The sequence below is a fragment of the Gossypium arboreum genome, chromosome 11, assembly GCF_025698485.1.
Source record: "Gossypium arboreum isolate Shixiya-1 chromosome 11, ASM2569848v2, whole genome shotgun sequence".
Classification (NCBI taxonomy): domain Eukaryota; kingdom Viridiplantae; phylum Streptophyta; class Magnoliopsida; order Malvales; family Malvaceae; genus Gossypium; species Gossypium arboreum.
This window is the reverse complement of record NC_069080.1, coordinates 75,278,626-75,350,714: the sequence shown is the minus strand read 5'-3', so window position 1 is coordinate 75,350,714 and position 72,089 is coordinate 75,278,626. Positions and strand designations below refer to the sequence as shown.

The following is a 72,089-nucleotide window of genomic DNA, read 5'->3' as shown; positions in this document are numbered from 1 at the left end:
AACAAACGATTTCAAGTGTTCTTTTTGAAGCACATATTTACAATGGGATTGAAAGTAAGAGACTAAGGTTATCAAGATTAAGAGTGTACTTTGGGGGGTTGACAGGGGCTCGGCCCTTCTAAAATGAATTTTTTTCATTTAGGCCTTTAAATTAGTAAATGTAAAATTACATTTTGGCCCTTAAAAATGATAAAAATTTAATTTAATCCTTTGAAAATTATAGAAAAAATAGGCTATTCAAATAGTGAAATTGTATTTTTACTATCGTAAAAATTATAATTTAATTTTATCCACCTTAAAAAAATTATTCGATATTTGTTTTTCTTTTGGTATTTGAGATTTTTTTTCTTAATTGATAAAAAACACTTGCAACTTATTTGGTTGGCTGTAATGCTAAACCATTACAGCCTTATTCAGTGGGCCCAACCCTATTCCATTGTTTGGTTGGCTGAATGGGCTATTACAGCCCTATTCCTTACAGCCTTATTCAAGACAAAACTACCGTTTATAATTTAGCAGCCTCCTCATTGAATACATATTCAGCCTGAAATTTTATCGACTTTGCCCTTCTCTTCTTTTTCACATCTGACCATTTTTCTTCTTCTTCTTCTTCTTCTTCTTCTTCTTTTTCACTTTTGATAACCTTCTCAATCTTTTTCACCTCTTAACCATCCTCACCAACCCTATCCAAGCCCGAACCTAGATCTAATTTCAAACTAAAGCCACCAAATTCTTACCTATCGGCGAATTCCATCGATTCTCCCTCCTCAAGCTCCGGTTGAATTTTATAATTTCCATCGATTTTCCATTTCCACAAATTCATCCTCAAGCTTCGGTTGTGAAGAGTGGATAAAAATTTCATCAGGATCCTTATCATCTTCAACCGCACATGCAGATTTATGTGGATTTTGTTTTTAAAACAGGAACGAAGCATTTCTATTAAAGAGTAATACAGCTGTTGTTGAAGATTTCTTTGTGCACCTGGTATGTTTCTCAATTAGTCATTTTCTATCGATTGGGTTAAGAAAATGCACAAAAATTAATACTTGTGTGATTTAAGTTGACTTATGGTTTAGTGCTATGTTTGAATAAGACCAGAATAGTTATTTATAATAGTATTGGACCACCTCTAATCCATATTTTCCTGAAATTAAAAAAAACCAATAATAAGAGACACTTTGTCCTCTCTTCTTTCGCGAAGGATGTCCTGGTTTCTGCTTTGTGTTATTTGTATATGTATAGTATTAAATAAATGTCAAAATAGTATGTGTTTAAGATTTTAGCTCCTCCTTTCATAGAAAAGCAAGTTGTTAATGCTTCATAGACATAGAGATATATTATAGATAAGCACAGGGGTCATTGTACTTGATCTTCCAAGTGAGTCTGTAAGGTATGTCAGAGTAAATTTAATAATTTCCCATATTGTTGCTTCATTAATTTGGCATATTGAACCTTTTGAACATATAGGTAGCTTCATAATATATTCAAGCAGTTTCTTTATTACTTTATACTAAATTCAATTGAATCATTATTTGGTATGAAGTGATGAAAAATCATGATTGATAAATCTGATAGTCTGAAATAGGCTCCTTGTTGCCCCCTCCTGCATGAAAAAATGGCCCTCTGAACAGTTGTGGGATTTGTAAATTATGAGGACTTGAATTCTTGAAGACCTTTAACACTATCTTGTGCTAGATTATTATGATGGCAGTGTTAAGTTACTCTATGTAACTTATGATTTGTAGCTAAAATATTTTCTTTAATCAGTACAAAATGATGACAAACACGCAATAAGAGGGCTTGATTCATGAAGGAAGCCAGTTTATTTTTTTGTTCAAACAGTTGAAGCAAAATTCAAATATTAGTTACTCCTAATAACTATTAGAGCTTTGATGAAGTTAGCTCTTCCCTGTTGTAATGCCCCGTACTCGAGACCGTTGCCGGAGTCGAACACGAGGTGTTAACGGACTTAATTCATTTACTTACACAGTTCATTTTAAAATTTCCAGACAAGCTGGCTAACTGCATCACAGTTACTTTAAAAATCATATCTCGAGTTCCAAAACTCGAAAACTGATTCTGTAAATTTTTCCTGAAACTAGACTCATATGTCCATCTACAAATTTTTTTCTAGAATTTTTGGTCGAGCCAATTAGTACAGTTTATTAGTTAAAGTCTCCCCTATTTCAGGGTTCGACTACTCTGACCTTCATGCATTACGACTTAGATATCTCCCTGTACAGAGCTTCAATACTTATGCCGTTTGTTTCTAATGAAACTAGACTCAAAAAGGAATCTATACATATAAAGCATGACGTCTAATTGTCTCTGTTTGATTTATGGTAAATTTTCAAAATCAGAATAGGGGATCCAGAAAACGCTCTGGCCCTATTTCGCGAAAACTTAAACATCTCATAAAATACAGCTCATATGGTCGTTTCGTTTCTTTCATATGAAAATAGACTCATCAAGATTAGATTACATAATTTATTCACTATTTAATTCCATTCCTACTATTTTTAGTGATTTTTCCAACTTACGTCACTGCTGCTGTCAGCATCTATTTTAAGGTAAATTTTACCTATTTCATAATTTTTCCATGAATCAAATAGCAAATTGACATACATTATTATCGAGGGTAATCCTGATTAGCCATGACGTACGTAGCACTAATAGGACCATGATTGGCCATTCCAATGGCTAGTCATTACCAAACATTTCCATACCACTTAATAACCATATCACAAGACCATAATGTTATACTTCAAAATATACGAGCCATTTTCGCATGGCTATACGAATACACATTACCAAAGGGTACTTAATTAACAACAAGGGTCAGCCCTATACATGCCATTTTCAAAATTGAACTAAAAGAGTACCAAAAAGTGGCTTAGATAGTGTGGATGACTTGACTTTGACACTCCGAGTCCGATGGTGACGAACAAAATCTATAAAACAAAGAATCAAAATGTGAGTAAGCATTTTGATGCTTAGTAAGTTCAAGTAATGAAATTATTTACGACTAAAATATAGCGTTCATATGACTAAATGAATAGTTGCATATCGCATATTCCCAAAATCATACTTACTTCACACCTCAACCGGTATATTCATACGGTGATCAAACCTAACTAAAGGCGGAAGTTGTTAATCAATAGGCGCATACAATCTAAAAGGAATTAACTTTTCCGATGCATATCTGAAACATACCTTATCGTTTGGATTTTATGAGCGTATTAATTGAAATTATTACAGCAAGATCGCTCATTTCCAAACCCAAGTACCTTCGGATTTAGCGGATATAGCAACTTCGCACAAATGCCTTGGTCTTAGCCGGATATAGTCACTAGCACAAAAGCCTTCGGATTTAGCCGGATATAGCAACTCGCACAAACGCCTTCGGGACATAGCCGGATATAGTCAATAGCACAAGCGCCTTGGGACTTAGCCGGATATAGTCACTAGCACCATGCCTTCGGGACTTAGCCGGATATCATCCAAATAATCATGCACATATATCGATAAATCATGACACATCCATATTTCATTTTCATTACTAAAGCTCAAACACAAGACACTTATCAAACCTTACCAATTTCGGCTCAATAGCCACATACAAAGAGCATGATTTGGTGGCTTTCTAACATGATCTCTATACACATTCGGCTACCCGTCATAAGTATAAACTAATCACCTCAATATATAATTCAAGTGGAATCATTATATCTCCGTTTATTCGTTATGCTTATATGTCATGACTTAATCAAATCATAAACTAAGTTTCATTACTCGAAGACTTACCTCGGATATTTGGTACAGTTGCGGAGTGGCTACTCGGTTACTTTCTCTTTTCCCTTATCTGAAATTGCTCCCCTATGCTCTTGAGCTTAAGTTCAACAAATTTTAACTAGTCATTAATCGACTATTCAAGTATTACTTTCAGAATATAATACATATGGATTCGACTTTCACACATATAGATTATAGTAAGCTTTATAAAAATCAATAAATAATTCATTAGCAAATTTTCATTAATGTTTACAATATTCTTACAATTTCCCTATAAGCTGACTTCCTGAGCAACAGTCACTTAAGTTTTTATAACTAGAGCTACAAAACTCCAAATCAATTATCGTAAATTTTTCTTGACAGAAGACTCATTTATCTATTATCCATAAAATTTTCAAAATTTTTAGTTTAGCCCAACAATACCAGATTTTTCTTAAAGTTCACCTTGTTTCACTGTTTGACTAAACTGACTACTCTTCACTACGAATCAAATTTCTCATTGTACAGAATTCAAAATATGTTCTCGTTTATTTCATTTGAAACTAGACTCATTAAGGAGTCTAAGCATATAAATTTTATCTTAGGGCCATTTTGTACAATTTATACTGGTTTTATAAAAACAGAACAGGAATCTAGTAGTCATTTTGACTCAGCCCCACAATACTTCAAATATCTCAAGATCGGTAACTCTTTTGTTTTTATAGTTTCTTTTGTAAGAAACTAGACTCTTCAAGCTTTAATGACATAATTTATTCAGCTTCTAACTCAACTCTTACAAATTATGGCGATTTTCCAAAATCACTCTACTGCTGCTGTCCCCAAGCAGATTATTACCAAATCACTCTCCATTCCATCAATTCAAAACGCATACATTACCCAACATCATTTTAAATTTGCTATTTCCTACTCTTCAAATTATCAATTACAAGGTGATTTACATCTATATATTGAACCAAACTTGCTAGCACACAAAATTCCTTGACCGAATGTTATAAACCCGAGCCACACATATTGTTCATTTAGACCCTTCAATGGCCACATTCGGCACCTCCCTATGAACAAACCAATTTCAACCTACAAGAAAAGAAAAGAAATATATGTACTAAGAGCTTCAAACTACTTGGCCGAATATCAAACCTCCAAACAACCAAAACTTAATCCATGGAATGAATAGAACTTGTACTAATCACCTTATTTATACATAAATTTTCAAGGATTTCAAAGTACTTACCTCTTCCTAAACATCAACCAAGCTGAACATAAAACAAGAGAATTCTTTTCTTCTCCCACCCTTAAGTCACGGCAAAGGAGGAACAAGAATGAAACAACTTTGGTTTCTCCTCCCACTCACCTCATGTTTTATTATTCTAAATTCATTATTTTATTTTGTAAACTAAAAGTGTTAATAGAAAAATACATATTATCATCAATAACCCATACCATGACCGGCCACTACTTATTATAAATGGAAATTTGACATGCAAACCCATCATTTTTATAACATGCATTAATAGATCCTTATAGATTAACCTATCACATTTCAGAAGTGTCACACATAAGTCCTATTAACTAAATTCACATGCAATCGACTAAATCGAAGCTTAAAACTTTCACACATTCATATTCACATATTTTAGACAATAAATATCATATTCAAATACTTCGGTGACTCGGTTTAGCGGTCCCGAAACCACTTTCCGACTAGGGTCAATTTAGGGCTGTCACACCTGTCAAATGCCCTCCTATTACTTTCATCATTAACGCTAAAAAATAGATGGACCAAATGTGTCACTTTTTTACTATCTGTACAAGCATGTATACCTCTCAAGTCCTTGCTCCTGCCACTCAACCCTACCTGTATAGCCCATGTAATAATCTACATAGCATAAGCTAAGCTGCATTTGTACTAGAACAGCTGCAAGTTTAAGCCCCATTGTTGTCTACTATCTAAATCAAATTGTTGAAATGCCTTGTACCATATTTAAGCACAATCAAGATTAAGTGATCTTCTCCTAAGCATAGAAACTAGTTCATGAAATGATTTTAAATCAAATAGAGATATACCCTATTTTGCAGTTTTCATATATAGTTCTTATAGATTGTAAATGATATTATTTTAATAGTTAAATTTTAATCTTATTTGTTTTTTTTAGTATTGCTATAACTATAAAAATTATATATAAAAATCAAACATGATTTTAATTAAAATGTTAAAACTTAAAATCAATGGTTCGTTTATTTATTTAATATAATAAGACCAAAACTTTTTTATGATGCTCTCTATTCTTGTCACCAAATTAGTTGCTGATGCTTCTTGTTTTATTGATGAGGTTTACATCTTTTCCTCAAGAGAACTTGTTATGTTTAGTGATTAACCTGGCATTTTACATAGGTTTCACCTTTAAAGCTCGACATAATTGTCGTGGGAAGCTTTTCATTGAGGAAAAGCCATAAATGTGACATAGCACATTCTATTTCTGTTAGTAAAATTCTTGCTTTTATCTATTGTTGCATTTGTTGGATAGTCTTGACAAAATTCTTGCTATTTCATTTACAATATGCTATTGGGAAAAGGCAAATTATAATGAAGTTATGTTTTTGGCATGATACATACCTTTTGTCGGCTATTCTACCTGTGATTAACTTGTAATCTTTCACTTGTTGCAGATCATTTTATCACAAGAGAAGAACATTTAGAGACTTTAGGAACTTGTGCGGAGCCTTCAACAGCAACTTTTGCCTATTATTTTTTTAACTCTCTATTAAATTTTGCCTAGTTTTATCTTTACTTGAATTTTTTATTCAAATTTATTTAAAGATATTTTTAATTAAAACATATTTTTAATATTTTATTTTAATAGTTAAAATAATAAATTAATTAATATAATTTTAAAAATTAAAGTTAACTTTATTTAATTTTCAAGTCTTTTAATTTAATAAATAAAATTCTAATTTAATGTATTATATTTTATAAATTAAGTTATGGTTAACTTTTAAAATAAAATATTTGAAAGAATATTTTTTATTAAAATTTGTTTTCAAATCATCAAAATCAATATTGGGTGGTAAATTTTAGTTAAAAAAATTAAAGTTGGTGGAAATATTCAATAAAATTCAAATTTTAGTGGCAAAATTCAATCACATTAAGTTAATTGACAAATTTACGTAAAATGACAAATGTAAATTAAAATAAAGTATTATGCTATTGTGGGTGTTCTCTAAAGAGGTAAACAAGATGAATAGTCACAAAATGTGCTCTATTCTCATGAATAGGGATCAAACTCCCGACCATAAGATAAAGTAGTGAATTTATTTTGTATTTTTCATTTTGTATTTTTTGTGTTTGTAATATTTAGATTTTATAATGACATGATAGAATGTCATTACAATGTTGTAACTTTTGATGTTGTAAAATTTTAAAACATATGGATTATGACATATAAACTAATGAAATCATGTAGTTTTTGTTAATATATGAATATTATGCTTGGATGTGAAATATAATTCTCAAGTTATTTATTATTTTTTTAGCAATGAGTTATTTATTACTTCTAATATTTAATTATTTTTATTGTAGAATAATTAAATTGTTTATTTCAATAATGATATTTTAGCACATTAAATATGTATTGCAGTTTAAAAATAATAAAGTAGATTATATATATTTTATAGTATTATATATTTTAATTTTTAATTCATATAATAATAATATTAAGAATGTTATTAAATTATATTTTTTATTAAATTATATTTAATAATAATTATGTTAAAATATGGTTAAACTATTTATTATTTTATTAAATTATTTTAATAATAATCTTATTAAAATTTAATAACAATAACAATAATCATCTATCTTAAAAATTCTCTTGAAAGTATTATGGTCATTTTAGTTTTTTCCATATGCTATTACAACATCATTCCATTTAACCAAACACAAAAATACTATTACAGTTCTATTCTATTCCATTCAACTAAACAGTTAAATTATTTATTATAACTCTATTACATTATAGCTCTATTCAATTACAATCCTATTCTATTACAGTGAAACAAACGTCCGGTTAGAACCTGTTTGGTTCAATGTAATGGCATAGCTATTACAACTCAATTATATGGTCCCACCACAAACCATTGTGTGATTCAATGGAATGTGTATTACAGGCCTTGCTGTTTAGGGCATGTTTGGTTGGATGTAATGGCTATGCCATTACATGCCTATTACCACCCTATTCTGCAGCCCCACATAAACCAATGTTTGGTTCGATGGAATACCCTATTACGGGGATATTCCATTCCGGGCTTAAACAGAGATTTTTAGGGATTTCTATTCCCTTCCCCCATCACCGTTTAGCTAATCGTTACTTCAGGAATTCTATTTTGCCCTTACCAAAACTTCACCTCAAAAACAAAACACTCTCAATCGACAGCCATTTCACGTACCCTTCGACTCCGGCATTCCTCCCCCTCATCCAAGGTCAGGTAAATATTTTTGCTTCTGCTTCTTTCATATCATCTTCATTTTTGCCTTTTCATTTTTGTTTTATGGTTAAACGAGTTTCTTCCTTACTGATTCATTGAAAGAAACAATGGCAGAACCTTGTAGAGTATCTCAACGATCTCACTCAAATCGGTAAAAAAATCAGCGTTTCGAAGCCCAGGCAAGTCCCTTCATTCTTTTCCATTTCTGGATTATCTGTTGTGTGAACATGATGATTCTGATCTGTTGGCTTCTTTCTTTTCTTTTTTTTTCTGTATCATAATCTCTATATGGCTTGGCATACATAAATCGATTTTGATTCTGCCATGAGATTAAGTTATTTCAATTATAGATGCATATTTCTGCCGATTTTTGTGCCTTTTTCCCTCTCTTCTATACTGCATGTGAAGTCTACATTTTGATTCTGCCATGAGTCGATTACCAAGTTTTGATAAGAAAGCATATTATTGGTAGAAGATATGCAATTATGCATTACGATTAACCTGCTAAGAAGTTGAGAACCTAAAAAAAAGATTTTTTTGTTAGTGTTTATAATGATTAATATTATTGGAAGATTCTTAAGCCTCCATAATCCATATAATCTTGATTCTTATTACAAACTCTGACTGTCTTGATTCTTATTACAAAGTTACTTTGAGATTTTGAGAGTGAAGTCCTTTACCGTTCCGCATGTGTCCTTTCTCTGGTCTCTTGTTTGTTTGCTGAGTTCACTGGTAGTGGTATAATTGGTCTTGGTGCTGCTTATGTTGTATTTGAGCCTCTTTTTTTATCAGTAAAGATCTCTTTTTCCTTTTAAAAAAAGAGATGAAAGAAGCTTGGATGTCCTAGAATTATATCTTAACATAATAAGGCCATTAATAGAGACATTATCATTTTTCATTTGTGCTTTTCTTAGCTTTACTAGTCCTGTGAATTTTTAAGCTTTTCTAGTCTTGTAGATTGATGTATTTCCTTATTAAAATAAGTTAGATACTTCTTAGATTAGATTTAACAAAGACAAGTTTTGATTCTTCTATTACCCATTTAAGTGTGTAGTTGACTTTGTCTTCAGCGTCACTTTTACATTGGTGATTCATTTTTGTTTTGCTGCATATGCAAAGCATCTCTAGTAAATTGGTTTCTGCATCTGTGTTGGCTTGATTTTAGTTCTAGGAACCCGCTGAGAGTTGTGACACATGTAGAGTTTATCTGGTAGTTTATCTAGTAAATTAGTTTCTGCATCTCTAGTCCATTGATGTGTGTCTGCTCCATGTTTCTGGATGGTAATCACATGTCTTTTCAATTCCTTTTGAGTTGTGACATTTTGTTTCTTAGTTTTCTCAATAAATCTATACTTCAGTTTTAAAAAATAAATATTAATCTAATTGGGATACTTGTTAATATTGATATTAATTGAAGAATTGGTGAGTTTCAACCGGTTTGCGTATTGCAAAGGTTTTTGAGGTTTTGAGTTTCATGATCATATGGTGGAGATTGGCATGATTCATGTATGCATATATGTTTTTTTTTTCATACTGCTAGGTGCTTGCTTTCATCAGTAAGGATTGGGTAGATTTTCTTTAAAATAGTTTTGAATTGAGCTTATCGATGAACCTAGTTGGGATTGTTTGTGTGCTGATGTGTGTATCATTTGGAAATGGCTTTTGATTGAAATATTCAGGTAAAGGCATGGCATGGTTGGAATTAGGGATGTAAGTGAGCCGAAGAGGTTTTCTTATATTACAAAGTAGTTACGAATGGTTATTGTGTTGCATTAGAAGAAGTTAACTATGTGTTGTTGTTTTCTTCCTTATAAAGAACATTTTGCCTTTTTGATCTTACAGTGAGAGTTTTCATTAGAAGTTTCGTATTTGAATCATATTACGATTGGTTTATTTTAAAAAAATCCAACTAATGCTCGAGTGATGTACTCATCTTTTGCTTTGGTATTGTTAATTATGTAGCAAAAGAAGGTCTCTCTTTTGAGAAAGTTGACTGTGTTTGAAGGGGGCTTCAATTGGTCCTTCGATTGACTTGGCCATTCATATTGACCCAAGGTATCTCTCTACAATATGCTTTTGTTTGGAATAACGTTGCTGTGTACTTTTTATTTGATTGTTGTTTCCTGTCTGCATGGCTGTTAATGTTTATTTGGCACTTCCATATAAATTTTGCTTCATGCATCTGTAAGTGAAATGTGTATGTATATATTCTTTTGATATATTTGCATGCATCTGTAAGTGAAATGTTTATTTGGCACCTTCCATATAAATTTCGCTGCATGCATCTGTAAGTGAAATGTGTATGTATATATTCTTTTGATATATTTGCATGCATCTGTAAGTGAAATGTGCATATATATATATATTATTTTGATATATTCTTTCTTTGTATCTGTTTGTGTGTGTATATGTTTTTTCTTTTGATATATTCTTTCTTTCTATCTGTATGTGTGTATTTGTGTATTTATTATTTTGATATAATTCTATCTTCCACATAAATTTACGTGCATGCATTTGTGAAATGCATGTATATGTATTCTTTGATATATTCTTTCTATATGTGTGTATAAGTTTTTGAAGAAAAAAAATTTAAATAATTATAATTAACCTTATATGCACGTAATACATGTTATTTAAAACAAATGTTATTGATTCAAAACATTATTTTTCCCTATAATGGAAATAATGTTATCTTAATTATAAAAATCAAATTGGACTGAAATTTATTGTCTAATTCTATCTTAGATTTTAAGTTAATTACATTATATGTAAAATATTCCTCATTCATAATATGATTTCCCTCTAATACATAAATTATAATTGTGAAAATGTAAGGAAGTTTTAAAATTAACGTATATATAATATGATAAATAATATTTTTAATAATTTTACTTAAAAAGTCAAATTAGCCGTTAAATTAATAAAATTTATAGAATTCGTAATTTTAATAATAATAATTTTGATATATTTGCATGCATCTGTAAGTGAAATGTGTATGTATATATTCTTTTGATATATTTGCATGCATCTGTAAGTGAAATGTGCATATATATATATTATTTTGATATATTCTTTCTTTCTATCTGTAAGTGAAATGTTATTACTGTCTTGATTCTTATTTGGCTTGCTTGATTGCTTCCTCTACTCACAGTTGAGCTTCTTGTACTCACTAAACTACTGTAAGTTCTTTAATCAATTAAATTCTTTGATTTTTTTTTTTTTTACTTTTATTGAAATTAGTTTTGAAGAAATGTGACCTTTTTACTATGATTTGAAGATATGTAACACTTTAATATCTTGCAGTAATGGCTCGTCTGCCTTTAATAGTACAAAGTGTAAGGCGTAAAAGAATTGGTCTTGCAGTGACAATATGGTTGCAAATGTGTACAGTTGCAAGTTGGTTCTTACTTACATTGGGTGCCATCCATAGCTTACATACTTATAGACCAAGGATTAGATCCTATATTTTAGATTTTTATGCAAAATGAGATTATGTGAAAAGACTTGTATATGCTAGTGACGAGACCTGTATTGAACAAGTTAGGATGAATAGAACTACCTTTTTTAAACTATGTGAGATGTTACAAATTTTAGGGGGATTGAAGTCGTCAAGGAACATGCTTATTGATGAGCAAGTGGCAATGTTTTTACATATCATTTCTCATCATCTTAAAAATCGAGTTATCAAGCATCACTTTAATAGGTCTGGGGAAACCGTTAGCAGATCATTTCACAATGTTTTAAATGTTGTCATACGCTTACAAGATGTGCTATTTAAAAGCGAGCCAATTACGACTAATTCTCTGAGACCCAAGGTGGAAATGGTTCAAGGTATTGGAGTGAGTTCTATATATAGCTCGTACATAATTTAGTTGAGTTAGATTTAAATATAGTATGCTAACTCGAGGTTTTATACATGTGATGTAGAATTGTTTAGGTGCTTTAGATGGAACCCACATCAAGATTAGGGTTCCAACAGGTTGATAAACCTAGATATCGAGCGAAAAGGTGACATAGCAACAAATATGTTAGGTGTTTGTACACGATATGCATTTGTTTATGCTCTTCCGGTTGGGAAGGTTCTATTGCAGATGGAAGGGTTCTTGAGATGCCATTAGTAGGAGACATGGATTAAAAGTTCCTCATGGTAAAGTGCAAAATTAAAGGACTTTGAATAAATCTTTAAGATCATACTTTTTGGGAAATTAATCATGACAAATAGTTTTTTTATAGGTTGTTATTATCTAGTTGATCTTGGATACACAAATTGTGAGGATTTCTTGCACCTTTTAGAGGACAAAGATATCATTTGAATGAGTGGCGTCGGGGTTACCACCAAGTTCTCGGAAGAATTTTTCAATATGAAACATGCTTCAGTAGCGTAATGTTATTGAAAGATGCTTTGGGTTATTAAAACTTAGATGGGGAATACTTAGAGTCCATCATTTTATCTGTGAAGGTGCACAATAGAATCATTATTGCTGTTGTTTGCTCCATAATTTTATTCGAACCTATATGAGTCTTGATCCTATTGAAGCGAGTTGGGAGAAGGATTACCTAGTAATGTGATAGATGACGATGATTGAATATCGTTAATATTCATCCATCAGATGCATGGGCTACTTGGAGGATGGAACTAGCCAACCAAATGTTCGATGAATGGCAAGCATCTACAAATTAGTTAGGTTTAGGGTAAAAGTAGTAAACATTAATTTGTTTATGTTATTTCATGAATCTAGTTTATGAAACTTTGGTGATGTTTGAATTATTTTTTGTATTGTACTAGACTTGTTGAATTATAAATTATTTTGTATTGATTCATCATGTGTTATAATTTTATAAAGTGTTCACTTTTGATTCATAATATTGAACTTATGTTTAATTTTTTTCCTTAAGATAATTATGTCAGGTTTTTCACAAGCAAGTGTTTCTTCCCAAAATTCTCGAGGAACCAAAAGGAAATGGCTTCGGAAGAAGATCTTTGCGTTGGTTGCCTGTATGGTCGACTTGCACAATGTTGGAACCTTTAATGCTGATACGAGATTTAAAGCCGGTTATTTAAATAAGTTGGAAAAAATGTTAGAAAAAGTTTTACCCGATGCCAAGTTGAAGGCTAAACCTAATTTTGAATCGAGGATTAGGACATTGAAAAGGGATTGGTCAATCGTTTATGACATGCTCAGCGGAAAAAACAATAGCGGTTTTGGTTGGGATGAGCATAGGCGACTTTGTTGTTTGAAGATGCGATGTGGAACTCATATATAAATGTAAGAATTATTTCAAGTCTTTATTATCTTAACTTGACCAAACTTATATCTACTATGAATTCTTCTTTTTTTCAGAGCCATAAAGAAGCCGCTCAATTCAAACATCGTAGTTTCCCTTATTATGACCAACTTACAGCCATCTACGCAAAAGATCGAGCCACTGTGAAAGATGCTCAAACAGCCGCTGATATTCTTGAAGAAATACATGCTGAGGATGTAGCTACTACAAATACTTATGAAGAAAGAAATGATTTCCATGGATGCGAAGCTGATGTTTCTTTGGATGACATGGATCTTTCAGGCACACAACAACAACCGGCTATAAACCAAGGTGATTCCACATTTTCAAAGAAGAAGAAAAAGACTTCTGATGCAAGTGATCATATTTCATCTACTTCATTTAATGATCTTGCCACTTTATTAGCGGAAAAGATCGAGACCGTTGGTGTTGAAATCGGAGGAGTATTGCCTCGAGGTGCTAATTCAACAAAGGTCGAAATGACACTTCAAGAAAGTGCTCTAAAATTATATCCAACGTTATGTGAAGTAGAAGGTTTAAGCGAGGATGAGCGCTATCGCGCATTGAGCAAAATTCCGGATAATCCAACGCAAATGCTCATTTTCTTTAGTTTACCTTCTTACGTGCGATTGGGATAGGTCGGAAGATTTCTTCTTGACCATTAAAAATCATAGTTCATTGATGATATTTTGGTAACTTTTGTGTTTGTAATAGTTGGATGGTATAATGACATGATAGAATGTCATTACAATGTCAGTAACTTTTGAGGTTGTAAAATTTTATAACATATGGATTATGACATATAAACTAATGAAATCATTTCACTTTTGTTAATATATGAATATTATGTTTGGATGTGAAATATGATTCTCAAGTTATTTATTACTTCTTATATTTTACTTTTTATTGTAGAATAATCAAATTATTTGTTTCACTTATGATATTTTAGCACATTATGTAGTGCAGTTTAAAAATAATAAAGTAGATTATATATTATTTTTATACTATTATATATTATGATTTTTAATTCATTTAATAATAATTATATAAAGAATTTTATTAAATTATATTTAGTAATAATCATGTTAAAATATGATTAAATTATATTTAGTAATAAGCTTGAACTTCAAGCATTTTTCCTTCATATTTTACCCGGTATAATACGTTCTTCTTTGGTGCTCTGTTTGAAATTCTTACTTTACCCGGTTAAAGTGTGTTGAAACTCCAACATTTTTATTAAATTATTTTAATAATAATCTTATTAAAATTTAATAATAATAACAATAATCATATGATATGCTAAACTCATTTTTTATATTGGCAATTGTGACCTAAGACAACGGTGAAAGGCTAGATTAAAACAAATATATTAGGCATTGAAATGTTCTTAATAATAATTTTATATTAAAATTATTATTAAATATTATTAATAATTATATTAATAATGTTATTAAAATATATATTATTTTATTAAATTATATTTAATAATAATTATATTAAAATATAATTAAATTATTTATTTTATTTTTATTAAAATATATGTATCAATAATCTTATTAAAATTTAATAACAATAATCATCTACTAACAAAAATTTCATTAAGGGTACTTTAGTCATTTTAGCCTTTTTTCTTATGCTATTACAACATCATTCCATTCAACCAAACATAAGAATTCTATTACACTCTATTCCATTCCATTCAACCAAAGCAGTTGAATTATCGATTCTGACTCTATTCTATTACAGCTCTATTCCATTACAGCTCTATTCAATTACAGCCCTATTCCATTACAGTGAACCAAACGTACCGTTAGTTTTCCATTCCCGCACATCACTGCATGGAGGATTTTGTCCCACCCTCTGAATTGCCATTCAGAGCATGGTAGGAATGCTGAGAGAATACCTTTTTTTTTTTTCATTTTTACCCTCATTTTTCATCGTCATCCTTTCTGCAGTTTCAACTATAGCCTCTACGTTCATTACCTTCTCCATTTATAAAGCCCTAAACACCATTGCCCCTCACCAATTTTTTCAATCTTTTCCTCGTAGGAATAGAGATCATAGAAATTTCCCAATTAAGGGCAAAATCTTTAGCAAGGAAAAAAATCCAGACTCAATTGAAGAACACATTAGCTTCTGGTTTTGATTTCAAAGCGATTCAAGACAAGGTTTCTCTTTATTTAAGACCTTGGCATCGCTCATTTCAATTCTGGGTTCGAGCAGTTGATATTTATACGGGCTTTAAGTTCCCTTCTTTATCTTCTTCTTCTTGTTGTTAATTTGATAGTTTTACATTGTTGGGTAATTGTTGAAATGATAGGTGGTTCAACTTCGAGTGAGTTTTGTGAAGGATCCACAAAAGCAATTAGCAATGTGGGATAAACAACATGAGTTTATTTTTTTAGTTTTTTTTTCTATTTTTTTTAGTTTCTTTACTGTTTGATTCTTATTGATTGATTTAGCTATTCTTAGTTCTTTAAACTACGGTCTTCGCTTTTGTGTTCTTTTAGTTCAATTAAAATAGGTTTGTTTGTTTTTACTTTTTCTGTACTATTTGATTCTTATTGATTGCCCCTTTTGTTGATTTTGATGTTCTTAGCTCTTTGTAAATTAAAATCTTTGTTTTTGTGTTCTTTCAGTTCAAATTTAAATGGGTTTGTCTGTTTTTACTTTTTCTTTTATACTGTTTGATTCTTATTGACTGCTCCTTTTGTTGATTTTTCTGTTCTTAGCTATTGGCAAACTACACAACATTTGCTTTTTGTGTTCTTCCAGCTCAATTAAAGGCTAAATTTTACCTGTATGTTCAAATTTATTTATGTTACTTTTGAAATCCTGTTTTACTTATTGATATTTTCCTTTCCACTTTGGTACTAAATACTTTTATTGGTAAATATACCATTTGATGTTGTTCAACTTGTTTCAGAGGAGGAGTTTGGTCGAAGCATGGGTGAAATTTTTGAGAATTTTGACATAAATCCTCTCGGTTCAGCATCGATTGCACAGGTATTACTTTTTCATTTCTTTACCTGGTTTGAAGTTTTATATGAGCATGCTAGAAAGGGTATAGGTTTATATGAGCATGTTGGGAAGGGTATAAGTTTGTATGAGCATATGCTGGGAAAGGTATAGGTTTATGTATTTAAACATATAAAATCTTTGAAGTTTGAACATTTTCATTAAACAAGCTTCATGCTTTCCAAAATACAGTAAGCTATGGCACATTTGCTGTTTTAATGCTACCATAAATTTTAACATTTTTGCAGGATTCTCGGGTTCCGGAAATAGGATAATGCTTACAAAAACCGAATTGATATACATTAACATATGTTCGTATCTGAATTAGGTTGATCAAGCAAGATTGAGAGGTGATAAGAACGATGTTGTTGTTAAGGTAAGTCCCCTTGAAGATGATTTTAAAGCCTCATATGTCTATGCGATTTTGACCATTCAAGTTTATGGCAGGTGCAACATCCGGGAATCCAGGATCTTATGATGACTGACATTCGTAACTTGCAAGCATTTGTACTGTACATGCAAAAGGCTGATATCAAATTTGATCTTTTTTCCATTACTAAGGAAATGGAAAAACAGGTATCTGTATTCACACTGTTGTTCCTTGCAAAACACATCTGTCCTTCTTTTATGTAATTTTCAGATTATGTAAATTGAGAGAATCGTACCACTCGGATTTGGATTTCTTTGTTCCTCTACATGTTGTTAATTATTTATCCTTTAGGTTGTCAAAATCGGATATGAGTTTGACTTTCTAAGAGAAGCCAATACTATCTAGAGAATTTGTTGTTTCTTATACGAGAATAACAAAAAGACTCTGACTCTGGTCCTGGTTCCGAGAGTGCTTCGGGGTTTGGTTACAAGGAAATTTCATTTTGTTGTAATTCTTTGTATTTTTTATACATTTTGTCCTAGTATTATCCAAGGATATCTGAAATAGATGTTTGAAAATGCATTACATTTTGTAGTTTAGGACTTGGTGTTGTCTTTATTGGTTCGATAAACAAGCATAAATGTTGTACCGATATAGATTCGCTCATTTTATCTTTTTATATTTGTTTGCTTGTCAGTGAGTTAGTAATGAGGTTTGTGATATAGATGTTTTCATTGGAAAACAATATCAACGGAGGAATAGGAATTAGAATTCTACATTTATTTAATTTCTTTGGGATTTTTAGTTTTACTAGGTTTTTATTTCCTTATAAACTTTAAATTAGGAATTCTATTAGGACTTTAAATTAGGAATTAGATTAGGATTTTCCTTTGTAATTAATGACCTATAAAAAGGGCCAATATGAAATAAAAGGGAGTTTTTTATCACAAACGTTAGTTTGGGAAAGGGGTTCGATCAAAGACGAATCGCCTTTGAGTAACCATAGGTCGAAGCAAGGATACTTTCTCGTCTAGACCTGTGACTAGATCTTACGCCAAGGCGCATAACAACTTGGTATCGAGCCATTTGTCATGGGTGACGAAAAAACTTTGACAACCAAGTGGAGGCATTTATGGAACAAATGGCTACAAGGCAACAAGCATTAGAGGAGCAGATGGTGATTTTATCTCTTCGGTCCAAAAGAAAACGAAAGAGAATTTAGAAAAAATAATGAAGAACAAAGCAAAGAGAGAGGCAAGAAAAGAAATTCAGATTTACAACACGGTGGGGGCATGGTGCCAAGATACTCCAAGATGGAATTTTCCAGTTATGATGGTGTTGGTGATCCTTTAGGATGGTTAAAAAGCTGCGAAAATTTTTTTGGCAATCAGCAGACTAACGAAGAAGACAAAGTCGGCTTAGCTTTATTCCATCTCTTAGGAGAAGCACAATTGTGGTTTGATCAAATCGAGGAAGAGGAGGTAAATCTGGATTAGGAGCGCTTTAGAGAGTGGTCATGTTAGGTTTGGGCCACCTATGAGTAATAACCCCTTGGGGGAACTTGCAAACTTGAGACAAACTGGGACGGTAGAAGAATATCAACTTCAATTTCAATCACTACTGGCTAGGACTACTGATCTTAAACCTCGATAACAAGTAAACCTTTTTACTGCCGGATTAGTAGAGGAACTTAGAATTGATATCAAGATGCAACAACCAGGAAACCTTGGAGTTGCAATGAATATGGCTTGAGCTTTGGAACGGAAACAAAAAGTCTCTTCCAAGATGTTATCTCAAACCAATCTAAACTGGTCAGCTTCCCAAAACACTGGCAGCAATTCCATTATTCCAACAACTAAGAGCTTTGCAAAGGGAGGAGGACAAACAATGAAACCAATGGGGAATAAAAGCAAAATAGGTTCTTCCGCACCATTTATCAAAAGATTGACACGAGCAGAGATGGCGGAGAGAAGGGCTAAGGGATTGTGTTATAATTGTGACGAGTCTTACTCCATGAGGCACAAATGTAAAAGGCTATTTTGGATAGAAGTACCAGATATTGAAGATGAGCAAGATGATGAGGTAGATGATCTTGAAATTTCCTTACATGCCATTAGAGGAACTTGCAATTCATCTACTATGCAACTACCAGCAAAGGTGTCAAGAAAAATAGTGTTAGTTCTCGTTGATTCAGGCAGTATACATAACTTTCTATGTGAAGGTCTAGTGCCAAGATTGGGACTGAAAATAAAAAAGAAAAAGGGGTTGCAAGTATATGTGGCAAACGGAGAACGGGTTCCTAGCATTGGCATTTGTAAAACAATACAGTTCGTTGTGGCCAATGACAACTTTCAAGCTGATTTTTATACAATACCATTAGAAGGGTTTGATATGATTTTGGGGGTTAAATGGTTGTGTACCCTTGGTTCAATTTTATGGGATTTTAGCTCCTTAATTATGCAATTTGCAGTAAACAAGAAGAAGATACTCTGGCAAGGGCAGCACCCAGAGGAAGTTCCACGACTCAGCTTGATACAGGGACAGGATTTAACTAATATAGTATTAGATAAGCTACTGGTAGAATTTGCGCATTTATTCCAAGAACCGTCTGGGTTACCTCCTAACCGCAAATGTAACCATCGTATAACTCTCAAACCAGGAACAGGACCAATTGTAGTCAGGCCTTATCGATATCCACATTTTCAAAAGGATGAGATTGAGAAGCAGTGTGACCAAATGTTACAACAAGGAATCATTCGACCCAGTAGATCACCATTCTCTTCTCCAGTACTATTAGTAAAGAAGCATGACGGGTCATGGCGTTTTTGCATCGATTATCGAGAGCTTAATGCTTGCACTGTTAAAGACAAATATCTGATTCCTGTCGTGGATGAATTGTTGGACGAACTTCATGGGGCAAAATATTTTACAAAATTGGATTTACGATCGAGATATTTTCAAATTAGAATGGCAACTACTGATGTGGAAAAGACAGCCTTCCGAACCCACCATGGACACTTTGAGTTTCTTGTCATGCCATTTGGGCTTACCAATGCCCCTTCCACATTTCAAAGTTTGATGAATGACATTTTTCGCCCTTACTTGCGTAAGTTTGTTTTAGTCTTCTTTGATGACATATTAATTTATAGCAAAACATGGATGAACATATGCATCATGTAAGATTAGTTTTGAACTCTTGCGAGATAATATGTTGTTCTTAAAGAAATCAAGTGTTTCTTTGGAGAGTCTCAGGTAACTTACCTCGGTCATGTCATCCATGGTGAAGGGGTCGAGGTTGATCACACTAAAATTAAAGATGTCACCGATTGGCCAACTCCTAAAACTACCAAGGCTCTACGAGGCTTTCTTGGGTTAGCGAGGATATTACGAAAATTCATCAAGAATTATGGACAAGTGGTGCACCTTAACATCTCTTCTAAAGAAAAATGCCTTCAACTGGATTAAGGAAGCTGATGTTGCTTTCACCCAATTAAAAACTTCTCTTTCAGCAACCCCAGTTTTGCAATTACCCAACTTTGCGGAGGAATTTGTGGTTGAATTTGATGCTTGGACAATGGGTTTGGAGTCGTACTACTGACAAAAGGACACCCATTGCCTTTTTCGGTTGTAAGATTGCAGATCGACACCTTAAGTTGGTCGCCTCTGACGTGAATTAATAGGTTTGGCAAAGCGGTGACTCATTGGCGACCCTATCTTTGGGAAGGCATTTCCTCATCCGTCTTGATCACTTGGTCTTAAGTATTTGTTAGACCAACGACTTACGACATGCCCACAACAACATTGGATCAGTAAGCTAATGGGGTTTGATTTTCGAGTGGAATATAAAGTAGGGAAGTTGAACAGGGCTGCAGATGCTTTATCTAGAAAAGACGAAGACTTACCACACCTCATGACTGTTTCATTCCCTCAAGTTGAAATTCTTAAAGCCATCAGACGAGAAATAGAAGCTTCCCCAGAATTATCACAACTCCAGCAAAGAATTCTACAAGAAGAGTTGGGGCCCGATTGGGTTGCACAAGATGGGTTGATTTTCTTCAAAGGGAGGTTGTACCTTTTACCTACCTCACCAATTATTCCCACTCTTATCTCCTCTATACATGCTATGGTACATGAAGGGGAATTGAAAACATTGCATCGTCTTCGCCAAGATTTTTTGGAAAGGAATGAAGCTTGCAACCTCGAATTTGTGCAACATTGTTTAGTATGCCAACGCATACAAATGGCAAAATTTACAACCCGCAGTTTACTTCAACCTCTTCCAATACCACAACATGTTTGGGCTGATATTTCTATGGATTTCGTGGAGGTCTACCCAAAGTAAAAGGAAATCGGTACTTATGGTGGTTGTGATGATCGTCAAGCACGCTCATTTTTACCTTTGTCCCATCCATTTACTGCTATATCTGTTGCTACCATCTTCTTTGCAGAGGTATTCCGACTTCATGGCTTACCGGAATCCATAGTTTCAGACCGTAATAAAGTTTTCCTCAGTCTATTTTGGAATGAATTATTTCATCAAAGTGGTTTTAAGCTCGCTTTTTCCTCAGCATACCATCCCCAATCTGATGGTCAGACAGAGGTAGTTAACCGAACAATAGAAATGTACCTACGATGCTTCTCTAGTGATCATCCACGACAGTGGGTCGATTGGGTTCCATGGGCTGAGTATTGCTACAACACCTCATATCACACTGCCCTAAAGGTCACTCCCTTCCAATTAGTATACGGTAGGGATCCACCTCGACTTCTCTCCTATTCAGCTGGTTCTACAAGGATTGAAGCTGTGGATAAGGCTCTACAAGATAGTGATGCACTTTTACACAATGCTCGGGATAGACTCTTGCAAGCTCAGCAACGAATGAAAGCCACTTATGATTTGGGGCACAGAGAGTTGAATTTTAAAGTCGGGGATTGGGTTTGGTTACGGCTTCAACAGTATAAAAAATTGACGATAACTAAACAGAAGTACCACAAGTTATTGCCAAAATATTTTGGTCCTTTTAAAGTCTTGAACAAAATAGGATCGATGGCCTATCGACTTGAATTACCTACAGCGTGAGAATACATGATGTATTTCATGTTTCTTTCCTCAAAGAATACAAGGGACCTCAACCAGATGCGGTAGGAGACTTGCCCTTAGTATCTAATAGCAAGGCCTTGCCTACTCCACAAGCTATTATTAATACCAGGCTTAATCGGGGTCGGCGGGAACTATTAGTGCAATGGGCAGGATGTCCTCAAGAAGATGCCACTTGGGAACCAATTGATAATTTTCAAGTAGCTTATCCTGAATTTGAGCTTGAGGACAAGCTCAACTCCTAGAGGGGGAGTAATGATATAGATGTTTTCATTGGAAAACAATATCAACGGAGGAATAGGAATTAGAATTCTACATTTATTTAATTTCTTTAGGAGTTTTAGTTTTACTAGGTTTTTATTTCTTTATAAACTTTAAATTAGGAATTCTATTAGGACTTTAAATTAGGAATTAGATTAGGATTTTCCTTTGTAATTAATGACCTATAAAAAGGTGCCAATATGAAATAAAAGGGAGTTTTTTTTATCACAAGCGTTAGTTTGGGAAGGGGGTTCAGTCAAAGACGAATCTGCCTTTGAGTAACCATAGGTCGAAGCAAGGATACTTTGTCGTCTAGACATGTGACTAGATCTTACGCCAAGGCGCATAACAGTTTGTTATCCAGGTTAATGTTGCATAATTGACCCTTAAAATATTTTAGTGTTTTAGATAAAACCATGGCTTTAAAAATCAGACCGGCTAATTCAACAGGTTGAACCAGGAATCTATTGATTTGGCAGTTCAACTTTATAAGTTGAATTGGAAAATTTTAGAGATTGGTCAAGAAAAAATAAGAAATAGATAATTCAACCTCCTATTCGGTTTTTTCAACGATGGATAAACCATGTAACGTTTTACCTATTAAGTTAAAGGTATTAGATCTTGGAAGGCAATAAAACATTTGATATAATATCAAGCTGCATTATTTAGAAGGAAATGAGGAAGGGCTTTTGAGACAAAGGGATTACGGATCTCAAACTTCTTTTGTATTTATGTCAAGTTTTCTTCATGTTTTTAATAATATAAAGAACTATAAGTTTTTGAATAACATAAAATCAAAATTATGGTTTTGAATAACATAAAGAACTATGAGTTTTGATTTTTTATTTCACATATGAAAAGAACTAATGTTACTAAAATTTAGTAATTTTATGTAAAATTTGAAGGTTTTATTTCACCAAAGATTGTTGTAAATAATTAATTTATTAAAAGTATACCTTATAAATAATTGTTGTTGCCATGCTATTATAATGTATAAAATAAAATACAACAAATTTGCCTTCTATTAAAATTGACTACTAAAATAAAATGTTATTAGAGGATTATCATAACATATATAAAACCCATTTTATATTAGCGATTGTGACCTATTTGCAAGAGAAGAGGTGAGAGGTTAGATTGAAGCAAATATATTAGGCATTGAAATATTCTTAATAATAATATCATATTAAAATTATTATTAAATATTATTAACAATTATGTTAAAATATGACTAAAATATTTATTATTATTTTATTAGATTATATTTAATAATAATCTTATTAAAATTTAATAACAATAACAATAATATCTACCTAACAAAAATTCTACTAAAGGTACTTTGAGTCGTTTAAGCATTTTTCCTTATGCTATTACAACCCACGTTATATTCAACCAAACACAAGAATACTATTACAGTTCTATTCCATTCTATTGAACCAAACAACTGAATTACTAATTACAATTCTATTCCATTACAGTCTTATTCCATTCCCCCAACCAAACATGCCCTTAGGGAATGTTTAGTTCACTGTAATGGAATATGATTGTAATTGAATAGAGTTGTAACAGTAATAAGTAATTCAATTGTTTAGTTGAATGAAATAGCATAGAGTTGTAATAGCATTATTGTGTTCGGTTGAATGGAATAGATGTTGTAATAGAATAAGGAAAAATGCTTAAATGACCAAAGTACCCTTAACAAAATTTTTGTAGATAGTTAATTATTGTTATTAAATTTTAATAAGATTATTGTTAAATATATTTTAATAAAAATAATTTAATCATATTTTAACATAATTATTATTAAATACAATTTAATAATATTCTTAATATAATTATTAATAATATTTAATAACAATTTTAATATAATATTATTATTAAGAATATTTCAATGCCTAATATATTTGCTTGAATCTAGCCTCTCACCTCTTCTCTTACAAAGAGATTACAATCGCCAATATAAAAATGAGTTTAACATACTGAGACGATAATTTTCTAATAACATTTTATTTTAATAGTCAATTTTAATAGAAGACATATTTTATATTTTATTTTATCCTTTATAATAACATGGTCACAACATTTAATTATAAGGTATACTCTTTAAATACTTAATTATTTATAGCAATCTTTTGGTGAAATAAAACCTTCAAATTTTACATGAAAATTACTAAATTTTAGTAACATTAGTTCTTTTCATATGTGAAATAAAAAATCAAAACTCATAGTCCTTTCTCCTTTGTTATTCAAAAACCATAATCATTGATTTTATGTTATTCAAAAACTCATAGCTCTTTATGTTATTAAAAACATGAAGAAAACTCGACATAAATACAGAAAGAGCTAAGATCCGTAATCCCTTTGTCTCAAAAGCCATTCCTCGTTTGATTTTATTCAAAAACTCTAGTTCTTTATGTTATTCTCGTATAAGAAATAGCGAATTCTCTCCATAGCATTGGCTTCTCTTAGAAAGTTTCTCAAACTCATATACGATCTTGACAACACAAAGAATAAATAATTAACAACATGCAAAAGAAAAAATAAATCCAAATCCAAGTGGAACGATACTCAATTTACATAATTTGAAAAGTAAATAAAAGAATGATAGATGTGTTTTGCAAGAAAAATCAGTGTGAATACAGATACTTGTTTTTCCATTTCCTTGGTAATGGAAAACAGAGCAAATTTAATATCATTCTTCTGAATGTACAGTGCAAATGCTTGCAAGTTACGGATGTCGGTCATCCTGGATTCTCGGATGTTGCACTTGCCATAAACTTGAATGGTCAAAATCACATAGACATATGAGGCTTAATAAAATACCTGCAAATAATCGTTTTTTATGTTGCAATATGCATGTTAAGATGTTAGGAAATCAACTAGTATAAATCAACTAGTAGAAATCGAATTTCCATTTGCTCATGTATCTTCTAAGAACTAACTTCTGCTTGTCTTAAATGTAGAAACTATAGGTCCATGCAACTTAAAAGCAGATAAACTACAGCAGTTATTTGGATTATTACCCTTAGAGCTCTCTTCTTCAGCTTGTTCATTATAGAAAATTGTTTGAGCCTAGCTTTCACAGTCTCACCCAATGGAACATTGGGTGCTTTTTTGGCATTTTGTAGCCATGGATGTTCTGCATACAATAGTCGGGATGATTTTTCATGCATAGAAAATATATATCAATAAAAATAAAGCATGTAACATGTACAGAAGGTTACAAAGCACTCCTGTACTGTAAGACGCTGCTTTGGATCAGGATTAAGCATTTTCTTTACAAGGTCCTTTGCATTGTCCGAAACCTTAGGCCATGAGTCCCTTTTAAAGTCAATAGCAGAGCGAATAATTGCTTTGTGCCACCCCCTGCTCAGTCTCTGTATGCAAACACGAGAAATGTAGTTTATATCTATTTTTCTAAAAGTAAAAGAGTAGATAGAGAACCGTATGCAAAAGAATACATCGAACTCCTAATACATAATATTAAAGATAAATTTAAAAGTTTTTTTTTTCTTTATATCTCTCTTTTCTTTATCCAAACTCTGGAAGCACACATTGTCTCTACATTTATCTCGAGATATAACCTTCATGATGTCAGATGAAAAAAAAGGGAAGCACTTGAAAATAGAAAGGCAAACCTGCCCAGAATGGTGGCACACCACAAAGTAAAATATAGACGATAACTCCAGCACTCCAGACACCAACCTCTGGGCCGTAATTACGTTTAAGAACCTCTGGAGCCATGTAATATGAGCTTCCCGCAATCTCATTGAATCGTTCACCTGTTAAAAGAGAGCATTTTTGAGCTGCTTGAGCATAAATGTAAAAAGGAGATAACTGAAGCAGTCTTATAGTTGCTTGGACCTATAGTTCCTAGAAAACAACCGCTTTCAGATAGAACGATTATCTGTATGTAAAACCATGTTCCATAATGATCCAGCCTCATCCACTCTGTTATCCATATCAAATGCAAGTAGAAGGGTGTTATATGTTCCCATCATAGCTCCTTGTCCATTGCTCAACATCCACTTTTGTCACTGAGTATCAGCGACTTCATGAAATCTAATTTAACTCGAGAAAATACTAAACATAACCAAGCTGACAGCCACAGCTTAAATTATAGCATCTTGAACAAATAGGTTGAATCAGTAGAAGCACACCAAATAATCATTCAATGAATCTTTCAGCATGAGAAAACCAGAGGAAAATGCAAAATTTAAGTTCCCTGCCCCCTTCCCAAAATAAAAAGTAACTCTATACAGATTATTTTCTTTACAAACAGTAATCCAAAAGTTAAAATATCTGGCCCCAGAATAGCACCATTAAACAAGAACCCAATGTTTCAGTGAAGGCATTTATCCCCACAGAAATTAACAAGTAGGTAGTCATATAGAAATGTGTAATTAAAAAAAATAAAACTAACATATCCAAGTTCTAACTTCTAACCAAAAAGGCACCATGCGTTTAGAAACTATCTTCTATTACACCCCCTTTTTTTCTTATGGTCAAAAGGGCAGCAGACTAATGATGAAAAAGATAAACACGTTAATTGCAACTAAAACTGCAAATGGTGATGCCTAGAATCATTACAACTAAAATTGCATATAAATTAAGCCCGGAAAAATAAATTAATTGCAATCAAAAGTGATGCCTAGAATAAAGTAAGTTTGGTTCAAGTAGCCACCAGCAGAATAAATCAAGTTTGGTTCAAGCTGCAAATGGTGTTATTGATGAATAGCCAAAGTCTTCCATGGTTGCAGAAGGAACAATGACCCTAATTTACATAGGAAAAAATAAAATGGCTCCTAAAATTTCAATAAAATGGGTTCTCAGTAAATAATAGAATAACTTCAACAACATTAGTACAAAACAGATTTCAATCAGTGGGTATACAGTAACAGTGAAATCACAAAACAAATGCAACACAAACATTATTAAAAATTGAAATTAAACTTCAAATACTAAACCCATACTATAACTAAAAACTATAGCCAATATAGAACAAATAAGCCAATTAAACTTACAATTCTAACAAGATTGAGTGCCTTTTGTCCAGAGCCAGCTGAATCTCTTTTCTTCCACAAGTGATGCTCGTTCTTTTCAACCTTTTTCACTGGTTTCCTGCACCCTAAAAAATTTAGTAACTTTGGGCTTCTAATTCAAGAATTTGATAAATTGAATTCAATCTTTTAAAGGAGACCCACTTTTCAACAACTCTGGAAATGCCCAGTGATTGTTCACCCAGCTTTTGTGAAGATTTAACATAGGGAGTTCTGCAAATTGAAAACCCATGTCCTAATGAAAAAGCTACTTCGTTTTGAACCTAGAAAAAAAAAATCAACCAATTACAAATGTTCCGTATGGCAACCTGGAAAAGGAAAATGAAACCTGAAAGTTTCAATTTATCAACCTTGTTTTTGGACCATGTAGATAATGGATAAATTCTTGAATGAATACGACTATAAGCCATTGATTTACTTTTCTATTCGACAGAAAGAAAGAAAAACTTACCATCAAAACAAGCAGGGCCTTACTGAGCACCAAACGGTTCTAATGATGGATTGGAATCGCTTAGGAGTGGTAAACGAAGTGTGGGTCTTTGGCCTTCAAGTTGATTTGCTTCCTTTTAGATTGATTTGAGCATGAGATTGTTGATGGCTAAAGAAAAAAAAAAGTAAAACCGCTGAGAAATTTCAGTCTGAAAGTATTTTCGGAAGGGAAAAGAATGTCATTCGGTGGAGAGGCTGGAATCGCCAATTCGGCACTCCTCCTTTGAATGGCTATTCAACGATTTTCAGAATGAAGCTGTAATCTCCATTCGGCATTTAAAGTTTTCCAATTAACGAAACCTCTGCTTTACTGTAGAAATTGGAACCGTCCTGTAATGGCTTTGCCATTACATTGAACCAAATGAAGCGTTAAAGAATTTCAAGAAATACAAGTGAAAATGGAATACCGAAAATTTTAAAGTGAAATTCTCTGCATTTCTTTCAAGAAAGAAAAACAAATACTGAATACCCAAATTGCTAAATCTTGAAAGTCCTGATCTTAAATCTTATAATAGGAAAAAGGATTAGGTTTTGTGTGCTCTTTATTTTGACGAGATAGATTAAATCTTAAATCTAAAAATTAATTTGTATCTCATTTTAAGAGTTCTCCTATACTTTCAAAAGGAAATAATTTTACAAATGCAGACTAAAGAAAAGAATGTCTAGCTGGTTAAAAAAATTAATGCATGAGAGTATGCTAAGTCAATATTTGTAATCTATATCCAAACTTCAAATCAGAGATGATTGTTGGGATGGTTTTCAAATTTGTTTGTTTTATCGTATAAGATAATAGTTGAGATGATTTTTGTTTTGAAATTATTTCAAATTTCTTTATCTTTTCTGATAATTTTTTTTTTATCTCAAAAGTCGGCTTCTTTATTGATGAATAGAACAAAGAAAAAAAAAAGACAATTATGAACCAATAGTTAAAAGAAAAACACAAAAGAACCCTCAACCATGGGATTCCAATCGGTAGTTGCTCAACAAAATCATTAACAATATTGAATAGAGAGCAACCAAAACAAGAAATGGAGTCTTCAAAAATCAAATCCTCACAACCCTTCAAAGAGAACCAACAGCTCTATGGAGGTTCATGAAGACGGCAATCTTCTGCAGCTGCTGCTTCTACCAATGCTGGAGCTTTTTTGACCCAATAACTATACTCACCTCGACTTAATCCCTCTTACGCCATTGCATGCTGTTTTATTACCAGATCGGCCAATGAAGTGGAAGGCGCAGGCATAGAACTCCTTCGCTATCTAATTTGCGGAACAGGTAAGAGTACTTATAACCGAGAAATCCTGTTCATGGTTGTTAATCTTCTTGATAACAGATCTTGAGTCTCCCTCAACTATTATTGACAGAAAACCCAACTCTTTAGCAATCGGAGCTCGTGTATCACCGCAATTGCATAGGGTAAGTGATTTTGCAACAAGCCCCCAAAATTTCCCCATTTTCATCTCGAATTACAACCCCTGTTGCAGCCTTCTTTTGATTTAATCTAAACCCTGCATCAACGTTTATTTTGACCACCCCTGCAGGTGGCAGAGACCACCGAACTTGAATGTTGGAGACTACACCATTATTCGTATGGATCACAGAGACCAACTTCACACAATAGCTGCGAATGAAGCCAACAATCTCACCCACACTCTGGTTTGTTCCCTCATGCACCATACGATTTCGGGCAAACCATATAGCCCACATTGTAACACAAATTTCATTATGTTTTGTTATATGATGCATTTTCAGTATCCATGAAAGCTACTAATGGAAATCCATTTGAGTACTAACCATATGCAAAGGGTAACCCAAGATTACCCTCACATCTTTCATTTTAGCACAAAATCTTAGCACATGGTTCATTGCCTCATGATCAACATTACACCTCGGATAGCTTGGGTTATTTGCAACTCTTCTATTGTATAGGCATGGTCTAGTGGCTACAAAACCATGAACAAATTTCCACAAAGCTATTTTGATTTTCGGGGGACATCTAGTTGCCCAAAATTTCTTGAAAACATAATGCCTAGATGATAAAAGAGTTGGCTGTTGGAGTAATAAACGATAACCACTACGAACAGAGTAGAAACCCGAGCGTTCACCGTCCCACACGAGAAATCCTCTTAAGGAACAGACGGTAAAGGAATACCCTGAATGAGGATTGCATCAGCAGCTACAAAAAGCGAGTCAATCAAATCCCGTTTCCAACCCATTCCATTTGGCAAAATAAGCTTAGACACCTTCTCAATATTACCTAATCTAGAAGTTTTAACTTTTCCAGGTAAAAACCTTGGCACACCCAACTGTCCTCCCAAATGTTAATGCTTTCACCTGTCCCCACATTCCATTTCAGCCCCATCTCAATTAATTTCCTGATATTCTAGATGCTCCTCCAAACGAGTGATGGTTTGGAACCTAACTGAGCATTAAAAAACCTTGTATTAGGAAAGTATTTGTCCCTTAGAATGCGCACCATCAACGACGTAGGATGCATTAAAATAAATATATATTTAAAATAAAATACAACATTTTGAAAAAAATCAATAAATTAAAATAAATAATTTTAAAATATTTAATGATAATTATATACAACAATTTGAATTTGTCGCTAATACAATTTATTTTTTTTTACTTTTTACTTTTTGCTTTAATATGTGCTGATTTTTTTAATTGGTTAAATAAATCTTCTTTTTTAAAATTAGGGAAATAGATCGATTTTGGAGAAAGAGTGTGAAATCGCTTCCTACTAAGCGAGTTTTGTGTTGACATGTCAGGGAAAACATTCCCAATTGGATACGTTTTCTTTAGAAATTTTAGAAAACACTTTTAGCTGGGCACGTTTTCTTTGACATGTCAGTAGAAAATTTGTCCAATTGGATGCACTTTCATACACTCTCTCTAAAATCAACCTATTTCTTTAAATTAAAAAAAAATATTTTTAACCAATTAAAAAAAACGACATATTTAAACTTATTTAACCATTCTTCTATACATTCCACCCAGAAATTTGAGAAAATAAATACAATATTGAAACAAAAAATCCCACCTAAAAACATGTCACCAAACAATTTTTATATATTTTCTAAACAATTATTTCGTTACATATAAAAAATGTCACTCCCAAAATTTTACAAATAATCCATTATTTTCTAAACATTTTTTTCTAATTTTTAATCAATGTCTTAAAGGTGCTAAACATAAAAATTTCTAATTTAAAATTATTACTTAAAACTATTTCCTCAAATAAATATGGGACTTTTTCATAAATAAAATCATAGAATTACTTCAAAAAATATGTTTTTTAAAGCTTGTAAAAAGGTTTAAAACTGTTGGAAAAATTAAAATTTATTTAAATAAAATAATTACCAAAAATTGTTTTTAATAAAATAATTTTTATTTATATCCATCATACATTTTAAAGAAATAAATACTTCAACTTATTTATATATTAGATAAATATAATTATTTTTGTATGCAATATATAAATATAAAATAGCGCTATATCAATAATATATTAATTTGTGAGAATTGGATCAAATCAAAATTTCATGTATAAAATTACATAAAATAAAAGTTTATGTATAAATATGCATATTAAACCAAAGTTTATGTATTATTTTAAGATTTATTCCTTTTAATTATTGTTTCACTTATTATTTCTAACAATTTCTTGAATAATCAATTTGAATTTTTCTCATATCATTCACAAAAATTATATAAAAATTAGAAAATTTTAGTACATTTTAATTGATATACACACTTAATAATGGCTAAGAAAACTAATTACATATATGAAAGTGAATAATGACACATTAGAGTTGGAATGGATAAATGAAGTTAATCATGATTTAAACAAATACTTATATTTATATTATTAAATATTAATATTTTATTTATTATTAAATATCTATAAACTGTAATATTTATTCATAGTTAAAATATTAATATAAACATTTTCAATAATATTTAAAATATTATTTAAAATTTAAAAATATTATTGTTAAAATTTATTATTAAAAGTAAAGTTGTAATATTAAAGAATTTACTATATTAAATATAAATAATTAAATAAGTATGTTTGATATTATTCAACATTTTAATATTTGTCGATTGAGTGTTAACTTGATTGACATCGATATTTTTGTTAGTGCAGGAGGAAGCGAGTTCAAGTGCGCTGAAGCACATTATCTTCCTATTTAAGTGTTGGGGAAGGGCTATGGGTAGTTCTAAATATTGTATGAAAAAAGAGCAAATATGATAAGAACATGTAATGAGATTAATATTAAAAGAAAATGATATTTGATATTAATATTTTAATATTTTTAAAATAAAAAATAAAAATTATCATTAATATAATAATATTATGTTTAATTTAATTTAATTTTAAATAAAACCCATAAATGAACACTTCTTTTAAAAATAACTTATGTTTTTCAAAAATTAACTCAATTAAAAAAATAAAAATAAAAAAGAAAGGAAAAGCTTAATTTCCATTCATTTGCAAGTAATATTTTGTTGGTCAATTTTTTAATGAATCAAATACAATAAAATGCAAAAAAAAACATTTTATATAAGGTATTGTTTGATAAATTGAAAAATTAAATGTTAAAAAATAAATGTTGAAAATTTGAGTGCTGAATTTAAGTTATAAAATTTGTTTAATATATTTTTAAAATTAATTACTGAATATAATTAGATTGTTTGATAAATAAATTGAAAACATTCTCCTTTCAATGATAAAGTAATTTTATCTACTTATTATTTACCATATTTTTTTATATTTTTAATCATCTATCAAACTGAGGCCTAAATCAATTTATGTGAAACAATCACACTATTCTTATATAATAATAGAGTTTGAAGTTAGGGTCTGTTATTTCACTTGAAAATGATTTACGGAGAATGACTTACTTTCTTGGAAAAATTAATATTTTTGGTGTTTAGATAAATTTGTGTAAAATATTTTACGTTATTTGATGATTTATTAAAAATATTTCATAAAATTGTTTTAAATAAAACAAACATACATTTGAGATTTTCTTATCTTTTCATTGTTTAATTGAGTTTATTTTATATCTATAAATTTAAATTAAAAATATTTTTAAAATTTAAGTTTATTACAACGTCATTTTTAGTTATAAGACTATCAAGTGATTATTTTTATTTAAAAATGTGACATCAATAAAATTAACAAAAAAAAGTTAACGATTGAACTTGATTTTCAAATTTGAAAAGTAGGCGGACTAAATTATTAAAAATAAAAGTACAGAGACTAAATTATAAATTTGTGAATACTATATAGACTTACGACATATTTTAACCTTTCTTCTCCAAAAAAATATTTTTAACATATTTATAATTGTAATAAATATTTATTATTAAAATATTAGTATTGAATATTTTCAATAATATTGAATGATATTATTTAAATTTATTATTTTTAAAATTTATTATTAAAATAAAATTAAAATATTAAATAATTTATTAATAAATTATATTAATTATAAAAATAATTTATTATATAACTAAATATAAATAATTAAATATGTATGTTTAATAATATTGAAAGATATATATTTTTATTAATATTTTTAAAAATAAAAATAAAATTTATTATCAATATAATAAAATAATAAAATATATATGTTTAATAATATTAAAAATATAATATTTTTATTAATATTTAATAATTTTAAATATTTTAAAAATAAAAATAAAATTTATTATCAATATAATATTATTAAGCTTAACTTAAATTAATTTTTTACAGAAAATAACTTACGCTTTTAAGAGGATAATTTATTTTAAAAAACTTATTTTACATTAATTTTATTTCATTTTCTATTAATCAAATTATTTTTTAAAACAAATACACAAAAAGGACGAACAAATTTTCCTAAAACACAGGCCAACCCTTATTGTCAGAAACCTATAACATACCCAATATTGTATACAACGAAGTTGGAAGCCCATAGATTCCGTACGCTTCACACACTTCACACATATCGTATCCGGTGAATGTGCTGTGGAAAAGGGAATCACTTGCTGTTTGTCTTTGTTTCTACTCGTTTCTTTTCTTCAATCTTTCTTCAAACTTCTTGGTAAATTCTCTCAAAGCCCACGCAATTTTATCAAATTGCACCCAAGTCCCATTCCCAGATTTCGAGGACCCAAATTAAACCAAACCCTTGCAATTGACAGCTGAACCCCAACAAAACCCTATTTCGAGGTTCCAACTTTATTACCTTCAACAAAAAGAGGTGAAATCTCGGAAGTTTTGAAACAAAATAATGGATTTCGACGAGTACGAGTATTTGGAAAAAACCGTTGAGGAGCAGGAAGATCCGAAGAAGACGAAAGACAGAGGAGGATCGGAGGATAAGAGCGAGAGAAGCTATAGGAAGAGAGATGGAGATAGAGAGGAAGAGGATGATGAGGGCAAGAGGAGCAGCAAGAAATCGAGAAGCGGCCGCGATGAGGACGACGAGGAGAGGCGAGATCGGGATAAGGACCGCCATAGAAGCAGCCGCGACAGGGATAGGGAAAGGGAGAGAGATAGAGATAAGGATTTAGAGAGGAGGGGTAGCAGAGAGAGGGAGAAGGAAAGGGAGAGAGAAAGAAGAGAAAAAGATAAGGAGAAAGAGAGGGATAGGAGAGAGAAGGAAAAGGAGAGAGAGAGGAGGGAAAGAGAGAAGGAAAAGGAGAAAGAGAGGGAGGTAGACCGGAGAGAGAGAAGCAGTAGTAGGTCGAGGAGGCACGAAAGTGATCGTGAGATTGAGAGGGAACGGGAGAGAGATAGGAGAGAGAGGAGCAGTAGTAGGTCGAGGAGGCACGAGAGTGATCGTGAGCTAGAGAGGGAGCGGGAGAGAGATAGGAGAGAGAGAAGCAGTAGTAGGTTGAGGAGACACGAGAGTGAACGCGATCAAGAGAGGGAACGTGAAATTGACATCAGAGATAGCAGGTAATTTTTTAAAAAGTACATTATATGTGCAAAATGAATTTCTGGGCACCTATGTTGAAGTATTGTAATGTTTATGCAGATGTAGAAATGACTAGATGACTGCTAAGTTCAATTAAACATGCATTTTTGCATCGTGTTTATACCATCCAATTATATTGTCTGTCATGATCTAAGCACATAAACATGGTTGAAGTGCTCACTGCTCACCCCTTAGGGATGAAGTTTATTGTATTTTATGATGTTTCAGAATTCATTTTTTGGAGTAAATTTATATGCAAGAAATAGGGTGAGAGGATTCCTTAGTTGTATCCTTTAGAGTTATAGAACTGTAATGCCTTTTGTATGTGCATTTTTGGTAGGATGTCGATGGCAATGTCTAGTAATTTTGTGCAGATGGTTCTTTTTTCTTTTTTAGAGCATGATTTTAGTGGCATCCTGAATTATCTCATGAACATGGATGTTTCAGGAGATTTAAGGATAAGAAAGATGCAGTGGAGCCTGAGGCTGATCCTGAGAGGGACCAGAGAACTGTTTTTGCTTATCAGGTAGATACATTGCTATTTTTGCTTTCATCTTCAAAGTATTGTAAGATATAAATGTAATATTTATGTGTATCAACATGCATTTTTTTTTTAAATTTCACTTTTTATTAATTGTTGTTCACCTTGAATTGGTTGATGACAGATGCCTCTAAAAGCAACTGAGAGAGATGTCTATGAATTCTTCTCAAAAGCAGGCAAGGTTAGTCGGGTTTAACTTGGTTATTTTATTTCTTTGTGAAGGTTGTAGTCAGTATTGTATCTACACTTTGCTCCTTGTGCTTGATAATAAAGCACCTCAATACCCTTTCAAGCGAGGTGCATTTGATCAGGCACACACTTGGTGCTTCTAGGCATACTTTTTGTTAAGGGCAATATGCATAAAAAAGCTTGCCTGGTCGAAGTTACTCTTTATTTTATTTTTCTTTTTTTCATTAGATGTTGCTTTACTGGTAAAAAGGGGATAGCATCAAACTCTCCTCTTTTTGATATTTGCCTATTCAACAGTAGGCATGGGACTGTAAAGAACCATGCATATTGACCAAAAAATACTTGCATTTTCTGCAAATAAATTTCACCATTCTTTAGAGATATTGTCATGATGATTGTATATCTTAAGCTTATCATACACACATATAAAAACATGCACTTATACTTATACGGCATTACATAGCTTAAGTAAGCATTCTTTTTATCTTTGAGCCTTGCGCCTGAGGCAATATAAGGGTTCTAGTACCTAGATGCACCTTTCGCCCTTGACAACATTGGTTGTTCTATGAATTATCAACAACTTCTTTCAAGCATGCTAAGATTTCACATTAATTTATCTGGGAAAATGTTAATGTAATGTTTTGGAAGTTTGTGTACACTTGAAATACCATGTTTATTTCCTTTAGAATAACTCACTATTGCAATTTCTAGAATTTAGCATACTGGGAATATCATTTTGCATAATCTGCTATATTCCTTCAAATTCATTTGTCTTTATGCATTTCTGATAATAACTTTAAGTTAATGCATAAAACAATGTTTAGAATGATGTGAATGCACATTATTGAGATTCATCTGCTTCCTCTTGCAGTATATGATCCTCTGCCTTCAGTTTCGAGTAGTATTATGACTTTCTTGTGTCTCAACATTCTATATATGTGGGGTGAGTTAAAAGCACATGTTAAACGATATAATCTTGCGGACACTCCTTGATAGGTGTTTCATCAGGAAGCTTGAAAGTCTGGGATCTCCCCGCATATTTAATCTTTTAGGTTATTATTTTATGTTTGATGTCATATCTGTTTTCCTTTACTATTTTCAGGTGAGGGATGTTCGGCTGATCATGGATAGAAATTCAAGAAGATCAAAGGGGGTTGGGTATGTGCCTTTATGTTGAGCAAATTAGACTTCCTTTTGCAGTTGTGTGAAATATATCTTTGTACTAGAATCAAGGTTTACTGTATTCTTAAATGCACTTGCAATGCTATAATGATGAGGATTGATGGGAATAGTTCTCAATTTTTAATCAATTCATGCTTCTTTCGCATATTAGATGACATAAACCTGAATTCTATTCCTCACCTTTCAAATTTCTTAGCATTAAATGCAGCTTACGGACATGGGTACCTTATTCTATTCAACTTGTTAGTAGTACAGATAAGAATTTTAAGATGGTCCATACGGTTTAATCTAAAAGTGGTTTTGTTCGTGACTTGACTCACTGCTAGGCTTTTTCTTTCTCCCTTTAATATGTTATTTTTCATTTTTTTGGTTATCTGGAGGGTTTGAGATGTTGTTCATCTATGATTTTTGTTTTTGTTTTTTTTTTTGCGGGTTCATCTTGTTTCTTGTTCCATGTGTATAATCTAAGCTAAAGGTGTTATCTATGCCATCTTTACTTTCTGTTAAAATCAAAAAGGACATGCTAATCTTTTAACCTCCTTTTTGAGTCCTTTGTGTCGTTTGATTATCATTGTTTTGTTATCTTGGTGTAAGAAATCTATTTTGCTTTCTGATTGTTATGCTGAGCTAACCTTTTTATTGCATCAGACTTCAGATTCAACAAAAGTTGCTCAGAATAGCTCCCTGCACAATAGTTTTTCTTTCCCTGCATCACTTTGACATAAACTTTGGTTGTATTTATTTCTCATATTTTGAGAAACTAATTTATCACTGGTAAAATTGCAGGTACATTGAGTTTTATGATGTGATGTCTGTGCCAATGGCAATCGCATTGTCTGGTCAACTGCTTCTTGGTCAACCTGTGATGGTTAAACCTTCAGAGGCCGAAAAGAATCTTGTTCAGTCCAATACTTCTGGTGCAGGCGCAGGTGGTGTTGCTGGACCATATGGAGCTGTTGATAGAAAACTATATGTAGGGAACTTGCATTTTAATATGACAGAAATGCAGCTTAGACAGGTAATAGGATCATTAGCTTATCAGCAAAATTAGAAGTTACCATTCTTTGATTTGGTTTATGAATTACTGCATTTATATTTTGGTGTTCTCTAAACTTTTCCAAATTTAACTTCTTATTAAAAGGAAAGTACATTCTAATAGTAGTTTCTTAGGAAAAGAATTGGAAGGGGTTACGTGAATTTTTTGAAATTTTAATTTTCTTTGAACCTTTTCCATGTTCATATTACCCAGTTTTAGTGTTTAATAATTTTAAGTTACATTATTTTCATTTCAAACCCTTTTCTTATGTTAATGGCTCAGATATTTGAACCTTTTGGACCTGTGGAGCTTGTGCAACTACCACTTGACCTTGAGACTGGGCAGTGCAAAGGTTTTGGGTTTGTCCAGGTTAGATATGGCTGAAGACTTGAGCTTTTATGTTCATTTTTCTGTATAATAATAACCATGCATGTTCTTTGTTGGCTGTTTGTTTTTTACAGTTTGCTCAACTTGAACATGCAAAAGCAGCTCAAAGTGCCTTGAACGGGAAACTGGAGATTGTTGGTCGAACCATTAAGGTAGGCTTGTTAATTTCATGAAATTGTATGTTATGTTAGTGTAATCTCAGTGTCAGTTGTGTGTTCTATTTTCAGTCACTGTAGCGGAATAAAAAAATAAAAGAAAAACTACAACTGGCTTATATCGTATTAATGGCTTTGTGGTCAAAATTGGATGTAGGTTTCATCTGTTACAGATCATGTTGTTACCCAAGATACTACAGCAAAATCTGCAGACTTTGATGATGATGAGGGCGGTGGCTTGGTAAGTTGAAATTCATTTTATTATAGTAGTATTTATGAATACTGGTTTTTAATTCGCAGTTTGTCTCATTCTAGTAATAGTGCTGAGGAATTGTTTTATCACTTTTCTTTTTGCTTAACTGGCGTAACTTTTATCCAGGCCTTGAACGCACAATCAAGAGCGTTGCTTATGCAGAAACTGGATCGCTCTGGTATTGCAACAAGGTTCGTTTGTACTTTCAGATAGTCTTTTCCTTTTTTTAATCATATTATATATCTAATGTGATTGTTTTACAGCATTACGAGCTCTCTTGGAGTACCCCTTGTTAATGGGTCTGCTCCAAATCAACAGGCAACATTACCTGTCAATGGCCAAGGGGCATATCCAGCACCGGTTCTACAGCCAATCATGTCTACTACAGCCCTTGAACCTATTGGACAGCCCAGCGAGTGTTTGCTGTTGAAGAATATGTTTGATCCTACAACTGAGGTTTAGATTTTCCGGTTTCTAAAAATGCTATTTCTGTGTTACTTCTTGTCTTCTTCCTTTTTTGCTTCCTTATACAATGTAGTGATATTCTTTTTAAGTTCTATTTCAGACGGAACCTGATTTTGATTTGGATATTAAAGAGGATGTTGAAGAAGAATGCAGCAAATATGGCAGGGTGAAGCATATTTATGTGGACAAGTAAGCATCGGACTGTCTATTGCATTGGATAAACTCATTTTTTACAGCAATTTTTTGTTCTTTTTAGTTGGCTTGATAATTGTGTACTCCAGAACCGGATAAATATATTTTATCTGTTCTTTATTGTTTATGAAGGGGCAAATGTTGTATCAATGTTGAGGAAGGGGATAATCACATATTTTTACATCTATTAATCTGTTAGTAATGTTATTTCTGTGCAAGTTATGGACATTATGCAGTCATTCAGCAACTTGGTTAATATCTGTAGCTGACAATCAATGACTAATGGCATCTTATTTTGTATTATAAAGCTTTTTTGGTTTATCATTTCAATTTGTAAGATTACCCAATACATATTTTATTAACAAATGAAAACTGTTACGAGGAAAGAAAGATTGCTTTGCCATTTTCCCATCTGCAGTTTAACAGAAAACTTCTTTCTTTTAACACTTGTCATTTTTTCTTCCCTACAGAAACAGTGGCGGTTGTGTCTATCTTCGATTTGAATCAACAGAAGCAGCGGGTAAAGCTCAACGTGCAATGCACATGAGATGGTTTGCAGGCAGATCAATATCAGCCTTATTTATGGTAAATTCGTTTTCCACAATGAAAAACATTTAGCTTTTCTTTTCCAGTCTAGTAATACTTTCATAGTTATCTTAATTCCTGGTTGAAGTTTGAACGGACCTTGGTCTTTAATTTATCTGTCGTCTTAGTAATGTTTTCTGGTGGTTGAATCTATTTAGTATATGGAGGACTTGCTGGTTACATGTGTTTTCCTAGTTAATAACTTTGATCAACTATTGCAGCAACCCCATGAATATGAAGCGAAGTTTAAAGGTTGATTGAAGTTCAGCAGCTTTCACATTATCAAGTGAGTTTTGCAAATTTTTCGATGTGGGGTTTTTATTTTCGGTTCCTCATGTTTGCTTCAGTGCACATATATATATTTAGGGTAATTGTCTTGACTGGGTTCAGATTATTTTTATTTTTATTTCAGATTGGTACACAATGAGCTAAATGTAAGATAATTGATATTTGTTCACTTTTTTATTGTTTTTTTTCTTTAATTTGCTTAAATATTCTGCCAATTTTATTTTTGGGAACAGGGCAATACTTGGAGGAGGCAAATAATTTTGTATGTATCAGAATTTATTCCAGTACTCAAAAGATTTCAAGATCATTTAAAAAAGAACTGTTATGGCCATATATGAACTTCAAAAGAAATTTATCGGTAACAAAATTTATTTGAAATGGGGAATTTATTTTCCATTACAAAACTCTATATTCATGTAAAAGAATTATTGAATATATACCACCCTTGGGATTATTGGGAGCGCAAGTTTTAAAATTTTCTTATCTTTTATCAAGCTCGTCCAATCTAATGTTTATTTAAGGTTTAAACATAATTTATACTGTCTTCACTATGGTTCTTGATATTAGATATTTTCAGTTTAGTACATAATTGTAACGTCAAAGCCTTAAAAATCTGTGAAAAATGCAGAAAATTACAAAAGAAAAGTATTTAAAATTATGGAAACTATCAAACTTCTTTAAGAAATAAAAAGATTTACAAAATTACAAAAAATAAATATAAAAATATAAAAGTACTAAATTTTTTGAAAATGTAAGAAATTTTAATATTTTTAAATTTTAGGTGGTAAATTTGGATATATATTTTTCAAATTATTTAAATAATGAAAAATAGTTTTATTTATTATTTAAATAATTATTTAATTGAAATAATATAAAATTTTTAATATTTAAGTAATTTAATTTTGTTTTCAAATTTATCACTTAAAAATTTACCGATTATAGATTATGATTGATTAAAATTATAAAATATCATTAGTTGAAAATTTTCAAGTATTTTGATATAACAAAAGAATATTAAAGATTCCCTACTTAAATTTGCAAAATCCTAAAAATTATTTTGAAAGTGTTGGACAAAATAAACTTTTAAAAGGCCTTGAATTAACTTGATTTTTAATGAGTTTTTTGAAGTCTGAAGGACAATTCAAGATGAAAACGACCTTGAAAAGGCTATAGTATTCTACTGGTAGAATGCATTCCAATAAGCAACGTAGTTTTGGCTTCGGATTTTTGTCGATACCCTGATCAGATCTACTGATATCTTCAGAGTTCTACTGCTACCTTGAAGACTTCTATCACAAAAAGTCAAAACAGTAGCCAAGGTTCAACCTCTCCCACATTTCTACCGAAACTCTAATGGCTTCTACCGATATGAGTTGAAACCACTAGAGTTTTACTAATACATTGAGGATTTCTATAGAAACAAGCCAAGATAGTAGCCCAAGTTCAGCATCTCCTGCACTTCTATTGATAATTTGACGGGTTCTACTGATACTTTAACGGGTTCTACTGATACCAAATGGAACCCAAGATAGTAGCCAAAGTTCAGCATCTCCTGCACTTCTATTGATAATTTGACGGGTTCTACTGATACTTTAACGGGTTCTACCGATACCAAATGGAACCCTTAAATTTCTATCGATACAAGAGAACTTATACCGATAGCACGAGCCCAATGGTCATATTTTGGAAAGACTTCAATCGATACAAGTTTCCTTCTACTGATACAACAAAGCTGCAGACTGTATTTAATGCTTGTTTTTATGGTTGCAACGACTCCATTTTGTTTCTAACGGCTACAAACGTCCATAAGATTGTTAGAGGACTTAAATACAAGGTCAAGGCTCTCCATTGAAGTCAACAAAGACAAGAAATAAGTGCCTAACTTCCAAGAACTCAATTTTCAATCTTTCTCAATCTTTTACTAAATATTTCTTGTGCACACTTTTAGGTTAAGTTTTCTATATTCTTTCAAGTGTTGTAACTTTGTGTGAAAGTACTTATTTCTTGGTTATCTACCTTATAACACCCCTATCCCATATCCGTCGCCAAAATAGGGTTACAGAGCATTATCGTACAAACATAACATTAAAACATTTATTTCATACATTATTGTAATCCTAATCTAAAACATTCAATCACATGCATAATGTCCCTTAATCGATCAGTCGAGGCCCTAAAAATACCTTAAGAACAGTTCGAGATCAAATTGGAAACAATCAAAAAGTATAAGAAAAAGTTAGAAAAATCAGACTGCAAGGGTCACACGGCTGTGTGACTCACACGGCTAAGACACACGCTTGTGTTTCAGGCCATGTAACAACCAAAATAGGGACATAGGCCAGTGTCCTAGCCTGTGTCCTCACCCATGTAACTCTTTGAGTTGGGCCAAACGGCTAAGCCACACGCCTGTGTGCCAGGCTGTGTAACTCTCGAAATAGCCACACACGCTCGTGTGTCAGACTGTGTGCTAGACCGTGTAACATCTTGACTTGCATGCTTGAAAACCTACAGGGGACACATGGCCGTGTCACTTGGTTGTGTATCACACATAGATGAGTCACACGCCCGTGTCTCAGGCCGTGTGGACATGAATTTGCCCAAAAACAAACCATTTCAATCACCAGTTCAAGCAATCATCTAAAGGCCTTTATAACACCTATTCAAAGCATCAAAATATGACCAAAACCAACATGAAATGATCAATTCAAAAGTTCAAAACCATTCAACCAATATGCCATACAAGGCACCTCAAATACAAACATACAAACCTATCTAAATGTGCATACATTACCACATTTAAAACATGCACATCTAGTTCAATATCATCTTAAAACATACCATAATTATAAGCATAAGCAATTCAATATAAACATACCATTTTAATGCCCTAAAAACAACCCACCAAGGTGCCCTTCATGGACACTGCAATTATGTCCAAACATCAACAACTAAAATATGTCAACATTGATCTATTCCTAGCATATCAACTTAATTCAATCATAAACCAAAACATACCACAAGTCACTTTCACACCATTCTAATTATACCAAAATGATACCTATTGATAAAATACCTAATAACTTAGTTTTGTTTAGTGTCATATTGTACCAAAACAACCTATATAGCCACATATACATGTCACTACCTGTAACGCCCCCACGCCCGAGACCGTCGCCGGAGTCGAGTATGAGGTGTTACTAAGCTTAATTTAACATATTTAGAACTTTGGATTATTTATTTCTACATTCACAGCTTTTAAGCTACTTGCATCACAGTCACAAGAAAAATCATATCTCGAGTTACGAAACTCGAAATCAAGATCCGTAAATTTTACCTGAATCTAGACTCATATACCTATCTACTAATTTTTTTATAAAATTTTTGGTAGGGCCAATTAGTATTAGTTAAAGTTACCCCTGTTTCAGGACTTGACTGGTCTGACCTCTGTTTACTACGAACCATATTTCTTTCTGTACAAAATTCATATGACTATGAGGTTTATTTCTCCTGAAACAAGACTCAATAAGGATTCTGAGAATATAAAATACACCACCTAATTATATCTTTACAATTTATGGTGAATTTCTAAAGTTGGAACAGGGGATTCAGAAACTGCTATGACTCTGTTTCACTAAAATTCAAATATCTTCTAACATATAATTCCTTTACTTGTTTCATTTGTTTCATGTGAAACTAGACATAATAAGCTTCAATTTTATATGTAGTCCATCACCAAGTTCAATTTCTATGATTTTTAATAAATTTTTAAACTCGCATCAGTGTTGCTGCAGTATTCTGTTTATGGCAAATTTCATCCCTTTTATGAGTTTTTATGCACTAAGTATCTTAATAATTTTCTGTAACACCCCGAACCCGAGACCGTTTCCGGTGTCGGACACGAGGGGCTAACAAGCCAAAACCACTTATGGCACCGACCAATTTGACATTCCCAGGCAAGCTGGAAAACTGCATCGTTGTCGCCTTAAAAAGAATATCTCGAGTTTCACAACTCGGAAACTGATTCCGTAAATTTTTCCTGAATTTAGACTCATATATACATCCATGGATTTATTTCTAGAATTTTTGGTTGGGCCAATTGGTACAGTTTATTAGTTAAATTCACCCATGTTACAGGGGTCGACTACACTGACCTTCGTGCGTTACAACTTGAATATCTCTCTGTACAGGGTTTCAATACTGATGCCGTTTGTTTCTAATAAAACTAGACTCAAAAAGGAATCTGCACATATAAGGCATGACTTCTAATTCATTCTGGATAATTTATGGTAAATTTTCAAAGTCGCAACAGGAGACCCAGAAACCGTTCTGGCCCTGTCTCACGAGAACTTTAATATCTCTCGGTATACTGTTCATATGATCGTTTTGTTACTTTCATATGAAAATAGACTCGTCAAGGTTCGATCACATAATTTATTCACTATTTAACACCGTTCCTAAAAATTTTGGTGATTTTCCACATCCACGTCACTGCAGCTGGCAGCATCTGTTTTTAAGGTAGGCTTTACCTATATTGTAGTTCCCATGAACCAACTATAGTCTAGTCATACTTAGGTCCACATATGATCATATTTAGCCATTCCAATGGCTGATCATGTGACCAACTCTCTCATTCCAAACCATAATCACATCATGAAACCAAATATAATTACAAACCACAAATGGTCTAATTCCATACTCCACTATTACGAACCATTTTCGCATGGCCGTACACATATACATCACAAGTACTTAAAAACAACCAAGGGTAGTCCTATACATGCCATATCCGAACTCAACTAAAGGAGTACCAAAAAGGGGCTTTGATAGTGTGGTTGACTTCAACTTCTATGATCCCGAATCCGATCGCTAACGAGCAAAATCTATAAACAGAGAAACAAAGAAACGGAGTAAGCAATTTATGCTTAGTAAGTTTTGAGCCATAATATACACACAACCAAAGCATAGCATTCAAGTAGCTAAACAATAATTCATATGCACAATTTCTCAAAGACATGCTTACTTCACAATCCCAACTCTTATATTCATACACAAATAACGGCCTAGTTAATGCCGATAGCTCATTTATCATTAGAGCGAATATTCATACGACTTACTCATAGTGTGCAAAGCACACACAAAACATACCTTGTTGTTGGGAATTTCACAAGTGCATTAACTGAAAATTTTCCAGCAGCTTATAAATTTCAAATCACATACCTTCGCAGTTTATCCGGATATAGCTACTGTTCAAAACACCTTGGGACATAGCCCGATTATGGTAACCCGCACAAATGCCTTCGGACTTAACCCGGATATCACAACTCGCACAATTGCCTTGGGCTTAGCCCGATATCATAGCTTCGCACAATTGCCTTGGGCTTAGCCCGATATCACTGGTCGCACAATTGCCTTGGGCTTAGCCCGGATATCACAATCGCACATTCATTCACATCTTTGTTTCAATTTCATAACAAACTTTAATGCACATTTTACTTAATCAAAATATCATTTCGGCTCAATGGCCATATACAAGGGCACAATTTCGATTGCTTATTACTTCATTCAATCGAATCAAAATCTAAGTTTCGATACTAAAGCTTACCTCGGATGTTGTCGAACGATTCCGATGGCTATTCGACTACTTTTTCCTTCCCTTTATCGGATTTGGTCCCCTTGCTCTTGAGCTTAATTTAACAAATAATTTGATTCAATCATTTGAGTATCGAAAAGAAGAACTCAAGGCACTTAGCCCACATATATTCACTAGACATTAAAGTCACATAAGTACGAATTCATGAATCGACTCAACACACAAAGCCTTCAACATGCTTACTCATGGCGAACAACACAACCTCTTAGGTACTCATTCATGGCCGATTATGCATGTTGATGTTGAGGCCAATTACATGTTTAACACCACACATGAATGGCACACATTTTACTAGCTAATGCTTTACATATTGTAGCTCAATACTTATAATATAGCATCAAGCACTCATATGGCCGATTATACTTAGTCATTCTTGCACCAAATCAACAATAAATTCCAAGATTTTCACATCATATGTGTACTAGGCGAATGTACTTGCAATTTCACAACCATTCTTCAACATTTTCTTCTTTAAACAAACATATTTATCACTTACTTCATAATCAAAACATCATGTGCAAACATATACACACATATAGGTGCAAGGTCAATCTCAAGGGGTTCATACCCATCCAAACACAAATTTTACCAATCAAGTAACAAGCATAAATCATGCTCATGAATGCACCATGGCGAATACATCACAACCATACCCTTTTAACTTTGGTCATGGTTAAACAAAGAATTCAATGTCCTACTCAAGAATACTAAAAGAAATTTCAAGAGTAGTCAATCCTTCATTACATGCATCATCAACAAGCTTCACATTTAGCATGCAATGGCTTTAACACAATATCAACCTTGGCCAAATACCATTTCCATGGCACAACAAGGATTTGAACCATGGGCTAACATGAACATCAAGTTAGCAACTAAAACATGCATGAAACTCATGACACAACCTCATACATACCTTAATCTTGGTACAAGTATGGCCAAATCTCCTTCTAGTTCTCTTCTTAAACCAAAATGGAGCAAAATCCCTTTCTTCCTCCTTATGATTTTCGGCCAAAAAGATGAGAAAGGATGAACACAACAATTTTTTTTCTTCCTTCTTTCTCAACTCACGGCAAGGGGGGAATACCACACTCACACACATTTTTTTTCATTCTTTTATCACCCATACACCTTTGTTTATTATTTCACCCTAATGCACCAACAAAACATGTTTCATGACATGTTTAGCCCATACCCTCTTGTCATGGCCGGCCACTTCATGTTAGGGGGGGAATTTGACATGCAAATCCCTTATTTTTGCATGCATTATCAACTAGTCATCACACATTTCCCCATCATACTTTCAAAGTTTACTACTAGGTCCTTTCTAGTGAAATTCACATTTATAACTCTAAATCGAAACATCAAAAATGTCACACATGAATTAACACATATTATAGGCATCAAAATAAATTATAAATTATTTTTATGCCTCGGTTTTGTGGTCCCGAAACCACACCCGACTAGGGTCAATTTTGGTGTCACAACTCTCCCCACTTCGAAATTTTCGTCCCGAAAATCTTACCGTAAATAGGTTTGGGTAACGCTCTTTCATAGGGCTCTTGGGTTCCCAAGTAGCTTTTTCCATCCCGTGTTTGAGCCATAACAGTTTTACTAACGGAACCCTTTTGTTTCGCAACTCCTTCACTTCACGAGCTAGGATACGAATCGGTTCTTCTTCATAACTCACATCGGATTGAATTTCAACCTCGATGGACTAATTACGTCTGACGGATCAGATCTATAGCGTCAAGCATCGAAACATGAAAGACATCGTGAATCTTTTCAAGTTTAGGGGCAAAAATCAAACGATATGCAATCGGACCGACTCGCCGGATATCTCATATGGCCCAATGAACCTCGGGCTCAACTTGCCCTTACGGCCGAATCGAGTATCTTTTCCAAGGCGAAACCTTGAGAAACACTTTATCTCCCACCGATCCTCGATGTCTTTACGCTTCAGATCCGCGTGCGACTTTCGACGATCGGAGGCTATCTTCGATTTTCACGGATCACTATCACTTTGCTCAAAGATCTTTAATCAAGTCCACCCGAAAATTTTGCTTTCACCGAGCTCCGTCCAACACAATGGTGTACGGTATTTACGCCCGCACAAGGCCTCGTAAGGTGCCATCTTAATACTTGATTGAAAACTATTGTTGTAAGCGAATTCAATCAAAGGCAAATATCGTTCCCATGAACCACTGAACTCGAGGATGCAACATCTTAACATATCCTCAAGTATCTGAATCATCCGCTCAGATTGACCATCGGTTTGGGGGTGAAAGGCGGTGCTGAAATGCAACTTCGTACCCAGAGCCTCTCGCAACTTCTTCCAAAATTGCGAGGTAAATCTCGGATCTCTATCCGACACGATGGAAATAGGCACCCCGTGTAATCTCACAATCCGAGAAACGTACAATTCAGCTAGTTTGTCCATTGAAAAATCCGTACGTACGGGGACAAAGTGAGCCGACTTAGTCAATCTATCTACAACGACCCAAATCGCATCTTTCTTACTCACGACAATGGCGGTTCGGATACAAAGTCCATTGTGACTCGATCCCATTTCCACTCGGTATCGCGATCGGTGAAGTAATCCTCAAGGCACTTGATGTTCCGCTTTCACTTGTTGACATATTAAACACCTCAAACGATGTCGAGATGTCTCGTTTCATACCATGCCACCAAAACCGACGTTTCAAATCATTGTACATTTCGTACTCCCGGGTGGATCGCCATTCGGCTACAATGGGCTTCTTTCGAATTATCAAAATATGTTCAATTCTTTGGAACACACGACGATTCTCAACCTCAAACAATCGTCATCATCGATTTGAAACTCCGATTCCTTGTTCGAACACACTCACCCGTTTTGCAACCAGCTCATCGTCGACTTTTCGAGCATCACGAATTTGACGTATCAATAATGGTTTGGCTTTCAATTCAGCTACTAACACATTGTCGGATCGAACGGACAAGTGCACGTTCATCGCTCGTAAAGCTAAAAATGATTTACGACTCAAGGCATCCGCAACCACATTCGCCTTTCCCGGGCTCATAATCCTTTAACAGCTCGAGCCAACGCCTTTATCACAGATTTAAGTCTCTTTGAGTCATCAAATATTTGAGACTTTTATGATCCGAATACACATGGCACTTCTCACCAAATAAGTAATGTCGCCATATCTTTAAGGCGAATACGATGGCAGCCAATTCGAGACCATGGGTCGGATAATTTTTCTCATGTGGCTTTAATTGCCTCGACGTATAGGCCACAACTCGACCTTCTTGCATCAATACGCAACCTAACCCAAGTAGGGAGGCGTCACTATAGATGACAAACTCTTTGCCGATTCGGGTTGCACTAGAATTGGGGCTTCATCAAATAAGTTTTCATTGATCGAAACTTTTCGACATTTCTCCGTCCATTCGAACTTAACATCCTTTTGGAGTAGCTTCGTCATTGGCGTGGCTATCGTTGAGAAACCTTTTACAAATCGTCGGTAATAACCTAAGAAGCCCCAAAAAGCTCCGAACCTCGTAATATTTCTGAGGCTTCCTATTAAGTATGGCTGAAATTTTGTTCGGTCGACTCGAATACCCGTCGCAGATACCACATGTCCCAAGAAGCTAACCTCTCTTAACCGAACTCACACTTGTGAACTTAGCATATAATTGCTTATCCCATAAGATTCGTAGCACTAACCTCGGTGTTCAAGATGTTCGGCCTCATTTCTTGAATAGACCAAGATGTCATCAATGAACACGACTACTAACCGATCCAAATATGGTCCAAGATCCGATTCATCAAATCCATTTTCGAGAACACCGAGGCTCCTTCAGTTGATCGAACAAATCATCGCTACTGTGATAGCGGATATTTGTTCTTTATCGTCGCTTTATTAAGTCGACGATAGTTGATGCACGACCTTATGGTTCCACCCTTCTTTTCACAAACAACACCGGTGCACCCCAAGGTGAAAAACTCGGCGAGCAAAACCTCTATTCACCAATTCTTGCAATCGAGCTTTCAACTCCTTTAATTCGTTGGTGCCATACGATACGGAGCTATCAAAATTGGAGTGGTACCGGTACCAATTCAATGCCAAACTCTATTTCCGAACAGTGGTAAACCCGCAATTCTTCGAGGAAAACATCCGGGTATTCACAAACCACTGACACAGATTCGGGTTTCTTTTCTAACTCCTTGTCATCTAAAACATACGCAAGGTATGCTTCGCACCCCTTTCTTACGTATTTCTGGGCCAACATTGCTGATATTACAGTTGGCAACCCTTTTAAGTCCGTAGACTCAACCCGAATTATCTCGTTATTCGTACACCTCAGATCAATGGTCTTGCTTTTTCAATTTACAACCACATCGTGCATGGTCAACCAATCCAAACCAAGAATAACGTCGAATTCGTCGAATGGCAAAAGCATCAAGTCCGCCGGAAAACAAGAACCTCGAAATACTAGGGGACTTTTCTTACACACTTTGTTCACAAGCACGTAATGACCCAAGGGGTTTGACACCCGAATTACAAACTCAGTAGACTCAATGGGCAAAGTCTTACTGGATGCTAAGGTTTCGTATATATAAGAATGAGTAGGACCAGGGTCAATCAAAGCAATCACATTAGTGTAAAGGAGAGTAAGAGTACCGGTAATAACATCCGGCGAGGAAGCATCCTCACGTGCGCGTATGGCACAAGTCTTAGCAGGAGCACGAGCCTCGGATCTGATGGTAGCATCTCTAGATCCTCTCTGACCGCCACTAGCATTGCCCATATTTCTAGGTGGCCCACCTCGAGTTGTGGTAGCACCCGGGTTCCCACTTTGATTTACGTTTTGTTCAGATAAACTCGGGCAATCCTTAATGAAATGATCGACTGATCCGCACTTGTAACAGGAGCGGTCATGGAATCTACAACTCCTAGAATGCCACTTGCCACAATATTGGCACTTTGTTCTGTCTCGACGATCATTGCCAACACTGGCGATCGAAGTGACTCGCGTGCCCATAGGGGGGTCGATCGCGGTCTCGTCTAGAAAAGGCCGAAATGTCTCTAGACCGGCCTAAGCCATCTCTAAATTTCTTTGATGACTGTGGGAAGGGCTTCCACGAAGACCTCTTACGAAACTCCCTTGCTCCCACTTCAGCTTTTCTTTTCTCCATACTGAGCTCCTCGGCTTTGCACGCTCGCTCGACAAGAGCCACAAACTCTCGGATTTCCAAAATGCCAACATACGACTTAGATCATCGTTCATCCATCTTGAGCGTTTACACATCACAGCTTCTGAAGAAATGCACTCGCGCGCGTACCGGCTAAGCCTCACAAATTTTCGTTCGTAGTCGGTAACCGACATGGAACCTTGCTTAAGATCAAGGAATTCCTTTCGTTTCTGATCCATAAATCTCTGACTGATATACTTCTTTCGGAACTCGGTTAGAAAGAACTCCCAAGTTACTTGCTCTCTAGGCACAACAGAAGTCAGAGTACTCCACCCATAGTAGGCGGAATCGCGTAGCAAGGAGATGGTACACTTTAAGCACTCATCGGGTGTACAAGATAGCTCATCGAGCACCCGGATAGTGTTGTCCAACCAAAATTCAGCTTGCTCGGCATCGTCGCTATCCGTAGCTTTGAATTCAGTGGCCCCATGTTTACGAATTCTGTCGACTGGGGGCTTACTTGACCTTATTTGGTCAGTTACCGGAGGTATTGTAGGTGCGGGGGTTGCATTAGTCGGGAATGGAGGTTGTGGAACAGCCGTGTTAGTTCGAATATATTGGTTAAACCAATCATTCATCACACTATAAAAGGCTTGCTTAGCCTCATCATTCGGATTGCTGGCAATAGGTTGAGAGTCCGCCGGCGCTGTCCCTTGCGCTGAACAGCGCCACACTCTCCACATCATCAGCTATTGCTCGGTTGGGATCGGGATCCATTGCTATAAACAAACACAAACTCAAATTGTCAGAAATCACCACACTATAAATTTATCACTTAATGGCATGTATAGCTAGACCCCAAACATATCACGGTAGTCCTAGGATCGACTAAACCGTAGCTCTGATACCAATAAAATTGTAATACCCCAAATCCGAGACCGTTGCGATTGTCGGACACGAGGCTAACAAGCCAAAACCACTTATGGCACCGACCAATTTGACATTCCAGGCAAGCTGAAAACTGCATCGCTGTCGCCTTAAAAGCATATCTCGAGTTTCACAACTCGGAAACTGATTCCGTAAATTTTCCTGAATTTAGACTCATATATCCATCCATGGATTTATTTCTAGAATTTTTGGTCGGGCCAATTGGTACAGTTTATTAGTTAAATTCACCCATGTTACAGGGGTCGACTACACTGACCTTCGCACGTTACAACTTGAATATCTCTCTGTACAGGGTTTAAATACTGATTCCATTTATTTCTAATGAAACTAGACTCAAAAAGGAATCTGAAAATATAAGGCATGACTTCTAATTCATTCTTGATAATTTATGGTAAATTTTCAAAGTCGCAACAGGGGACCCAGAAACCGTTCTGTCCCTGTCTCACGAGAACTTTAATATCTCTCGGTATACTATTCATATGATCTTTTCGTTACTTTCATAAGAAAATAGACTCGTCAAGGTTCGATCACATAATTTATTCACTATTTAACACTGTTCCTACAAATTTTGGTGATTTTCCACATCCACGTAACTGCAGCTGGCAGCATCTGTTTTTAAGGTAGGCTTTACCTATATTGTAGTTCCCATGAACCAACTATAGTCTAGTCATACTTAGGTCCACATATGATCATATTTAGCCATTCCAATGGCTGATCATGTGACCAACTCTCTCATTCCAAACCATAATCACATCATGAAACCAAATATAATTACAAACCACAAATGGTCTAATTCCATACTCCACTATTACGAACCATTTTCGCATGGCCGTACACATATACATCACAAGTACTTAAAAACAACCAAGGGTAGTCCTATACATGCCATATCCGAACTCAACTAAAGGAGTACCAAAAAGGGGCTTTGATAGTGTGGTTGACTTCAACTTCTATGATCCCGAATCCGATCGCTAACGAGCAAAATCTATAAACAGAGAAACAAAGAAACGGAGTAAGCAATTTATGCTTAGTAAGTTTTGAGCCATAATATACACACAACCAAAGCATAGCATTCAAGTAGCTAAACAATAATTCATATGCACAATTTCTCAAAGACATGCTTACTTCACAATCCCAACTCTTATATTCATACACAAATAACGGCCTAGTTAATGCCGATAGCTCATTTATCATTAGAGCGAATATTCATACGCACTTACTCATAGTGTGCAAAGCACACACAAAACATACCTTGTTGTTGGGAATTTCACAAGTGCATTAACTGAAAATTTTCCAGCAGCTTATAAATTTCAAATCACATACCTTCGCAGTTTATCCGGATATAGCTACTCGTTCAAAACACCTTGGGACATAGCCCGATTATGGTAACCCGCACAAATGCCTTCGGACTTAACCGGATATCACAACTCGCACAATTGCCTTGGGCTTAGCCCGATATCATAGCTCGCACAATTGCCTTGGGCTTAGCCCGATATCTGGTCGCACAATTGCCTTCGGGCTTAGCCCGGATATCACAATTCGCACATTCATTCACATCTTTGTTTCAATTTCATAACAAACTTTAATGCACATTTTACTTAATCAAAAATATCATTTCGGCTCAATGGCCATATACAAGGGCACAATTTCGATTGCTTATTACTTCATTCAATCGAATCAAAATCTAAGTTTCGATACTCGAAAGCTTACCTCGGATGTTGTCGAACGATTCCGATGGCTATTCGACTACTTTTTCCTTCCCTTTATCGGATTTGGTCCCCCTTTGCTCTTGAGCTTAATTTAACAAATAATTTGATTCAATCATTTGAGTATCGAAAAGAAGAACTCAAGGCACTTAGCCCACATATATTCACTAGACATTAAAGTCACATAAGTACGGAATTCATGAATCGACTCAACACACAAAGCCTTCAACATGCTTACTCATGGCGAACAACACAACCTCTTAGGTACTCATTCATGGCCGATTATGCATGTTGATGTTGAGGCCAATTACATGTTTAACACCACACATGAATGGCACACATTTTACTAGCTAATGCTTTACATATTGTAGCTCAATACTTATAATATAGCATCAAGCACTCATATGGCCGATTATACTTAGTCATTCTTGCACCAAATCAACAATAAATTCCAAGATTTTCACATCATATGTGTACTAGGCGAATGTACTTGCAATTTCACAACCATTCTTCAACATTTTCTTCTTTAAACAAACATATTTATCACTTACTTCATAATCAAAACATCATGTGCAAACATATACACACATATAGGTGCAAGGTCAATCTCAAGGGTTCATACCCATCCAAACACAAATTTTACCAATCAAGTAACAAGCATAAATCATGCTCATGAATGCACCATGGCGAATACATCACAACCATACCCTTTTAACTTTGGTCATGGTTAAACAAAGAATTCAATGTCCTACTCAAGAATACTAAAAAGAAATTTCAAGAGTAGTCAATCCTTCATTACATGCATCATCAACAAGCTTCACATTTAGCATGCAATGGCTTTAACACAATATCAACCTTGGCCAAATACCATTTCCATGGCACAACAAGGATTTGAACCATGGGCTAACATGAACATCAAGTTAGCAACTAAAACATGCATGAAACTCATGACACAACCTCATACATACCTTAATCTTGGTACAAGTATGGCCAAATCTCCTTCTAGTTCTCTTCTTAAACCAAAATGGAGCAAAATCCCTTTCTTCCTCCTTATGATTTTCGCCAAAAGATGAGAAAGGATGAACACAACAATTTTTTTTCTTCCTTCTTTCTCAACTCACGGCAAGGGGGGAATACCACACTCACACACATTTTTTTTCATTCTTTTATCACCCATACACCTTTGTTTATTATTTCACCCTAATGCACCAACAAAACATGTTTCATGACATGTTTAGCCCATACCCTCTTGTCATGGCCGGCCACTTCATGTTAGGGGGAATTTGACATGCAAATCCCTTATGTTTGCATGCATTATCAACTAGTCATCACACATTTCCCATCATACTTTCAAAGTTTACTACTAGGTCCTTTCTAGTGAAATTCACATTTATAACTCTAAATCGAAACATCAAAATGTCACACATGAATTAACACATATTATAGGCATCAAAATAAATTATAAATTATTTTTATGCCTCGGTTTTGTGGTCCCGAAACCACACCCCGACTAGGGTCAATTTTGGGCTGTCACATTTTCCTTAACATCAAATATAATCTAAACTAACTATTTTCATAATTTATCATTATCAAGCATTTCCTCAACCATTCCATCACCATACCATAAGATCATTTACACAAAAAGGTATATTGCTATACATGCCATACTTAAATTTACAAGCCATTACCAAAAGTCTTAGGATAGTGTGGTGAGCCTTCGACCTATCCCGACTCTGAAATGGCTTGTCCAAAACTACAATGAGTAAGAAGGAGGAGTAAGCATAAATGCTTAGTAAGTTCATATGCAAATAATAAGTAACATAACAAACAATCATACCAATCAACATTAGCATGTATCACTAAAACACATATCACATTTTTAATCATTTTCATCATCTTATTACCTTATCGTGGTTGTATCAATACTCAACCCGAGGGTTAAATACATACCTGTCCAAAATATCCATTTCACATCACTTACCAATACGTCTCTTTACATCTCGAATATTCCTCCATTTGAGTAGAACTTTACCCGTTGAACACATCGAATATAATTCGGATACATGGTTAACTTGCACATAAGTGCCATATATGCAATCAAGCAATCATGTAACCCGCCCATAAGCGAACTCGGACTCAACTCAACGAGCTCAGGCGTTCGATCCATAAGTGAACTCGGACTCAACTCAACGAGTTTGGATGCCTAGTTACATCTCACGAACTCGGACTCAACTCAACGAGTTCGGACATTCGCATCCATAAGTGAACTCGGACTCAACTCAACGAGTTCGGATGCTCAACCATCTTAGTGACATGTCACTTGTATCCTAATCTATTCCTAAGGTTCAAACGGGCTTTTTCCTCGAACACTTATCCTTGCCGTCTTCCGTAGAATGCCAAAATCAATACTCGGTAACAATTATATTTAACAAGTAGCTCACATAATTTACATATTATTTGAAATTAACCACAAAGCATACATTTCATAATAAAATTCAGCATAACATATAATTAACATCAATAACTTAAAAATAACAATTATGCTACTTTATTTACACATGAACTTGCCTTGGTACCAAAATACAAAGATTTTGCAATTTAGTCCACAATCTTTTCTTTTCCTCGATTGAGGTCGATTCCACGTCTTTCTTGATCTAAAATAACACATTTAGCTTATTTAATACTCACATTATCAAATTAATCCTTAACTCAAATTTTGGCAAAATTACAATTTTACCCTTAAACTTTTGCATATTTACATTTTTGCCCCTAGGCTCGGGATTAAACTTTATTCCTTATTCTTATGTTTTACAACATGCTGATCACTTTTCTCTTCTATGGCAACATCAAATTCTCACTCTAACATGTACTTGTGACTATTAGGTATTTTTACCGATTAAGCCCTTTTACTCGTTTTTGCTTAAAATCGAGTAGTACAAGTTGTCTAACATAATTTAAAACCCCATATTCTATCATAAAACATCAAAATACACAAATTTCACCTATGGGTATTTTTCCAAATATAAACCCTAGGTTGAATTATTGCTAACATAAGCTTTATCGAGTTACCGGGATCTCAAAACGTAAAAATCATTAAAAACGGGCTTAGAATCACTTACTATGGAGCTTGGAAGCTTGAAACAAACCCTAGCTATGGAGAACCCTTGAAATTTCGGCCTAATGAAGAAGATGGACAAAATTGGCTTTTAATTTTGTTTTAATTCATTTTAATAACTAAATGACCAAAATACCCTTACTACTAAACTTTCCAAAATTCCTTCCATGTCCTAATTTTGTCCATGAACTTAAAATTGGTCAAATTTCTATTTAAGACCTCCTCATTAATATTCCAAAACAATTTCATACTAAAAACTTCTAGAATGCAAGTTTTGCAACTTATTCGATTTAGTCCCTACTTTCAATTTAAGCACTTTAGGCATAGAATTTCATCACGAAATTTTCACACAATCATGAAATCATATCATAATCATCAAAATAATTAGAAAATAATTATTTCTATCTCAGATTTGTGGTCACGAAACCACTATTCCGATTAAGCCCTAATTCAGGATATTACACTACCTTAAGAGACACAACAACTACCAACATCGATAGATAGTGTGAGCCGATAGTTCGATCCGTCAAAATGTCAGCAACAACGATCTATAAAACAATCCACAAGAACGAATAAGCTTATAGAGCTTAGTAAGGACATAGTATATCATTAAATCTAACAACAATTGAATACAACTCATATATTACTCGATTCAAAATTACCGGAGTGTATATAGGGGCACGTATGTGCAATTCAAGGGTATCGAAGTACGAACAGGGGCACGTATGTGCAATTTAGAGGTACTTGTAACAGCCTGATTTAGGGTCAAATTAGAACAGTGGTCTTGGGACCACAAATTCGAAGATAGAAAAATTATTTTTATTATTTTTATGAGGTTATAGTACGATTATATTAGTGCATGAAAAATTTGGTGAGTTAATTTTAATATTTTCAAGCCCGATTGCGAAAAAGGACTAAATCGCAAAAAGGGAAAAAGTTACATTTTAGTACCCAAATATGTTAAATAGCTAGAAAATCAAAATTGAGGGCTTTTAAAGGGAAATTACACCCTTTTTAACAGTGTTGGCAGGCCATGTGATGGATTTTGAACAAATAGTCAAAGTATTAGGTAGATGATGTCATGATTTGGTGATAAATATCGCCTAAAAGCCTAGCTATCATTTCCTTGTTCTCCATCTTCTTTCTTCACCGAAATTATCAGCAAAAATCGAGTTTTGTAAGCTGAAAATTTGCAGCAACTTATTCCTCTCATAATGTAAGTGATCTTGATGATTTTCTTGGTGATTTTTACATTTTTAGTATGCTTGTTTCATGGGCTTTCAAATGAGGGGTCTATTTTGCAAAATGATTGAGAGTTTATGGTGTTTCCATGAAAGGATTTGTGATATTTTCTGAGTTTTTATGGAAGAAAATGAGTCCTAGTTGTGTCATGAACAACTTTGGTGAAGGAGTTTTCATGGAAAACACCTAAAAGAGACTATGTTACATAAGTTGTAAATTGGTTGATAAATATATGAAATAGTGAGAACTTGAAGTTGCTATAAGAGTAAAAATAGTTCAGTTAGGCCTGAGATACAAAGAAATTTGATAAAAATCGACTTTTGAGCATAGGGGTAAAATGGTCATTTTGTCAAAGTCTAGGGGTAAAATCTTCAATTTACCAAAGATGTGAATTTATGATTACCTAGTTGTAAATAGTGACTAAATGGGTGTATATTGCTATTATAGATCAAGATTTACCTAGTCTGAACCTAGATCGGGGCAAAGCCAAGCAATCCAATTAAGCCGACTAGTCAAGTACTTTTTGTAACACGAGGTAAGTTGTATGTAAATAATACAACTATATTATTAATGCATGTATTCAATTTTTATTGAACTGATATAACATAAATTTCTAGAATTGGAACTAAGTATATGTATTTATGATTGAGAAAGTCAAAAGATCCAGTAAGAACCCTAAGAAACAAACCGGATATTCATGCAATGACATTGGGTTATGTGAGAGCTAGTATAAGACCATGTCTGGGACATGGCATCGACATTAAGACGAGGGCTACTGTAAGACATGTCTGGGACATGCATCAGCTGCATCATGATAGCCCGTGTAAGACCACGTCTGGGACATGGCATCGGCGTAGAGGTGAGTGCCAGTGTAAGACATGTCTAGGACATGCATCGACCTCGATGATGTTAGCCAGTGTAAGACGTGTCTGGGACATGCATCGGCTGAGTTTCGTGCTAGTGTAAGACATGTCTGGGACATGCATCAGCACATATACACGAGAGCTAGTGTAAGACCATGTCTGGGACATGGCATCGGCCTAGTTGGAGATAGCTAGCGTAAGACCATGCTTGGGACATGGCAGCGGTAACTTAACCCATGTTTGAGGCTTATAGAATATCCGGTAGTATTCTAAAAAGGTTCAACTTTAAGAGTTAAGAAAGAGATTTAAAAAGGAAAGTATGATAATGTTGTAAGTGTTACAAGTACCTATTTGGTATGCATGAGTAATGAGCTCGATAAGAAAACATGATTTGAGTTGATGGTAATGAAGTCCAGTTTATACTTACCTTTGAGCTATGAACATAATTGATAAAGGTTGAAGTTGTCGTTGTATATATATTTATATGCAACTTACTAAGCTTTATGCTTATTTTCTTTCGTTTCCCTTTTCTTTCAGTACTGCCATTTGCTCGAGGATCTCTTGAATTCAGAGATATCGATCACACTATTAGCCGTAATACTCAGTATAGTTGGATTTATATTTTTGATTATGGCATGTATAGGGCTAGACTAGGGAGTTGTATTATTGAGAATTGTTTATGTATATTGGCTTAAGATAAAAGCCCTTCATTTTGTATTGAGCCTAGGTAATGGCTATTATTCATTTTGGCGAATGTATATGATGTTCCTACTATGGATGAATTGATGTCTTTTGGGATGGAATTAGCATATTGAAATGATCTTGTGTAGGTTGTGCAAATTGGGTAACAAAATGGCTTGGAAGATAGCCTAGTTTGTCCACACGGGCAAGACATACGGGTGTGTGTTTAGATCGTGTGTGACACACGGCTCACCCCCATGGGTGTGTGTTATGGCCGTGTGTCCCCCTGCACTTAAATTTTTAAATCAGTATTGTACACGGTTAGGCCACACGGGCGTGTGCCATAGCTGTGTCTATAAGTCAGTATTGCCCACGGGTAGGCCACACAGGCGTGTGTCATGGCCGTGCCCTAAAGTCAGTGTCGCACACGGGCTGAGGACATGGGCGTGTCTCGAGTCACACGGGCGTGTGGAACCCTAAAGGTTGAATTTCACCAAGTTTTTCTTAAATTCTCAGTTAAGTCTAAATCGTCTCGAATGTATGTTTTGGGCCTCGTAAGCCTATTTAAGGAATGAATTACTTATGAAAGTAAAAGTTTTAACCAAATCATCAAAATTTTACGGCTCGACTTTGTATAATTAATTGAGTTAAGTCGGGTAACACCTCAAACCATGTCCTGGCGTCGGATATGGGCGAGGGGTGTTATATTTAGTGGTATCAGAGTATGGTTTAGTCAGTTCTAGGACTAAGCTAGCTAAAGTATGAGTCTAGCCATACATGCCATATATATTGATAGTGTGACGATTTCTGACAATCATGATTGTGTTTTTCTTACATAGTAAATGGATCCTGATAGAACTAAGGCGGATGACGTGGAAAGTAATACGCCGGATCCCGTAGAAGGAACCGCGCTGATAGAGAGTGAGCCCGTAAGTATGGGCCAAGGCGGAGGGACTAGGGAAGCCTACCTTCAAGTGATGGATGCTTGGTACACAGAGTTCGTTCGTGTGAACCCGAACACTCCACCTCCCCCACCTCCTCCGATTCTTCAGTATGCCCCGGTGGCTCTGCAAGGTGTGGATATGTTCAGGAGGGAAAAGCCTCTGGTAGATAAGATCCGGAAGCAAGGGGCCGAGGAATTTTGGGCTAGTGTAGATGATGACCCGGATAGAGCTTTGTTCTGGATAGAAAATAGCATGAGGGTATTTGATGAGCTATCATGCACACCCGATGAGTGCGTGAAGTGTACTGTGTCACTCCTACGAGACTCGGCTTATCAGTGGTGGAACACTCACATATCTATTGTACCGAAAGAGAAGATCACTTGAGAATTTTTCCAAGAAGAGTTTCGAAAGAAGTATATTAGCCAGAGGTTCGTGGATCAGAAAAGGAAGGAATTTCTAGAGTTGAAGTAAGGTAGTAAGACTGTGATGGAGTATGAGCGTGAGTTTGTGAAGCTCAACAAATATGCATGAGAATACGTATCCACTGAAGCTACTATGTGTAAGAGGTTTGAGGATGGCCTCAATGAAGACATTCGAGTATTTGTGGGCATCCTAGAGTTAAGAGAATTTGTGGTGCTCGTTGAGAGAGCATGTAAAACATAAGAGCTGGTGAAGGAGAGGAGGAAGGCGACCATTGAGTCGCGAGATTTAAAGAGAAGACAGATGGGGAAGACGCATCAGTCCTCCTCCAAGAGGTCGAAAGAAATTAATACTCGATCGAACGCTTCAATGGGATTTTTGAGGAGGAACAAAAATCGACAGAATATGACGTCTAAAGCCCAGACCACTTCGGTTGCTAGTGTCGGCAGTATACGACCAAATAGGCAGGAGTGTCTGCAATGTGGGAGACGCCAGTTGGGCGAATGCCGAGTAAATGATAGGGGCTGTTTCAAGTGTGGGTCGTTAGATCACTTTATCCCAGATTGTCCGTTTCAAGTGTGGGTCGTTAGATCACTTCATCTGAGATTGTCCCGAAATAAATGACAAAGAGAAAAATCAAGAGGTGAGGGCGAGTAGTGCTCCTTTGAGGCCAGACCCCAAAGAAATACGGGCAATGGAGCTAACAGTAGAGGCACGACTAGAGATGTAGTGGCGAGGTCTGAGGGATGAGCGCTTGCGAGGACTTATGCTATCTGTGCCCGTGAGGAGGCAGAGTCTTCTGACGTGATTACGGGTACTTTTTCTATTCATGACATTTATGTTGTTGCTTTGATTGATCCGGGGTCTACCCACTCCTATATATGTATGGATTTGATGCCCCGTATAAACATGTTAGTAGAGTCCACTAAGTTTGTAATAAAAGTGTCTAACCCGTTAGGAAAACATGTATTAGTGGACCAAGTATGTAGAAATTGTCCTTTGATGATTAAAGGCCATTGCTTTCTGGCCAACTTGATGTTATTGCCGTTTAATGAATTCGATGTAATTCTTGGGTAAGATTGGCTGACCTCCCATGGTGTTGTAGTAGACTATGGAAAAAAATAAATTCAGTTAAGGTGTGAGAACGGTGATGTTCTTCAAGTTGGGTCAGATAACCTGCCTGTGGTAATATCATTTTTAGTCACCGAAAAATATTTGAGAAAATGTTATGAATCTTATTTAGCTTTTGTGTCGAATACCCAAGTGTCCGAGTTGAAGATTGAGTCAGTACCAGTGGTTTGTGAGTTTATAGATGTTTTTCCAAAAGAGTTTCCCGGGCTACCCCCAGAGAGAGAGGTTGAGTTTAGTATCGAGTTGGCTCCTAGTACGACGCCAATTTCAATTGTACCTTATAGAATGGCCCCCACCTAGTTAAAAGAGTTGAAGGTACAGTTGCAAGAATTAACAGATAAAGGTTTTGCTAGACCGAGTTACTCACCATGGGGTGCTGCAGTGCTTTTTTGTGAAAAAGAAGGACGGGTCGATGAGGTTATGTATCGACTATAGACAACTTAACAAGGTGACAGTGAAGAACAAGTATCCTTTACCGAGGATCGATAATCTCTTCGATCAATTGAGATGAGCCACTATATTTTCTAAAATAGATTTGAGGTCGGGTTACTACCAGTTAAGAGTCAAGGAACAAGATGTGCCGAAGACTGCTTTTTGGACAAGATATGGGCATTACGAGTTTCTTGTTATGCCTTTTGGATTAACAAATGCCCCAGCGGTATTTATGGATTTGATGAACCGCATCTTCCGATCGTATTTGGATAGGTTCGTCGTCGTTTTTTATTGACGACGTCTTAGTTTATTCGTGTAACGAGAATGAGCACCGGAGCATTTGAGAACTGTGTTGCAGATCTTGAGGGATAAGCAACTTTATGCCAAGTTTAGTAAGAGCGAGTTTTGGCTCAAAGAGGTCGGGTTTCTAGGACATTAGTGTCGGGTGATGGAATCCGAGTTGATCCAAATAAGATCTCCGCCATTGTGGAGTGGAACCGCCGAGGAATGTGACAGAGGTTTGCAGTTTTCTGGGGCTAGCGGGATACTATAGACGATTTGTAAATGGATTCTCCATGATTGCTATACTGATAACAAGGCTACTGCAGAAAGATGTCAAGTTCGAATAGATAGAAGAGTGCCAACAGAGCTTCGAGAAATTAAAGGCTTTGTTGACCAAAGCCCTAATTTCAGTGCAACCTGAGTCGGGCAAGGAATTTGTAGTTTTTAATGACGCCTCCCTAAACGGTTTAGGGAGTGTGCTAATGCAAAAAGGCAAGGTTATAGCCTACGCCTCCCTAAACGGTTTAGGGAGTGTGCTAATGCAAAAAGGCAAGGTTATAGCCTATGCCTTGAGAAAGCTAAAACCTCATGAGAGGAATTATCCGACCCATGATTTAGAGCTAGTAGCTGTGGTGTTCGCATTGAAAATTTGGCGACACCATTTGTATAGTGAGAGATGCCAAGTTTTTACCGATCACAAGAGTATAAAATATCTAATGACTCAGAAAGAGTTGAACTTGAGGCAACGACGATGGTTAGAACTAATAAAAGATTACGAGTTGATTATCGATTATCATCCAGGAAAGGCGAACGTAGTCGCTGACGCTTTGAGTAGGAAGTCGTTGTTTGCCTTGAGAGCCTTGAACGCTCAATTGACTACATCTAGTGATGGATCAGTCCTAGCAGATTTGAGAGCCAGACTAACTTTTCTTCATGAAATCCGTAAAGCTCAGAAAGATGATGAGAAACTACAAGCCAAGAGAACTCAGTCTGAATCAGAGATTAAGTCGGATTTTTGTATTAGTACTGATGAGTGTATAATGTTCAAAGACAGAGTTTATGTACCCAAAGATAGTGAGCTCATTCAGAAGATTTTACGATAGGCACACAGTGGTTATTGGTCAGTTCACCCGGGTAGCGTGAAAATGTACCACGACCTTAAGAAAATGTATTGGTGGTCGGGTATGAAAAGAGACATTTCAGAGTTCATTTCCAAGTGCCTAGTGTGTCAACAAGTAAAGGCTGAACATCAAGTGCCTTCGGGTTTACTTCAGCCTATTATGATTCTCGAGTGGAATGGGATCGTATCGCTATGGACTTCGTGACCAGTTTGTCTCTAACCTTGAAAAAGAGAGATGTAGTATGGGTTATTGTCGATAGACTCACTAAGTCAGCACACTTCATACTATTGCGTGTCATTACTCCATTGAAAAGTTGGCTGACTTGAATGTTTCTGAGACTGTGAGGCTTCATGGTGTGCCGTTATCGATTGTATCTGATCGAGACCCGAGGTTCACCTCGAGATTTTGGAAAAAGTTACAAGAGGCTCTAGGAACCAGGTTGAGTTTCAGTACGACATTTCATCCGCAAACTGACAGACAGTCGGAAAGAGTAATACAGATCTTAGAAGACATGTAAAGGTGCTGCATTTCTGAATTTCAAGGAAATTAGGAAAAATACTTACCATTGGTTGAATTCGCCTATAACAACAGCTATCAGTCGAGTCTGAAAATGGCACCTTATGAAGCTTTGTACAGGCAGAAGTGCCGAACACCCTTATTCTGGACCAAGTTGAGAGAGAATCAGATTCACGGTGTGGATTTGATTATAGAGGCTGAGGAAAAAGTGAAGGTGATTTGTGACTGTTTGAAAGCCCTTCGGATAGACAAAAATCCTAGTGGATTTGAAATGGAGGGAGATTAAATTTAAAGTCGGGGATAAGGTATTTTTGAAAGTTTTCCCGTGGAGGAAAGACCTCGGATTTGGTAAAAGGGGCAAGTTGATTCCTCGTTTCATAGGACCTTATGAGATTACCGAGAGAGTAGGGCCTGTTGCCTACCGTTTGGAATTGCCGCCAGAGTTAGAAAAATTCACGATGTGTTTCATGTGTCTATGTTATGCCGGTACAGATCAGACCCTTCGCACATAATTGCCATAACTAAAGTTGAGATTCTCCCAGACATGACTTATAGTGAGGAGCCGGTCAAGATTTTAGCTCGAGAAGTCAAACAACTAAGAAATAAAAATATACCACTTGTGAAGGTTTTGTGGCATAGACATGGAGTCAAGAAAGCCACATGGGAACCCGAGGAGTCTCTGAGAGAACAGTACCCGCACTTATTCATCGGTAAGATTTTTGAGGATAAAAATCCCTAAGGGGGAGAAATGTAATAGCCCGATTTAGGGCCTAGTCGAAACAGTGATCTCGGGACCAAAAAAATTATTTTTATTATTTTATGAGGTTATAGTATGATTATATTAGTGCATGAAAAATTTGGTGAGTTAATTTTAATATTTTCAAGCCCGATTGCGAAAAAGGACTAAATCGAAAAAAAGGGAAAAAGTTACATTTTAGTACCCAAATGTGTTAAATAGCTAGAAAATCAAAATTGAGGGCTTTTAAAGGGCAATTACACCCTTTTTAATAGTGTTGGCCGGCCATGTGATGGATTTTGAACAAATAGTCAAAATATTAGGTAGATGATGTCATGATTTGGTGATAAATAATGCCTAAAAGCCTAGCTATCATTTCCTTCTTCTCCATCTTATTTCTTTACCAAAATTATCAGAAAAAATGGAGTTTTGTAAGCTAAAAATTTGCAGCAACTTATTCCTCTCATAATGTAAGTGATCTTGATTATTTTCTTAGTGAGTTTTACATTTTTAGTATGCTTGTTTCATGGGCTTTCAAATGAGGGGTCTATTCTGCAAAATGATTGATGTTTCCATGAAAGGATTTGTGATATTTTCTGAGTTTTTATGGAAGAAAATGAGTCCTAGTTGTGTCATGAACAACTTTGGTGAAGGAGTTTCCATGGAAAACACCTAAAAGAGACTATGTTGCATAAGTTGTAAATTGGTTGATAAATATGTGAAATAGTGAGAATTTGAAGTTGCTATAAGAGTAAAAATAGTTCATTTAGACTCGAGATACAAATAAATTCGATAAAAATTGACTTTCGAGCATAGGGATAAAATGGTCATTTTGTCAAAGTCTAGGGGCAAAATGGTCATTTTATCAAAGATATAAATTTATGATTACCTAGTTGTAATTAGTGACTAAATGGGTGTATATTGCTATTATAGATCAAGATTTACCAAGTCTGAACCTTGATCGGGGCAAAGCCAAGCAATCCGATTAAGCCGACTAGTCAAGTACTTTTTGTAATCCGAGGTAAGTTGTATGTAAATAATACAACTATATTATTAATGCATGTATTCGATTGTTATTGATTTGATATAGCATAAATTTCTAGAATTGGAACTGAGTATATGTATTTATGATTGAGAAAGTCGAAAGATCCAGTAAGAACCCCAAGAAACAAACCGGATATTCATGCCATGATATTGGGTTATGTGAGAGCCAGTATAAGACCATGTCTGGGACATGACATCAGCATTGAGAGGAGGGCTAGTTAAGACATGTCTGGGACATGCATCAGTCTCATCCTGATAGCCCGTGTAAGACCACGTCTGGGACATGGCATTGGCGTAGAGGTGAGTGCCAGTGTAAGACATGTCTGGGACATGCATCAGCCTCGATGATGTTAGCCAGTGTAAGACGTGTCTGGGACATACATCAGCTAAGTTTCGTGCTAGCGTAAGACATGTCTGGGACATGCATCAGCATGTATACACGAAAGCTAGTGTAGGACCATGTCTGGGACATGGCATTGGCCTCGATGGAGATAGCCAGCATAAGACCATCTAGGACATGGCAGTGGCAACTTAACCCATGTTTGGGGCTTATAGAAAATCCGGTAGTATTCGAAAAAGGTTCAACTTTAAGAGTTAAGAAAGAGATTTAAAAAGGAAAGTAGGATAATGTTGTAAGTGTTACGGGTACCTATTTGGTATGCATGAGTAATGAGCTCGATTAGAAAATATGATTTGAGTTGATGGCAATGAGTAAGTCCAATTTATACTTACCTTTGAGCTATGAGCTCAATTGATAAATGGTGAAGTTTTCGTTCTATATATATTTATATGCAACTTACTAAGCTTTATGCTTACTTTCTTTCATTTCCCTTTTCTTTCAGTCCTGCTATTTGCTCGAGGATCCCTTGAATTTAGAGATATCGATCACATTATCAGCCGTAATACTCGATATAGTTGGATTTATATTTTTTATTATGGCATGTATAGGGCTAGACTAGGGAGTTGTATTATTGAGAATTGTTTATGTATATTGGCTTAAGATAAAGGCCCTTCATTTTGTATTGAGCCTAGATAATGGCTATTATTCATTTTGGAAAATGTATATGATGTTCCTACTATGGATGAATTGATGTCTTTTGGGATGGAATTAGCATATTGAAATGATCTTGTGTAGGTTGTGCAAATCGGGTAACAAAATGGCTTGGAAGATAACCTAGTTTGTCCACACGGGCAAGACACACGGGCGTGTGTTTAGACCATGTGTAACACACGGCTCACCCCCATGGGTGTGTGTTATGGCTGTGTGTCCCCCTGCACTTAAACTTTTAAATCAATATTGTCTACAGTTAGGACACACGAGCTTGTGCCATAGCTGTGTCTATAAGTCAGTATTGCCCAAGGGTAGGCCATACGGGCGTGTGTCATGGCCGAGCCCTAAAGTCAGTGTCGAACACGGGCTGAGGACATGGGCGTGTCCCGAGTCACACGGGCGTGTGGAACCCTAAAGGTTGAATTTCACCAAGTTTTTCTTAAATTTTCAGTTAAGTCTAAATCATCTCGAATGTATGTTTTGGGCCTCGTAAGCCCATTTAAGGAACGAATTGCTTATAAAAGTAAAAGTTTTAACCAAGTCATCAAAATTTTACGGCCCGATTTTGTATAATTGATTGAGTTAAGTCAGGTAACACCTCGAACCATGTCCCGGCGTCTGATGTGGGCGAGGGGTGTTACAGTACTGAAGTACAAACAGGGGCAGGTATGTGAAATTCATACTGTAACACCCCTTACCCGTATCCGAGGCCGGGACAGGGTACAAGGCATTACCAGACAATTACATTAATACTCACGTAAAAACGGGTCATAAATTTCCTCTAATTTAAAACTATTCATATAGATACATATTGTCCCTTATATGGGCCTACGAGTCCCAAAACATGCATTGGGGATGGTTTGGGACTAAGTCGGGATCTTTGGAAAATTGAGGAAATTTTTCATCAAAATAATGTCACACGCCCGTGTGATGAAGAGGACACGCCCGTGTCCTCAGGTCGTGTAACTTTCTGTTTATGACGTCAGCACCAAAACAGGGTCACACGATCGTATCGCACGCCCGTGTGGCTAGATTGTATGGTCAATTAAAAATTAAAAGATTTTTCATAAAATGGTCCAGACTTTACACGGCCAGAGTACACGCCAATGTGGGTAGGCCGTGTGAGGCTAGGACACACGCCCGTGTCTCTCACACGGCTAAGACACACGCCCATGTCTTAGCCTGTGTGTTTCCTATTGAGCATTCTGACTTGTAAAACTAGGGTGCAGGGGACACACGGTCGAACAACACGCCCATGGGGCAGATCGTGTGTCACACGCGGCCTAGACACATGCCCGTGTGGAAAATTTTGTGGCTACATTCCAAGCTAAGTGCCACCCTTCTTTGAACATGATCAATCATAATTTCAAAGGCTTACAACATGGCTTGATTTTCGCTCAAAATGTGGTTAATATATGACTGTACGGAGTTCAATTAGCACATATTCAATTTAGCAAGTGACTTAAGTCATTCCACACAAATTCCATAACAAATCTTTAGCAATAACCTACTTCTCATTTATACCATTTTATCAAGATTGTGGCCACACCTAATGGTTAAAAATTCTTTCTCTAAACATGAATGACATTCATCAGTCTAGTCAACACAAGTAACCATCATGCATAACATGAGTGTAACTCAATTCATGCATGCTTAATTAATTAGAGTTACAACCCAATAATCACATATTAGCCATATCACATGGCTATATACAAAATGAATTATCAATCATCAAAAGCCATTACACTTGGCCAAATTAAATGACACATATGACAAAAGATAAGTTGCCCTATACATGCCATTATATCAAAAAAAATATTTCTTTTATGCCCAAAACGAGATTGTTGATAGTGTGATCAAAGCTCCAACTGTCCTCCAACCTTCATGAGTCCGCAAGCACTACAAGATAGGGAAAAGTAAATCGGGGTAAGCATTACATGCTTATTAATTTCGTATAACGGAAAGTAAACTTACCGGTCATTTTAAACACATAATCTCAATGAGCTATACTATCCATAAATTTTGGATAATTTTCCCTAAACACATGCACTCAATTAATAAGTTAGTCTCAAATAATACAAGAAGCATAGATGAGCTCATCATATCATATACACATTCTATTTCATGTTTATCTTGTCTTATATATATATTTTATCCATTGAATTATTGAATTCCCAGTGGATGTTTCATCCGTGAATTCATATCCAGTAGCACCTTTTTGGTACACTTTCGAGGCATATATCCTACAACAGAATTACCAGTCCAGGCTAAATTCTAACTGTACCATATACTCTAAGGGCTTTGTCAGATTACCAGTCCAGGCTAAATCCTTTATATGACAAAGAATTCCCTATAGTGTCAAATCTGGATTACCAGTCTAGGCTAAATCCAGTCAATTAGGATTACCAGTCCAGGCTAAATCCTAATTAAACATATATTTGATAGGCTCATTTCGGGATTACCTGTACAGGCTAAATCCTTTCTGCAACACATGCAGGATTCGATTTCGTTTAAGGAATAACCTAACCATGGGAATTTAAAAAATTCAAACGGATTAAAATCCATTTTCAATCAATTCTTCACTTATGAAGAATTTCACATAATTCAATATTATTACATTACACATTCAATTTCACATAACAATTAAAATCAACATATTTACATATTCAATTAAGTTACACGAACTTACCTGGATGATTTTTCGATTTTGATTTCTGACTATCCCAAAACCTTTTATTTTCCACTGTCTACTTCCGAGATTGGTCTTTCCAAGTCTATATAAGCAATTTAAATTATTAACGTATCACATTCATCAATCTCAGCCCAAAAATTCACTCTATGGAAAAATTACCTTTTTACCCTTAACTTTGCACATTTTTACACTTTGGTCCCTAGGCTCGTAAAATGAAATGCATGCATTTTTCTTGGTTACCCAAGCCTAGCCGAATCATGTACTCGCGCATAGCAGCCCACATTTTCTTTTATTACATATATTCCTCCATTAAACTTCAAAGAACATGCATGTCACATATGGGTAAACTTTTGAACATAAACTCTAACTCAAAGTATGGGTAAAAATAGATAGATTAAGTTTTAAGGGTCTCAAAAATGTAAAGAACATTAAAAACGGGGCTAGGGAATCAAGCTTGAAATGTTGAAAACCCTAGCTATGGAGACTCCCAAATTCTCGGCACCCTTAGAGAAGATGGACAACATTTTTGCCTGATTTTTTCCTTTTTATTCTTTAATTAACTAAATAACCAAAATGCCCTTTTTACTAAACTTTGAATTTTTATCCATGCATACCTATTTTTGTCCAAAATTTTAGAACTTGGTCAAATTACTATTTAAGGGCATCTAATTAATAATCCAACTCAATTCCATGCTAAAAGCTTATAGAACTCAAGTTTTGCAACTTGTTCAACTTAGCCTCTAAAAATAAATTGGGCATCTTAGGCATATAATTTCTTCATGAAACTTTTACACAAACATGTATTCATATCCTAGACCACTTAATAATCATAAAATAATTATTTCTACTTTAGATTTGTGGTCTTGAAACCACTGTTCCAACTAGGCCCTAAGTCAGGATGTTACAACTCCCCCCCCTTTAGGGATTTTCATCCCCGAAAATCTTACCAGTGAAAAGGTTCGGGTATTGATTTCTCATAGTCTCCCCAGGCTCCTATGTAGCCTTTTCAACTCTATGTCTTTGCCACAATACTTTTACGAGAGCAATATTCTTGTTTCTTAACTGTTTGACTTCCCGAGCTAGAATCTTAATCGGTTCCTCGCTGTAAGTCATATCCGAATAAATCTCAACCTCTATCGGTGAAATCACATGTGAGGGATCAGATCAGTAACGGTGCAACATAGATACATGAATACATCATGAACCCTTTCCAACTTTGATGGTAAGGCCAACCGATATACTATCAGTCTTATCCTTTTAGTAATCTCATACTGCCCTATATATCGAGGACTCAACTTGCCCTTCTTACCGAATCTCAAATGTTTTTTCCACGGAGACACTTTTAAAAATACCTTATCACCAACTTGATACTCAATTTCTTTTCGTTTCAAATTCGCGTAGGATTTCTGTCTATCGAAAGCAGCTTTCAAGCTATCACGAATAATCTTTAACTTCTCCTTGGTCTCCTTAATTAAGTCGACCCCATGCATCTTATTTTCTTTGAGCTTAGTCCAATATAAGGATGTTCGACACTTACACCCATATAATGCCTCATAACGTGCCATTTTCAAACTTGATTGATAACCGTTATTGTAGGCGAATTCTATCAACGGTAAATACTTTTCCCAACTGCCTTGAAATTTAAGAATACAACATCTAAGCATATCGTCTAGGTCTGAATTATTCTCTTGGACTGGCCATCTGTTTGTGGATGAAAAGTGGTACTAAAATTTAGCTTCGTGCCCAAAGCTTCTTGTAACTTTTCCCAAAATTGAGAAGTGAACCTCGAATCTCTATTCGAAATAATCGACAAGGGTACCCTGTGAAGTCTCACAATTTCAGTAATGTACAACTCGGCCAACTTATCAAGCCAGAAATCAGTTTGTACCTGTATAAAATGAGCCGATTTAGAAAATCTGTCAACTACGACCTAAACAATATCTTTCTTCTTTGATGTCAATGGCAACCCTGTTATAGAGTTTATAGTAATACGATCCCATTTCCAATCGGGAACTATGATAGGCGGAAGCAACCCTGAAGGCACTTGATGTTTGGCCTTTACTTGCTGACAAACTAGACATTTCGATACGAATTCTGAGATATCCTTTTTCATGCCATTCCACCAATACATTTTCTTCAAGTCATTATACATCTTTGTATTACCCGGGTGAACTGACAAACAACCGCTATGCGCCTCATGCAAAATATTCTGAATCAACTCGGCGTT

The 72,089-nt window shown here is 34.8% G+C and overlaps 3 protein-coding genes and 1 long non-coding RNA gene across 6 annotated transcripts in view; 2 read left to right on the top strand and 2 right to left on the bottom strand.

The window, feature by feature from the left end:
- Positions 1–24,848: 24,848 nt before the first annotated feature.
- LOC108465678 (uncharacterized) lies at positions 24,849–28,777 on the bottom strand. 2 transcript variants are annotated; one of them, XM_053022396.1, is made up of 7 exons: positions 27,819–28,777; positions 27,512–27,630; positions 27,332–27,428; positions 25,946–26,089; positions 25,532–25,684; positions 25,331–25,446; positions 24,849–25,130 (listed from the first exon to the last, which is right to left on the bottom strand). In XM_053022396.1, the coding sequence occupies exons 1-6, from the start codon at positions 27,819–27,821 to the stop codon at positions 25,387–25,389; spliced, it is 576 nt and encodes a 191-aa protein (XP_052878356.1). In that variant the 5' UTR covers positions 27,822–28,777; the 3' UTR covers positions 24,849–25,130; positions 25,331–25,386. The 2 variants fall into 2 exon arrangements, with proteins under 2 accessions (XP_052878356.1, XP_052878357.1); XM_053022397.1 differs by having other exon boundaries at positions 25,589–25,684.
- On the top strand, positions 28,745–29,649 carry LOC128284394 (uncharacterized). The gene is made up of 3 exons (XR_008274824.1): positions 28,745–29,131; positions 29,221–29,272; positions 29,398–29,649. It is a non-coding gene; the product is annotated as an uncharacterized LOC128284394 (long non-coding RNA).
- Positions 29,650–33,791: 4,142 nt separating this feature from the next.
- Positions 33,792–40,566, top strand: LOC108473984 (uncharacterized). 2 transcript variants are annotated; one of them, XM_053021195.1, is made up of 14 exons: positions 33,792–34,820; positions 35,287–35,365; positions 35,505–35,561; positions 36,672–36,727; positions 37,538–37,769; positions 38,070–38,156; positions 38,249–38,326; positions 38,487–38,570; positions 38,709–38,773; positions 38,846–39,038; positions 39,148–39,236; positions 39,710–39,824; positions 40,046–40,110; positions 40,346–40,566. In XM_053021195.1, the coding sequence occupies exons 1-13, from the start codon at positions 34,150–34,152 to the stop codon at positions 40,079–40,081; spliced, it is 1,842 nt and encodes a 613-aa protein (XP_052877155.1). In that variant the 5' UTR covers positions 33,792–34,149; the 3' UTR covers positions 40,082–40,110; positions 40,346–40,566. The 2 variants fall into 2 exon arrangements, with proteins under 2 accessions (XP_052877155.1, XP_052877156.1); XM_053021196.1 differs by lacking the exon at positions 40,346–40,566 and adding an exon at positions 40,237–40,316.
- Positions 40,567–71,792: 31,226 nt separating this feature from the next.
- The window catches only part of LOC108471482 (uncharacterized), a 507-nt gene continuing 210 nt past the window's right edge, over positions 71,793–72,089 (bottom strand). Inside the window, exons 1-2 of the mRNA XM_017773093.1 lie at positions 72,026–72,089; positions 71,793–71,896 (exon numbers count right to left, since the gene is read on the bottom strand). The exon at positions 72,026–72,089 is cut by the window's right edge and continues 210 nt beyond it. Of these exons, the coding sequence (XP_017628582.1) occupies positions 71,793–71,896; positions 72,026–72,089 (168 nt within the window). The remainder of the gene's footprint in view (positions 71,897–72,025) is intronic.

What these genes read in the sequence shown, in the direction of transcription:
- LOC108465678 (XM_053022396.1), bottom strand. An exon ending in CACTCAATCTTGTTAGAATT is followed by an intron (nt 26,090 to 27,331) that starts GTAAGTTTAATT and finishes CTCTTTTAACAG; the next exon opens with GTGAACGATTCAATGAGATT. An exon ending in TGTGCCACCATTCTGGGCAG is followed by an intron (nt 25,685 to 25,945) that starts GTTTGCCTTTCT and finishes GTTTGCATACAG; the next exon opens with AGACTGAGCAGGGGGTGGCA.
- LOC108473984 (XM_053021195.1), top strand. Translation starts at nt 34,150, where the DNA reads ATGGATTTCGACGAGTACGAGTATTTGGAAAAAACCGTTGAGGAGCAG. An exon ending in AAGGTTTTGGGTTTGTCCAG is followed by an intron (nt 38,157 to 38,248) that starts GTTAGATATGGC and finishes TGTTTTTTACAG; the next exon opens with TTTGCTCAACTTGAACATGC. An exon ending in CGCTCTGGTATTGCAACAAG is followed by an intron (nt 38,774 to 38,845) that starts GTTCGTTTGTAC and finishes ATTGTTTTACAG; the next exon opens with CATTACGAGCTCTCTTGGAG.